This window comes from Dermochelys coriacea, chromosome 1, assembly GCF_009764565.3.
Source record: "Dermochelys coriacea isolate rDerCor1 chromosome 1, rDerCor1.pri.v4, whole genome shotgun sequence".
NCBI classification, from domain to species: domain Eukaryota; kingdom Metazoa; phylum Chordata; order Testudines; family Dermochelyidae; genus Dermochelys; species Dermochelys coriacea.
The window spans coordinates 189,939,145-190,011,233 of record NC_050068.2 but is presented as its reverse complement, the minus strand read 5'-3'; the positions used below and the strand labels follow the sequence as shown (position 1 = coordinate 190,011,233).

General features: G+C 40.4%; 1 long non-coding RNA gene across 1 annotated transcript; it reads left to right on the top strand.

Moving 5' to 3' along the window:
* Positions 1 to 45,089: 45,089 nt before the first annotated feature.
* Positions 45,090 to 66,180, top strand: LOC122459210. The gene is made up of 3 exons (XR_006279730.1): positions 45,090 to 45,219; positions 64,485 to 64,552; positions 66,148 to 66,180. It is a non-coding gene; the product is annotated as an uncharacterized LOC122459210 (long non-coding RNA).
* The last annotated feature ends 5,909 nt before the right edge of the window (positions 66,181 to 72,089 follow it).

Below are 72,089 nucleotides of genomic sequence, written 5' to 3'. Positions count from 1 at the left end.
CAAATACAGAGGTAATAAAACCTCCCTACTCCTACTAGATGTCCCTCTGTTTGTACAACCACTGATCAATTAGCCCTTTACCACAGTGTTGCACTGGGAGCTCATGTTCAGCTGATTATCTCTGGTGACTCTTAAGTATTTTTTCAGTGTCAGTGCTTCCTAGGATAGGGTCCTCCATCCCATAAGTATGACCTACGTTCCTTGTTTGCAGATATGACTTGACACTTGTCCATATTGAAATGTATATTGTTTGCTTGCATCCAGCTTATCAAACAATTCAGATCACTCTGCATCGGTGGACCTCTCCTCTTCATTTTTTACTATTTCCTCAATCTTTCTGTCCTCTGAAAACTTTCACTGATGATTTAATGTTTATTTCTAGGTCATTGATAAAAATATTAAATAGCATGAGGACAAGAATCAGTCCCTGCAGGACCCAACTAGAAACATGCTTCCCGAGTGATGATGGTTCCCTTTTGACAATTACATTTTCAGACCTATCAGTTAGCCAATTTTAATATGTGCATGATGATTTTTTTGGTCATTCTACTTTCTTAATCAAAATACCATCAGAAGTCTATTACATCAACACTGTTACCTTTATCAGCCAAACTTATCTTTATCAACAACACTAATAATAATACATTTTGAGGTTCAGAAATGTTTAGGTAACTTTTTCACTGTTGTTTTCTTGTTTTCATGCATTTTCGCCAAGCCTATGCAGTTTGTGCTGACCACTGCCAAAAAGGGCATGCAACCAGCTATGCATTAGTCAGACTCCAGAATAGACAGGGCATATCTGTTTTTATTCAATGGTCTGCACAAACTTCACAGGGTGAGGTAAAAAGTAAAGTGACAGAAGAAAATAAAAGGGACATTTACCCACTTTAACACACTACTTATTTCCATTGGTTTTTGCCCTGCATAGTTCTGGATGAAGTTAGACGTGGAAGTGCTAAAAATAATCCCTGTACTTTGCAAAGTTTTTACATCTGAAAATTGCCTGAGAACTACTTCTCATGAGATTTCTAGTACCTCCAGAATTTGGTTGGGATAAATGCATTGCAGAGGTTCAGGAAATGTTTGTAAGTTGCTGAATGAAAAGGATGACTCAAAACTCTAAACCTTTGAAGGATCATCAATAAGTAAAGTGCTTCTACCTGAAGACTTCCTAATGTCCATGTATAGAAAGATACTGATGGAACTTATCCTTTTAACTGTTCAATTATTGATTAATTGTGGCACAACAAGATAATCTCTTTTTTTTGATAACTGAATGTTTAATTTTGGTTTGTCAAGGTTTGCTTGCATTCTTATTTATTTTTCTTATTTGCTATGTGCAATACTTGCCAATAATAAAGAAGGGAGTTACAAATGGAGAAATGAACATGATACAACATTAAGTGGTTAGTTTTTTTTTAATCTTCACATGAAATAATGTAGAGAAAATAGAAGTAATTTACGTATCATCTAAGCAATTAGGGTGGGACTTCCAAAGGCTTAACATTGGTCCAACTCTGCTCCCACTTAAGTCAAGAGTTTCATCATTGACTTCAGTGGGAGTAGAGTTAGATCAATGCTGAGCAACTTTGAAAATCCTACTCTTAAGGCTAGATTCATCCTTGATGTAAGCTCCTAAAATCAATGGAATTATACCAGGATGAATCTTATCCCAGAAGATACTAGTAGTTTATATGCAGTGTTTTAGAAATGAACACAGTTCTTGTTCTGTTATGATCGTTTGCTACTGTGTATGTGGTGACTATACTCAGAATGGTGTCAAAGATTTTCCTCTCTGGCCAGCATGACAAGTGTTCCAGCAAATGGCTGAACAACTGGTTCCAACGTGGTATGCAAAGGTAGACAGAGATACTAGGGGGTGCTGGGAGCTACTGCTGGTAAGCTTTGATTAGGTTTCTTGTAGTCTTTAAGTGCACAGAACATTTTGTCTTCAGTGGATGTTTTGCTTTGTTGCAGACTGCAGACTTTGCCTCTTCATTATTAACTAATGAATGTGGTGTAAATTTGCACCCTACACTGTGTCCTGAAGGTTATGGAGAGTTTCACTTTCCACTAGAGGGTAGCTTCTTATTAGAGATAGGCAAACAAGTTTGGATCCAATAAGGAACTGACGTGAACCATAACTCAATCATCAAGCTGAACCTTTAAAGTGGTCTGAAAATGTTTGGTTATGATAATTATTTTGCTTATTTTAGCATGTCCTACCTTTGGCTCGACACTGAAGTACCATTCCAGCACTGTGAGGACTTAGGAATGGATCATGGGCCTCTCTAGAAAGCAGTACTGTTGCCAGTTCTATCTGACTTCGTTACGCACTTGCCCTCTATTTGATTTTCTGCACTGAAATAGTCTGCAGCAATTGTTTTGCTAAAAAGTAGCCACTTCCATCAGAGAAAAAAAAAAGCCTAATCTGCAAACTTGAGTGCCTAAATTGGGATCTCCAGTTTCAAACTGGGAATTTAAATTGGCATTTTGGCTTGCAAATACTTGTTTTGGGGGCACCAGGGTTATGGTCTGAATGGTCAGATTTGGAATTATATACTGTAACTCAGGTACCAGCTTGAAACTGGGGCCACAGAATCGGCCGATGTGATTTTGATTTTCAAGAACTTGACTTGTCATTCCCTTGTTTTGTTTGTCTGGACATAAACGATATCGTTGTCTTCAATTGGTATAAATGTGGAAATAACACCTTCTACTCAGAGAAGCCCTGATTCAGGAAAGCATTGAAGTACATGTTTAAGTCCATCCCTGTTCAAGCCAGCACTTAATTCTGTCCATAAAGTTAAGGAAATGCTGAAATTCCATTCACTTCAGTAACTGCAGTGCAACTTGAGCACTTACTTAAAGTTAAGCATATGCCTAAGTGTTGTAAATAGGGGTGCTTTTCTGAATCAGGGCCCTAATGTACATTTTAATCTGCTATGTAAGCAATGGGAAAGTTGTCTGCTGGTATAAATGGATGAAATCTATTGATAGCAGCATGTTGTTGTTTTTATTATTTATTTGCATTACCATAGGGCCTGGGAGCCCTAGTTATGGACCAGGATCCCATTGTGCTAGATGCTGCACAAACACAGAGTTGTGCCCACTTATTTTACACAGAATTTGGTCCAATATGTGTACAATGATGAACAAACATCACTAATTTTGAGAGCTCACTCAAATAATAGGTTATCTTAATTTAATTAGTTACTCAGATATTAGAGCAGGTTCAATACTGGGGGTGTGGGGATGGGAAAGCACAAATATGTTATGCATATTGGGGTTTCAGTTTTATTCATGCATATTTGAACCTTCAGTAATCTTGAGTATAAGAAGCTTCAAAACTGGTCTCGGTGATTTGCTCAAATACACATATTTGACACTAAATGCGTTCATTTTAGCAGGTAGAATGATTGCATGCCCTATTTTGAAGCTTGGTATCAAGTGCCAACATTGAATACTTTGTGAATAGTCAATAGACTGGCATATATTTGTCTGAAATATTCTTCAGCTATTTCCAGAGATTTGCAAATAATGGGGCTGGTTTGCAAATGTTTCACAAAACAAAAATCTCCCCACATTTACTAGAATCTGTATTCAGGGGATACTGTTTGAGCGGCCCTGTCAAAAATAATCAGAGACACTATTTGCACAACAGTACAGATTGCTGAGAAGACAGGCACTGTGTCAACAAGGAAGACATTTAGATTTTACAGACTGTTAAAATTAGTTATATTGCACAGTTTTCCAGTTAGATGCTTCAGATGAACACTGTTTGGGTGCATCAGAAGACCAGCAAGTCATGTATTCCAGTACTTGCTCATCTATCAGTAAGGTTATTGGTAAGTTTTTTCCAAAATAAAGAATAATGGTAAGGAATGGCTCTTTCACAGATGGTCACATAATTACAGTATCAGTTACAATCCTCAGGAACAGGACTTCTGTTTCATGTCTCTTGTTTGGTATCTATTACAGTCTGGATTTTGGTCTGTTTCCTCGAAATCCAGCACTTACGAATTTTAAACATCAAACTGCAGCAAGAGAGGGGTATGTATGGTATGTGTGTGTGAGAGAAATTTCTGGGTCTTCAACAGTATTTAACTTTTTACTAATAATTATAAAATTTTATCAGCCAGAGCTGTAATAGAAAATTGCAATCCACAACTCATTTGTACTGCTGGAACAATTCAATTGAGATAACCTGTATGGGCATGATTCAGTAGGCAATGGACTGTATAGATTCAGCTTGACTGTTGGGATTTTATTGCTGTTCTCACTTCTTTGACAGCTGCTTATTAGTGTGCAATGCTTTGGAAGAAGTCTGTAGAGAAATGAGGTCTCCAATATTTCCCCTCATTATATCCTGTGGATAAGTATTTTGATTGGTGGAAATGTATAACCCACCCATCCCCCTTACCCATGCCACACTCACTGAAGTTCCAGTTCTTAGATAGGAATGGATTCTGTCTGCCAGACTAAACATGTTAAAAAGTCCATCATCTCACTTTGAGATGCTAATGGGATTTGCAGGAGTTGAGTTGAGAGCATGCGCCAAAATGAATGTTTTTGCTCTGTTGCTTATATTATCTTTCATCAGTGGCGTAGCTCAGAAGAGATCCAACGTATACAGAAGTGGTAAGGAGTTTCAGCAAATTCTATTCCTTTATTTGTATATGAGCACTAACATATTTTATGACTTATGGTAACGGAAACAGTCTCTCACCTCTAGGTCATCTGTTTACTACTGTACCAAGCTTGAGCTCAGTTTAATCAAAATTATTTACTATGTGATGTTTTTTCAGTAGGCAATGCAGGGTTGAGTTGACACTCTCAGTCCAGTGTCTATTGGATCATGATCCATGTCATTAAAAAAATTGAGTTTGGTTCCGCATATGCCTTCTTAATGGAGGTAAAGGATTTAAGACCTAATGAATTCAATTAAAGAGCACTGACTTCAGTGGGCTTTGACCAGGCCCATAACATGCATGGAATCTTAAAGTAATCCTTTAAACCATACAGATGGTGGATAAATTCAACCCTGGGGTAAGTGGGTTTAGCTCTGATGAAGCTGACAAAGTTGTTCCTGTTTACATCAGAGCTGAATTTGGTCAGGTACCAGGTTGAGGCACCAGGTTTTAGAAAGCTTATACTTTGTCACTGAAGTTGTGTTTTTACTCTAAGATGTGCTTTACTAAGAATTAATGCAAAGCTTTGTCTGTGGCTGGCTTTTCAGACTCATTCATACACTATAGAAAAAATTATTGGTTGAATATTCAGGCATTTGTTAAAAACTTGTTTCCTGATATGGACTTTTAAAACGAGATCTGGGCATGTCTCCAATTAAAAAAAAATTTCACTCATCAGTTATGGCAAGAGATATATAAAATAACTGCAGGTTATAAGTAAGCAAGACATGAGAAGAAATTCTTCCACTCAACTCTGCATTGATTAGGCCTGAGCTGGAGTACTGTGTCCAGTTCTAGGTGTCACATTTCAGGAAAGATGTGGACATATTAGAGAAAGTTCAGAGAAGAGCAACAAAAATGATTAAAAGTCTAGAAACCATGACCTATGAGGGAAGATTGAAAAAAATATGGTTTGTTTAGTTTGGAGAAAAGAAGACCGGAGGGACATGTTAATAATTTTCAAGTACATAAAAGGTTGTTACAAGGAGGAAGGAGGTAAATTGCCCCTTTCCTCAGGGTTCTGTCCCCAGCAGTACCCCCTTACTCTGGGTCTCCCCTCCCAGGGGAATCCCCTACCTGCTAAACCCACCTTGCCTCAGTGGCTACTGCCAGTCCTCATCTAGCCCTCTCTCACTGGGGCAGACTGCAGTCTATAATGGCCACTCATTGTGGACAGAGAACAGTCGTTATGTGACATACTTCCACTGAGCTCACACTCCACATAATGTCTATTTGGAGCTCTGCAGAATTTTGGGAAGTGTGACCAGGCGTTGAGAAGAGCCACAAAGCAGTTGCGTGGAGCCAGACAGGCATGCTTCACGGGGAAACTGGTAGTGTTTGCTGCAGACATCTTCACAGAAGCAAATGTTATTGAGAAGTGCATTAACTTCTACTCTGCAGTTTTTACCTTCTCAGGGAATGGAGGCATGTGGTTAGCCGTGGCCAGGTAGGTGATAAAGGATAGGAAAGCCACTGAGTCAGTCTTGTGTGCTGCAGGTCTCAGCCTGGAACAATTTGTGCAGATTCATGTGACTGATACCAGAATAATCTGAAGCTCATCAGGCTCAACACAGTTCTAAGGCCACAGCTTCTGTTCTTTCTGTACAGTGATTAATCCTTCCTTAGGAGAGAATGTCAGGTATTCCATAACAACCTGGAACCTTTTAATAGAGCTTCCTGCTTCAGAGATTTTCTGTGGAAGGGCATGATTTGGCCCATATCATTTAACCTTTAACCTTCCAAGCAGCTTCTATGTTAAGGCACAAAATGTTCCATGCAGCAGATGGTCATTTTTAAAAGCTATTTTATTATTTGTGCAACTGGACATCTCAATGGAGAATCAGCAACACTAGCCTCTTCTTTCATTGTTGCACTTCCACACTGATCATCTTCTCTAGGGAGGGCAAGTGTGTGCGTGCGAACACTTGTGTGAAGGACGGAAAAGAGCTCCTTTGGCTGTCTATACCTCCTTAAGGTACTTCCTCTGGCACTGTTTGACTCTGCTTCCTTGTCTGGAGGTGTCACCTATTTGTCTTCCTGAATTTTTCAGTCTTCAGCAATGTGAAGGAATTCTGCATACAGGTTTCAGTTGTATGCAATACAAAGTAAATTGCTCCCTCCCCAAGAACAACAAATTCTCTTTCAGTTCAGTGGTGTATTGTGCCATCTTAAGCCCTGACCCTGCAAGGTGATCTGCATGTGTGAATCTTTTCTTCTGTGTAGAGTACCTTTGAGGTGATTTCACTGGAACTCTGCCAAGCTTAATTATAGGGCAGAAGCAGCCACTCCGTATTACAGTTTAATGTAGAAAGTGAGCTTCCACTATAAAATCCAATTTTGGTTTCCTCTCTAAAATCTATATTTAAAAACCAAACAACAAACAAATCCAAGCAAAGAAAAATCCTTAAAAATTTGTAAATTAGGGTTGAGGCCAAGAGTAGAAATTTTCCATATCTGAAATGAATTGGAGAATTGCCTCGTATGGCACACAAATTCCTGTTGTTCAGTGATTTTTGGAAGAAATGAATTTTATTCAGTGTGTCAGGTTTTTATTGTGCCAGAAAGATTTTTCAATTTACCCAGGCTACGTGTACCATGACTCCCTACCCTTATCTGCACACTTCTTAAATCTGCTTAATAACTGACTTCCTCTATGACAGGTTAAACACTATGAATGCTGAAGATGGTAGAAAATACAGAGTACAGTTTAGGGAATCTCAGCTATTTGGTCATGGCTAGAAAAATTCTAACTGAGCCGGAGTGGGAAAATCACTTAATAAATCATCACTAAAGCAGGAGGTTACAGCTCATTGTTACTGTACTTACAAAATGGTTGAGGAACATCTGGAACAACAGAAAATCTTGTATAGCTATGTGTTAAGACACGTGGAATTCTAACTCCCCCTTGTAGTCCCATAAAATAAACTTTATTTATTTAAGATTCTGGAGTTTTGATCTGTATCTGTGGTTCTCAACCTTTCCAAATTACTGTACCTCTTTCAGGAGTCTGATTGTCTTGTGTACCCCCCAAGATTCACCTCACTTAAAAGCTACTTACTTTTGTATTTTTATGTCTGATTTTGTAAGCAACAGCAACTATTACTGAAAAATTGCTTATGATTTCATTTTTACCATATAATTATAAAATAAATCAATTATAATATAAATACTGTACTTACATTTTAGTGTATAGTATATACAGTGTGTGTGTGTGTGTGTGTGTGTGTGTGTGTGTGTGTGTGTGTGTGTGTATATATATATATAGTCTATAGTATATAGAGCAGTATAAACAAGTCTTTGTCTGTATGAAATTTTAGTTTGTACTGACTTCACTAGTATTTTTTGTGTAGCCTGTTGTAAAACTAGGCAAATATCTAGATGAGTTGATGTACCCCCTGGAAGACCTCTAAGAACCCCCAGGGGTACATGTACCCCAGGTTGAGATCCACTGATCTATATTAAGGCCAAGTGCTGTCACAAATTAGATAGTTACATCTCTTACTGGAACGAACACGATATTGTGGTAGTATTGACCAACATCTATTTGCTTTTATCGTTTAATTAACTCTGTAGATAGCCCATGCATGCTAGATAACAGGGCCAAGATTTTCAAAAGTGACTTAATTTTGCTTATCTCAATAGGTGTATGTTATAAGCACCATAGGGAAGTGGTACATATAGTTAAGGTTGCCTAATATTTTCCATTAGAAGACCCAGTTTTCAGTGTCTTATAACTTATGGCAAACTTAAACTATTCAGGATTAAACTTTCTATGCCAGGAATCTGCTTCAGGCTGACACATTTTGGGAAACTTCAGATAAAGAAGTTTCAGAGAACAACATTAAAGGGAAAACATTTTTGCCCACATTAAAGAATTCTTATAACTCTATTGTGTGAAGCCGTAGTATTTTCATTAACTGGAGCAGGGTATTGAAATATAGCAGGGGGAGGCTGTCCTGATTTCAGGGATGTGCATTTTGGCCAGAAAATAAACCTCTAAAAATTACAGTTTGTTTGCACATGCCGAGTAGCTATTTCTTGAAAGCTGGAAGCAATATTCCCCAAAGACTCTGCCTACACTGAGCATGCTACCTTCCCTCACAGCTCCTGTGTGTCAGTCAGGCTGAGGGCATATCTACACTACATAGTTAAGTCGATTTTATGTAAGTCAGCATTGAGGCTCTGATTTTAAACAAGTCGAGCTTGTGTGAACCCACTGTGCTTATTGTGTCAGTGTAGTGTATCCTCACTAGCAGGGCTTGCATCGACACACAGAGCGCTGCACTATGGGTAGCTATCCCACAGTGCATGGAGCTGAGCGGAATTTACTGTTGGGCTTGCAATGCCTTATGGGACCAAAACATTTGCATGGGTGGCTTGGGAACATGGCGTTAGCCTCCCATGGTGCACTTACCTCCCTCCCTAAAGTCAACAGCAAAGAAACCAAGGCTTTTTTCCTAAGCCTGGGTTACACACGCAGATGCCATAGCAAGGCAAGCATGGGCCCCATTCAGCTGTACATTGTTGTTGTGAACATTACAAACACCTTGCCCCTTATTCTGCAGTATTTACTCAGCCGAAGCAGGAGCTGCCATGCAGAACAATGTAATACCATGCAAGCAGCCCTGCTGGAAGCCATGGAGTGGAACAATTTGCAGCTGCTGGTGACCGTCGTGTTTCACCTTGACACAGTGGAGCGCCACTTCTGGGCCTGGGAAACAAGGTCTGACTGGTGGACCGCATAGTTATGCAGCTATGGGATGATGAGCAGTGGCTGCAGAACTTTCAAATGCGTAAGGTCACTTTCATGCAACTGTGTGAAGAGCTTTCCCCAGCCCTGAAGCACAGCAATACTAAAATGAGAGCTGCTCTGACAGTTGAGAAGTGAGTGGCGGTAGCTCTGTGGAAGCTTGCAGTGCAGGACTGCTACTGTTCAGTGGGGAATCAATTCAGAGTGGGTAAATCTACTGTGTAGTCTGTGATCCAAGTTTACAGGGCAATCAATAGACTTTTGCTAAGAAGAATAGTGATTCTGGGGAATGTGCATGACATAGTGGATGGTTTTCATAGAATCATAGAATCATAGAATATCAGGGTTGGAAGGGACCCCAGAAGGTCATCTAGTCCAACCCCCTGCTCAAAGCAGGACCAAGTCCCCGTTAAATCATCCTAGCCAGGGCTTTGTCAAGCCTGACCTTAAAAACCTCTAAGGAAGGAGATTCTACCACCTCCCTAGGTAACGCATTCCAGTGTTTCACCACCCTCTTAGTGAAAAAGTTTTTCCTAATATCCAATCTAAACCTCCCCCATTGCAACTTGAGACCATTACTCCTCGTTCTGTCATCTGCTACCATTCAGAACAGTCTAGAGCCATCCTCTTTGAAACCCCCTTTCAGGCAACCCCCTTGCCTTGCCTTGCCTTGCCTTGCCCAGGCTAGGCTAGGCTAGCCTTGCCCTGCCCTGCCCTGCCTTGCCTAGGCTAGGCTAGGCTAGGCTAGGCTAGGCTAGCCTTGCCTTGTCTTGGCTAGGCTAGGCTAGCCTTGCCTTGCCTTGCCTTGCCTAGGCTAGGCTAGGCTAGCCTTGCCTTGCCTTGCCTTGCCTAGGCTAGGCTAGGCTAGGCTAGCCTTGCCCTGGCTTGCCTAGGCTAGGCCAGGCTAGCCTTGCCTTGCCCCGCCTATGCCAGGCTAGCCTTGCCTTGCCCTGTCTTGCCTTGCCCAGGCTAGGCTAGGCTAGCCTTGCCCTGCCCTGCCTTGCCTTGCCTAGGCTAGGCTAGGCTAGGCTAGGCTAGCCCTGCCTTGCCTTGGCCAGGCCAGGCCAGGCTAGCCCTGCCTTGCCTTGCCTAGGCTAGGCTAGGCTAGCCTTGCCTTGCCTTGCCTTGCCTATGCTAGGCTAGCCTTGCCTTGCCCTGCCTTGCCTTGCCTTGGCTAGGCTAGGCTAGGCTAGCCTTGCCCTGCCTTGCCTTGCCTAGGCTAGGCTAGGCTAGCCTTGTCTTGCCTTGCCTTACCTTGCCTAGGCTAGCCCTGCCTTGCCCTGCCTTGCCTTGCCTTGCCTTGCCTTGCCTAGGCTAGGCTAGGCTAGCCTTGCCTTGCCTTGCCTTGCCTTGCCTTGCCCTGCCTAGGCTAGGCTAGACTAGCCTTGCCTTGCCTTAGAATCATAGAATAGAATCATAGAATATCAGGGTTGGAAGGGACCCCAGAAGGTCATCTAGTCCAACCCCCTGCTCAAAGCAGGACCAAGTCCCAGTTAAATCATCCTAGCCAGGGCTTTGTCAAGCCTGACCTTAAAAACCTCTAAGGAAGGAGATTCTACCACCTCCCTAGGTAACGCATTCCAGTGTTTCACCACCCTCTTAGTGAAAAAGTTTTTCCTAATATCCAATCTAAACCTCCCCCATTGCAACTTGATTTTTGCCGTGATGGGGTTCCCTAACTGCAGTGGGGCTATAGATGAAACTCGTATCCCTATCTTGGCACCAGACCACCTTGCCAAAGAGTACATTAACCCAAAGGGGTACTTCTCAATGGTGTTGCAAGTGCTGGTGGATTACAGGGAACGTTTCACCAACATCAAAGTGGGATGGTCGGGAAAGATGCATGATGCGCACATCTTTTGGAACTCCAGTCTGTTCAAAAAGCTTCAAGCAGGGACTTCCTTTCCAGAGTGCAAAATAACCATTGGTGATGTTGAAATGCCAATCATGATCCTGGGAGACCCAACCTACCCCTTGCTCCCATGGCGCATGAAGCCATACACAGGCAACCTGGACAGCAGTAAGGAGTGATTCAATTACAATTGCATTGCAATAACAATCAAAATTGTGGGAATGGGTGCCTTCTGGTCCTTGTACCCTCCCTTGGAGTTGATTGCAAGAGATACCAGAATTCCCCCCGCATCCTGGGAGAGGAGGATGTGGAACTTGGCGATGATGGCAGCAGGTTCAGCATAGGCTGCAGAGAGACTCTAGCATCCAGCTGCCTTTCTTGAACCTCAACCAGCCTCAACATGTCTGATTGCTTCCTCATAATCCACAGCCTCTTTTCCTGCGTGGCACGCTCTTGTTCCCTCCATGCTCTCCTGGCTTCCCTGTCCTGGTGCAGGATGTTGGAGAGTGTAATCCTCCATGCTCTGCACTCTGTCTTGTCACTATTGAAGGCGCGCATTAACTCACGGAACATGTGTTCCCGAATCTTCTTTTTCCACCTTCAAATCTGGGAAAGTCTCTGCCCCGATGTGGAGAATGCTCCGACAGGCAAGGTTTCAGCTGCAAAGAATACAGAGCACAAGGGTAGCATTGACAGTGCATACGTTGTTTCTGGTGCAAGGTTAATTATTTTTTTTAAAAGAAACACCCCTCAATACACTTCCCTGCAAGCCACAACGTAATCACAACCGCTGGCTACTGCAAGAGTCAGTTTGTTGCTCCAGCCATGGTGAGTAAGGCCACTAGACGTGGGCGAGAGGTCTTGTGCTGCAGCTTTTCTGAAGACACCCTTGGGATCACTGGTTGCAATTTCAGAAAAGCCCCCTTTCCCTTAGCAACCTGAGGCACCAATGTAAAGCCCCCCAGATTTTTTTTTTCCAAAGGTGGTAACAGGTTGGGGAGGGAGGAAGACAAACAGGAAGCCATCCTCCCCACCCTTTTTAAATGCTAGTTGCAATACATGATGATCCCTTCCAACCACAACCATAGCATGCTCGGGAAAGCATGGTTGTGACACCCAGAATTCACCAAACGGGTGGATTACTTGTTGAATTGCTTGCGGTTTAAGAGCTAGCATTTAAAACTTCCCTCATTTTCCCCTAGGTGACCATATGCTATATCACTCCCCTGAGGGTAAAAGAGATGGAAAGGGAACAGATGCTACAAGCGTCTGGGTACAAACTTGGTCCTTATGCTGCAATGCGGTATGCCGCAATGATGCCAGAAGAGTTAATACTGGAGTGGTGCAGGAAAGTGTCCTACCCTGGTGGACGAAATAAGGCAGCCCTCCCCAGAAATCTTCTGCGAACGATTGCAGAGTACCTCCATGAAAGCATCCTGAAGATCTCCATGGAGGATTCCAGGGCCATCCCCATGCACATAAACAGTCTTTTTCAGAGAGCACCTCTGCATAGCTGGAATGGCCACTGATACCCACTGCAGCTAATTTTTTGTTCAGATTCAACATTAAAAATAATAGCATGTAATCCCTACACTTTATTGGAAATATGTACTCACTAGAGGTGCCTTCCCCGCCATTATGCTCCGCCGACAATTGGTCCTATGCAGGGATGGGCTCCAGGCTTAAAAACAGTTCTTGGCTGTTGGGGAGAATGGATCCTCTGCTTGCCTGCCTTACACTCTTCTCCTCATCAACAACAATGTCCTCCTCATTGTTACTCGAGGTCTCCCATGGCTCCTGGGAGGCATCTACAAAGCATTTTGAGGTAGTGGTGGGCTCGCCGCCAAGAATCTCCTGCAGCTCCTCATAAAAGCAGCATGTCTGTGGGGCAGAACCAGAATGACTGTTCATCTCCCTTGTATTCTGGTACGCTTGCCAAAGCTCCTTTATTTTCATGTGGCACTGCTGCATGTCCCTGGTGTAGCCCTTCTCCCCCATGCCCCGTGCGATCTTGGCATAGATGTTAGCATTTCTTCTGCTGGATTGGAGCTCTGTCTGCACAGACTCTTCCTCACACACAGTAATAAGATCCACCATCTCCTGTGAACTCCATGCTAGAGTGCGTTTGAAGTCTTGAGCATCCATGATCAGCTGTGCTGATGAGCTTTCCAGGCTGATCAAACAGGAAATGAACAATCAAAAGTTCCCGGGGCTTGAACAGGGGAGCAGCTATTTCCTGTTACCAGGCTGATGTGCAGTGGAGTTGAAAGTGCTTTCCAGAGTGGTCACAGCAGAGCACTGTGGGACACCACCTGGAGGCCAATTCATTTGAATTACAGCATAGTGTCTATCCTATCCCCGTGTCGACCTGTGGATGTTGAATCAAGTGCTACGCCTCTCGCAGAGGTGGAATACAGAAGTCGACTTTACAGGCCACTTAGGTTGCAGAATGGACTCAGTAGTGTAGACACATACATTATTAAATCGACCTAATGTGGCTTATGTTGCCCTAACTTTGTAGTGCAGACCAGGCCTGAGCCTGCACAACCTAAGACTGCGGGGGCGGAGCAAGACTTATCCTGCCAGGCACTAGAACTGTGAGCGCGGAGACTGTCTTCCTGTGTTCCCAGTGCGGGTGTCCAGGTAGCAAAGAAGAGGAAGCTTGCCTTATCTGAATGCATAGGAGTGGGAAGCAGGAGCAGAAGGAGTCAGAGCCAAGGGGTAGGGTGAGAATGGGAGCTGAGGGGTTCAGGGTCAGGAGTTGCATTGCCCAGACAACCTCACTTCCGGCATTTTGTAACTCCTGAGTGTTTGACTTTGCAAAGTTAATGCTCTTGTAGCATATTTTATTTTTAGTGCAATGTATCAATAATCTCCTCTTGTATTGGGTACCCTTGTGATTTTTATTCATAATTTTCCTAATATATGATAGCACTGGATTCACTTTGACAAGAATATCTTGGTCACATTGGGAGGGACACAGAGAAAAACACCTCCCATGAGTTTCAGGTCTCTTTAGTTCAATTACCTGTTTAAAAATGTGATGGAGAGATCAAGATTAATAGATTGGGGAAAAAAACCTGCTAAAGAGGTTGCAGTGCAAAGTGAGAGTCCTTATCAGGGCTCCCGTTGTTCCAGAATGCTCCCGAAGGTCATTCCAGGTTGTTGTTTTTTTCCAGTAATTCCAGTACTATCTGGTGCTGGAAGTGTGATCTGGAACTTTTTTTTAGGACTCATTCACTGGTCCTAATTGTAATAAAAATGCACTTTCTGATTATCTCTCTGTAGCCAAATCCAAAAAGCAAAAAAAGAGCTTGTCATTGCACAATTTCCAGTTGCCTGTCTACAAGTCTCTCCTGTAGTTCTTCTGCTGTAGCTAGAAGCAAACAATGCAATGTGTTTCTTAACTTAGATATGTGCACCTTTACAAATGCTGATTCAATAGTCTTCATTTTGCATTAATTTTGCTTGAAAGGAAACTGTCTACATTCAGGTATGCTCTTTTCAGCAGAGCAGTGAAAGTGAAGTATTCTATTGTGATCTGTAATTACTGCCTTTAGTGATATGATCTCTACAATTTTTATTTAAAAAGAGAAACCTTTAAAATCTATTTCACTTTAACAAATGTTTTTTCTTTTATTTTCTTTTTACCATTTTCCTCCAATCTCTTCATTGATTGTATGCTTGTTTCTTTGGGGAAAAAGAGAATCTCTACTTATTGTTGAAACATTGTTTGCCTGATGTTATATTTTGACTGTTGAAGTGGTTAGATTTGATTGACCATTTATTTCCTGCCAGGATAGATAGACAGACGCTATTGACATGTAAGGCCCAAAGTAACTGCTTATTTTAGGCTGCAATTCACATGTTAGTGTTTAGGACAAACTTAGTGCTTAAGTAAATGGTGGTGTAAATTACACATCAAGTGTCAGTGATAGAGTTGTGTAAATTGCACTAATACGGTATTCAGTGGCCACCCAAAACAAGTGTAATTTACTTTCCAAGGGAGCATCTAACATGTAAGTGTAAAATAAAGACCTCTCACTTGAGCACTTATGCTGCATCATCCACATATTTCTGAATCCAAATTCAGACCCTGGGTAAGTAGGAATAACTCTATCAGATCTAGCACGCAGTCTCCTTGTAGGTTTTAGAATGGATTTTAGTGGGAGTTGCTAAATTTGGTCCTCACCAAATATCAAATCTGTGTAAATTGCACTCATTTTGCTCAACCACAGAATGCAAAATCGGTAGAAGTTACACTTATTTTGCACCCTATTTTCTGACCAGTTCACACCCAAATTGGCATTTACACCACAGTTTATGCTCACAGGGCCTGATCCAGAGCCCATAGATGTCAACAGAAAGACTTCAATTGATTTGCATGGACTGTGGATCAAGTTCACAGTTAGGCTAGGACCTTCCAGTCTTTCCGACATACTTGTAAAACTTTGAAGAGTTTTTAAGCAGATCAAGGGATAGATCTTGTGTTTAAAGGTACATTGATATTTAGCCATTTTCACACAATGATTGAAAAATGTTATATTTTGTTGACTGCAGTGTGAAGTTTGGAGGCCCATAATTTGACAAATCCAGCTGCTCATGCAGTAACATACAGTATAAATGCCTTTTAGTACATTACTTTTCTATAAAACAGAAAAAAATAATAAACCAACTGAGAAGATACAAATAGATGGGATCATTGTTTCAGATAACAGAGGAAATGTGAAGCATAAAATTCTGGGCCTACAAGAATGTATCACAATATGTCACCAACTGAATATAGTAATACTATAGTGACTTAGTCCAATCTTGCATCAACTGCAGTGTTTTTCCTTAACCGCAGTACATGCCAGTAATAACTACCTCTCACTTCCAGTGTATGCAGGTACAGAGCAATAAATGAGAGATAGGTATTGTACAGTATGCCAGTGTTTTATTTCTGACCTGTCAAACATTTTGTTTAGTGTGGCACTGATTATTTTTTGTGCTGTTCTATATTTTAACTGCTGTGAAATCACTCAAGGCAATGGATGGGTGCTTTAAATATAAATAGAAGAATAAATTTCTGCTGGGGAAAGTTGTCATCTATTTTTCTAAACAAAGCCTTACTCGCTCTGCATCCCTAGTAAAGGCTATCACACCCAATTCCTAGCCACTTAAATGCTGCTTCTGAACTCATGAGAGAAAATGGTTTCTCAATGTATTTTTTCCTTAGGTACCCAGCTTTGCGTTGAGCCTGCTGAGAATGGTATTTGCTTATTTGAATGTACCTCAGTTTAGTAAAAAATCACTTCTCTGCCATGTGTTATCATGACAGATTACAAAAGGAGGATGAGGTTATGGTACACGATAGTGGCATGGCAGTTTGATGCATTAGCCTTTCACCTCTGAGGACCTACAGTAGGTCCAACTGTGATTTAAGTCGTACATAAAATGGACTGTGTTAAAGGGCCTTAATCTAATCTATAGGACAAATGTATTCACCTCACTCAGTCACCATCTCATCTGTCACAATGTGGAATGTCTATTTAGGAAAGGCAGAGTAGTTGAGTAGCAGGGGTGATATGAATCAGGATTCAGGTATGTTGTGTGAGCCCTCACACATTCTACTTCCCACTCTTGTCCTCAAAATATCTGATTCTGGGCAATGCAATCCATTTCAAAATGTCCACTTATTTGTGTGCATATCTGTGAATGCTCTTGGAAGGTACCAGATACTCATTCCTGGCAACTCTGCTTCTCTATTTACCCACAAAACAGTGCAAGATGAACAGTGGCCATGCAAATATTCACTTTCTAACCCACCAGGGTGCCTCAACCCTGACCTGAGGAAACCGCTTTCAGTTGTGAGAGTGCCATTATCTCACTGAATGAATGACTCACGTAGAACGCAACCATTTAGTCCTTGCTAGTAAATCATTTTTTCCTATTGATTTCTTTTTTTATTACCCACCCCTACACAAACACATTTAATAAAATCTAAACTGAAAGAGCTTAAAGATCCTGAAATAAGCAAATGCCAAAAACTGCTTTCCTTTGCAATATTAACATAGTTTTTTGACATGCAATTGAACCATTGTACTACAAATGAACTTAACATTAGAATTTTTTCATTAATTTTTTTTGAAGGTAAATGAATAGCGAACCAGTCAGAAAACTTAATGGATTCTGAATTGACAGTTTATGAAACACACTTAATGTTTCAAACAGAAGAATCAGTTTGTGGGCAAAAATGTACCCAGTGCTCAGAACAAACTATTTAACAAAGGAAACAATTGTGGTTGGTAATATTTGAAAACACTGTGCATTATTTATCATGAGATAATCTCCTGCCTCAAGCGCACTTTAGTACAAAGCTTGAAGGTTAAATACTTTTGTCCTCCTGGGAGATGCAGCTGTTTCTTGATTACGCACCACCTTGGCATTGGTTTATTTTTATGAAATGGGTTTGATTTAACAATTGGAAATGGATAGTACAATTGAAACAGGTGATTTCTATAGAAATAAAAATATTGGAGTGGAAAGAGATGACAAAGCCATGCTTTTCTGTACATTTCTGCAGTACAAGATGTATCAATACTTTTAGTGGAATTTTGCTTTAAAATTTGCAGCTACATTTTAAATTCTTTAAAATTAAAACAGAATGGACATAAAACAGCTCTTTGAAAAGTCATTTCCCTGTGGCAGTGATCTACTAATTTTACAAACACATTAAACAAATAAAAAAAGTTCACTGTTCAGTTGACCCAGTGGGGCTTTCTGTTCTGCATTTGTATAGCACCAAGGGGTCATGGCCTGGGATTGACCATACAACAAATAATAAATAACACCACTAAAGAAACTGATTCTGATATTTTGTTAAACCATTCTGAGACTGATTTAAATCAAAGTGATAACTTATTTAAATCAGCAAGCTGGAAATCTTGATTTAAATAAATGATTTTTATAGTGTATAGTATTTGTACTTTTTAGTTATTTCTCTAAAGAAATGTTCATTCTCATTGGTTAGCAACTATTAAAACATTTTGATTTGCAACTAAGTATAGCCTTTGCACTAAATTTGGTATTTCTTTTTACTAATTAGGAAGATACATTATATTTGTACACATTTAGTAAAGCAGTTATGTAGCTTATCATACATTTATTTAGATTCTTAATTTGTAAATTTATTATGTTAGAAAATGGTACATTATGCATTTCTTATTTATTAGATTAATTTTTATTTGTGATTTGTATCAAGCTCTATTTGGATGGACGTTCAAATTCAATTGAAAAAGCAAAAAAACAGCATTTTTATTTTTTATTAAATAAAACTACCTTTCATGTGCAAGATACCTATAGAATAAAGTTTTATCAAAACATATTTTGCATTTAAAACTAACTGATTTCATAGAATCATAGAATATCATGGTTGGAAGGGACCTTAGGAGGTCATCTAGTCCAACCCCCTGCTCAAAGCAGGACCAATCCGCAACTAAATCATCCAATCATTTATTAAACAAAGGAAGTATGATCTGTAGTTAGCAAATTGAACTGATTGTTTCTGGTCATCCATCATGTCTTTCAAGATTTTAGAGCTGGTAGATCTCATCTTCTCACATTCATTTTTTAACTCCATAGATTGGAACAGGAAAACAACTTTCCTGCTTTTTCAACTTTCATTGGTTTCTGAACTTTGAATCAACCAGTCATTGAACTGAACTAGTTGAATAAACTGAAATGAGATGGATATATTCTGTGCACATGCAGAAGATGCTACCGCTGTCAAAACTGGTTTAGCACTTCAGCAAACGCGGGTTCCAAATGCTTAGCAAGTCTCTTCCACCAGTTCAATCTGACTTTCTTTAATACTTGGCAGCAGACATGTATTGCTAAGTATTATTTTTTGTGTTTTATTTAATAGATTATAATAAGTTTAAAAGTTAACATAAGTTGTCAATTTCAAATGTAATTTTAAATAGTTTTTAAAAAAATAAACTTGCATTTAATTTAAATTAAAAAATAAGTTTTAAAATTTATTTTTTATTTAAACCATCTACTTTTATCCACCCTGATTGGGCTAGATCTCCCAAAGAGAGATTTAAATGACACAGTGGTAAAAACAATTCTGGCTGCAGGAACCATGTCTATATTAGGGCCTGGTCTACACTAGCCAATGGGAGAATCCCTCCCATGGGTGTAGGTAGTATCTACACCGAAGCACTACAGTGGTACAGGTCCAGCAGCAGTGCCGCTTTAGCATTTTAAGTGTAGACAAGCCCTAGGGCTTCCACTGGTGCAAACACTGGCTCAGCTGAAATAGTTCTAGTCTTACTGGGAATTTATTGTAAAATGCCCAAGATAGATAAGGCTTAAAAGTCTTTGACACTATGGAAACTCCATTAACTTCAATGGATTTACTACTGATTTACATTGGTCTAAGTGACATTCGAATCAGACCCTTGAAACTACTCACAGAGGAAGAACCCATGTATCTGCTGAGCCAAAGGTTAAGCAGACTTTAAGGGCCCCAACTTGCAAGGTCCTGAGAGCCTCTCAGAAAGTGCTGCTCTCTCACTGATGGATACATTTTCTAGAGCAGAGGTGCTGGATTATGACATTGCATCATAAATGTTTCCATGGCTGGTGTCGTCATGTTATGGTGCATGAGGAGGAGGAGCTGGCTATTCCCCTAAGGTTAGCTCAGAACTGTCCTGCATCCTCAGAGTCTATCTCTAGTTTGAGGGTGAAAGGAGAGGACTGGGTGCTATCCCAGGGCCACCCCAGAAGAGTCCTCCATACCCACGACCCCATCTCTGAAGTGCAGGCTGAAGGGGGGGGGGGTTCAGATGTACACCACTTTCTTTTTTCAGCTTGGTCAGGCTCAAAACCTAACTTTAACAGGTATGTTCACCCCTGCTGCCTACTTTCCAAGACTGCTCCTGAGGGGGAGGGGAGAAGTGAAATAGAGAGTGTCTCAGTCACTGTGTGCTAGGGAGCTCCATACCGGAAATAAATGGGAGGGGAGATCCCCAGAGGTTGCCAGAACTGTGGCTCAGCAGGCATATGAATACTAACTTAGACACATGTCACTCTGACAAGACATCATGACACCATGTTGCAAACACCCTTAAATCATGCTGCATGAGGAGGAGGAGAGCTAGGAGCTGAGGGAACTGCACCTTGAAGGATCTGGTCCTAAGGTGGCTCATTCAGCCGTGTTAAGATTTCCCCACAAATAGTCTGTGCAGCCCTAATTGCGATACATCTGAACTGACATGTCTCCTAGGCTGCAGTCTGCAAAACAAACATTCACACAAATCTTTTGCATACTCTCTGGCTGCTCCAGTAAGATTGGAGTATGCTATCATTTTGTAAGGCTGTAACTTTCAATTTTGAAAGTTCTTTGGAGATTTGGGAACAGGTGCCAGTTCCATTCCTGTTTTCAGGGCCAAGGAAAAGTAACATCCACCACTGGAGGCAAAGAAACAGATAAGACGTCAGCAATGTTTTTAACTTCCCCAGTACCTATGTAGGTTTGAAACAGATGTTAATTACTAACAATACAGCACAAAAATGGAAACCAGCTTCTTCATTGCTTCAGATGTTGTCGATTGCTTGTCATCAATTTTTGATACTACCTCAGTGTCTGAATATTAAACACACACATTCTCTCACACGCTTTTCTTATCTCCCTAGCTGTTTCTGAATGCTGATATCCAGAATTTTGGGCCTGATTTTGCTCACACTTATACTGCTGTAAACAAGAAGTAATTCCATTGAAGACAATGAAGTTATACCAGTTTAAAACTGGTGTAAACAAGAGGAGAATCAGGCCCTCTTTGAATACACTAGAATAGACCCATGAGCAAACTCCACCTGCTTCCTGCTCCGTGGAGCAAATTCAGCTCTGGTAAAAAAAAAACGGGCCTTGATTTACTGAATGCATCTAATCCAGGATCTTGCCTCCAGAAGTAACCAGTACTGAGGAAGGTGTAAACCCGCAATAGGCAATTATGAGAGAATGTACCAACTGGGAAAGTATCTTCCTAACCTCAGATAGTTTGTGGATGATTTATGTCGTAAAGAATGAAGTTTGATATCCTTTATAGGTGAAATCCTGGCATGATAGCAGTCAATGATAAAACTCCCACAGATTTCAAAGGGACAGAATTTCATCCTGTAAGTTCTGATCCTACCAAGTGTAACAGTGTGGATATTACTATTAGTCATACAAATATCGAAACCTTTTTTGATTTCTTCTAAATTCTTGGCTCCTAAACTTGTTTATATTAAAATTCCAATCCAAAACCTAATGTAACCATGTGACATTTATAGAGAAAAATGCAATTTTTCTCCACCTGTAACATGTAGCTCTGCGTCTTATAAAATGCTTTAGAACACACTGTTTTTCTCTGGTTAAGTCACACATCATCTCCCTATTTTGAACATTTTAGAAATGTTTTAATTTGTATATTTTTCTTGTGCTTTTAAAAAAGGAAACAAACAACTCAATCCAAGATATTTTGGATTTGGCGGCTGCTGTTGCAATACAGCTGAAGGTTGATCAAGTAGCAGTTTACCATTTAAAGCTCCATATAAATTCCTGCTGTGACCATGTCAGCAAAAAGTGTCTTTAAACACTTCATTAATAACTGATGTCTTTAAATTTTAGATTAGTTAAGTGAGCAGTAGCTCACGAAAGCTTATGCTCAAATAAATTTGTTAGTCTCTAAGGTGCCACAAGTACTCCTTTTCTTTTTTGCGAATACAGACTAACATGGCTGCTACTCTGAAAACTCTTGATATGCTGATTGAATTCCATTAAGTGATGATAAAGCAAGCATCAATCTTATAAGTAAAGAAAAAAAAGTGATTAATTCTGCAAAAGTAATCATTCTTTGAGACAAGATATACAAAAGAGGGAAAAATACTTGGCCAAATTATGCTCTTGATACAATGCTGTAGATCTGTAGTAACTTCACTGAAGTACATGGAGTTAGAATTGTTTAACTATAGTCTTGGGGCCACATTCTGCTGTCAAAGCCTGTTTGGCTTTATGGCTAATCTGCTTCCTTTTTGAGGAGAGACCTTCTTTGGATCTCCTATGGGCCGATTAGCCATATGGGTTTATACCATGCCAGTTGTTTTTTTCAATCTCTCTCTCTGCCTTCCAACTTCTGTAGCCTTACTTCCTGTGTCTGTCTCTCTTGCTAGGAGACTTACACAAATTATGTGAACTGATGACATCAGAGAAGGGACAAAGGTGATGTATCCTACTCCCCACCATGCCACCACTAGCTGACATTCTAGGCAAAAACTTCTGGCTGCAGATACTAATTTTCTTAGAGTGAGGGGTTTCAGAACAGGTGGGCATCTTTGGGAATGAGAAAATGGCAGGTAGAAGATTTTTTTTTTAATATGAAATACCTGTATTAATCAAATTCAAAGTGAGAAACACAAGCACTGCCATACTGGATCCACCCAGTGGTTCTAACAGTCTGACATTTTGATTCCAGCAATGGCCAGTACCAGATACTGCAGAAGATGGTCCAGGAAAATCTGTAATTGACAACTATGTATGTAGGAACACAGGGATTATCATGCTAGATCAGACCCGAAGTCCATATAGTTGAGCAGCCTTTCTCTAACAGTGTCCAACACCAGATGTTTCAGAGGAAGGTGTAAGAGCCCTGCAGTAGCAGATGTTGTGTAATCTTTTACCCCCTCTCCCAATTTGGTCACTAATAGTTAGAGATTGGTTTAAGTCCTGAAACATAAAGTTTAGTGTCCCTCCCCAAATTTGTTGTTAATTATGATAATGTTTGATATCTAGCTAGCTAGTTAGCGAGCTACAATCCTTTTTTGAATCTAGCTAAGTTTTTGGACTCAATGATTTTCTTGTGATATGAGACAGGGAGAACTGAAATTCTCGATCTACCTTCTCTAGATCATCATTTTATATACTTTTATTATATCTCCTCTTATTCATCTCCTTTCTAAGATGAACTATCCCAGTCTTTTCAGTCTCTCTTCAGATGAGGATTTTTTCATGTCCCTAATCATTTTTGTCGCTCTTTTCTGAACTCTCACTTGATTTCTGCATGTTCTTTTTGAGATGTGGCTGGTACTGCCTGCAGTATTCCAGATGAGACAGTAGCATTGATTTATGGAAAGGCATTATAACCTCCACATTTCACCATCTTATGCCTTATACATCCAAACACCTTGTTTGCTTTTTTTTTTTCTAACAGCAGCTGCTCATTGACCAGTGGTCTTCATTGAGCTGTCTGTTGTGATGCCTAAGTCACTTTCTTGAGTTGATATGGTTAATTTATAACCTTGATATATACACAAGGCAATTCAACTTTTCTCTCCAATGTGTGTTATTTTGTATTTACCAATATTGAATTTCATTTGCCATCATGTCTCACTCACCTAGCTTGTTTAGGTCTCTCCGAAGTTCTTCACAGTTCTCACAGCATGTAAGCATGTAGCATACAACCTTGTAGACAGTTTGTCGTATCTCTCCTATTTCCCCCTGTTTCTAAAATGTCATAGTTCTAATTTGTGGTACAATCCCCTCTCCCAAGGATATTGCACTTCATTATATTATAATAGTCAGTGACTCAACTGTAGTTACTTTTTGAACCAACTTAGCACTAAGTTATGCAGACAAGTCGACAGTAGCCTCTCCTCTTATGTGCTCTTAAAACTAACTGTTCCACAAAACACTTATTAAATTGTCAAGAAATTCCTTCTCTAAACCTGAAACGTGACCAGTTTTTGTGTGGGTAGTTGAAGTCACCTATTATTACTGCATTATTAGATTTAATTGCCTCTGCTTTGTGGCATTCAGCAATAAGTATCATTTTCTAGAGAGTGCTACTATAACACTGCCAGTATCTTTGTATTCTGATGACTTGAGATTTGTAGCTATATAGAACTGACTGTATAGTTAACTGAGTAGATCCTATGGAATCTTTTCAGTATTGTGCTAATACCTCACCTCTATGACAATTTTGAATTACTGTCCATTTCTGATACAGTGGCAGGGTGCCACATACTGTGCTTTGTAACACAAAGCAGCCAGCAGGCTTAACCAGCCATGTTTTCCTAAGAGGAAACCACAGGTACCATAGAGCCAGCACAGCTTCTCTATGCTACTGTATTTCCCAGCTCATAGCACAGGGCACTTGGCCATGGTGCCTCTATACTCCAACTATTTCTGACTGTTTAAATGGCCCATTGGGGCTGTGGGAGGCTAGACCTAGTTTAGAATCGTCCTGAATCTGCTTTAACTTAATCTGGGGACCCAACCAATCTCCACCAGGCCCTGGAATCTAGTAACCACAAATGTGGTGTAGAACCACTTTTGCCAACACCCTCATGAGCTTAGTTGAACTGGCTTGGATTCAACTCAGTATCTAGGCCGTTGGGAGGTGACCTTGCTGTTGTTTTCTTTTTCTCCCAAAGTCATACAGAGGAGTTTCTCCTTTCCAACACCTCGTGCTTTTTCATGAGAAGCTTTGGATTCTTTCTGAGTGCCTGAAGAAGTGCAGAATCTTGCTGGTGGCTCATATTTTGTCCAGTGATGCTGAGTAAAAAACCAAAAAAAAACCCCTTAGTTTCAGTCTTTGCTTGGTCTCATTGATTACAACAGCAGTGCTCGAGGGGTTGGTTCCACTCTGTTTGTCTCTAAGTTTGTATTTAAAGTTTAGGTAATATTTTCAAAAGTGCCTATCATTTTTAAAAATGGAACTTAGGCTTCTAAATCACTGAGGTGTTTTTGAAGATGTTCTCCATTGCAACTAACTGTTTAGTTACTCTGACTGCACTTTCCACCTCCATCTATAGTTGTCTGTGGCTGTGAAGCTTTTATGCATGGGTGGCTGGGGGTTCTATTGCTATCCAATGGCATCTTGTGTATCTAGCTGCAGGTTGGTTTGGGGGTGAGATTTTACAATGTGCCCATGTGACTTAGGTGCACAAGCCCACTGAGTTGTCCTCAGTTGTCCTCCTGTCCTTGGCAGTTGTCCTCCTCAAATGCTTGGGGCTTGTCTGTAGGATCACTCAAGAAAAATAATCCAAAATTAACTAAAGGTGTGAATCGAAGGAATTAGTTAAACTTCATTAAACCCTTTTGTGGACACTCCTGTTCTTAATAAAGCTAAACCAATTTAAGGCTACTTTAATTCTGAACAAGAGTGTCCACACATGGGTTTAATTCAGTTTAACTAGTCCACTTTTGTCAGGGTTCCCTCCCCACTCTGAACTCTAGGGTACACATGTGGGTACCTGAATGAAAGACCCCCTAAGCTTATCTCTATCAGCTTAGGTTAAAAAATTCCCCAAGACACAAAATCTTCCTTGTCCTTGGAATGGTATCACTGCCACCACCAAGTGAGTTAGACAAAGATTTAGGAAAAGGACCACTTGGAGTTCCTGTTTCCCCAAAATATCCCCCAAAGCCCCTTCACCCCCCTTCCTGGGGAGGCTTAAGAGTAAACAAGGTGAGCACAGACCAGCTCCTTGGGTTTTTAGAACACTAAAAAACAATCGGGTTCTTAAAAGCAGAACTTTATTATAAAGAAAAAGTAAAAGAAGCACCTCTGTAAAATCAGGATGGAAGGTAATTTTACAGGGTAATGAGATTCAAAACGCAGAGGATTCCCCTCTATGCAAAACTTTAAAGTTACAAAACAAAACAAAACCAGGAATAAACCTTCCTCTTAGCCTAGAGAAAATTCACAAGCTAAAACAAATGATAATCTAAGGCATTTCCTTCCTATTACTTACAATTTGTAATCTTAGATGCTTAGTTCAGGTATGACTTTAGGAGATGTATTTTCCCTGCCCTAGTTCCTCACTGTCCCGGAGAGAACACACAGAAGCACAAAACAAAAACCTTCCCCCACAGATTTGAAAGTATCTTCTCCCCTTATTGGTCCTTTTGGTCAGGTGCCAACCAGGTTATCTGAGCTTCTTAACCCTTTACAGGCAAAGGAGGGATTTTATGCTACCCTTAGCTGTATGTTTATGACTTTACATTCACCTCTCTTGTTAATTTGGATTAATTTTCTTGAGTGTTCTTGTGTAGATGAGCCTCTAGGTGCTTTTGAAACCCCCACTTTTCATCTATTCTTTCCAATAGGTGGCATGTTTTCTTTTTGGATTTTGTTCCAGTCAGTTTTTTTAATTAGAGTAGTTTGTCTCATGCTGTCGGATGTCAGTGCTCTTAAAATCTGATAGCAATGTCAGATGGGAGTAGAATGTGTTTGTGGTAATTTTGTTTAGAGTCCCTCAGTGCTTTGGGATGGAGGATAATGTGTGTTGCTTAGATTGGAAGAGTGCAAGAAACAGAATGTACTTTTTGTATATTGATTAGCAGAGGGAATAGTCACGCAGATGACAAACCTGTCACTGAGATTTGGTTTTTTGGTTGAGCTGGGATTTGCTTTGCATAATCACCTAAATTGTTTTAAATGCTACCGAAAGGCATCAAATCCTGTCACCAAGTTAGCTTTAGAGTCTTCTTTTGCATTGCATTTATGAATTTGAAAGTTATTTCAGTCAAATCTGTGCTTCTTTATCCTGTTAGATCTCTTGCTTCATTTTATGTATATAGGTAGAGATCAGGTACATTTGTCTATAAGTCTTTCCAGGTGAGATTAATTGACAGTTTTAAAAAGATACTTAAAATGCACCTGGGTGTCACTTCCTCATCCAGGTAATTCAGGAGAGGGGGAGAATTTTTCAGAATGTACTGCACCTATGTTGGTATTTTACAGGGATGCTAAATACATTTTTAGAGCTTCCCGTTTGAACTATAGTCATTTGCTATGTGGCTTGTGTTCTGAATTGTGAAAAGTTGCAGGGGTCTCTGATGAATCTGTCACTGATGAGAATTAATACAGCAATCAGCTTTTTTTAAGCAGAGACATGCAAGACTGTAAATTGCAAGAGCAAAACAGGGCCTCCCATGAGACAGTGATGTGCTGGGGAGGGAGAGGGAGCCATGTACTGCTTGGTTGTTGGTGCCTGCATGGTAATGCCTGGAAGTAGTTTGCTTTTGAAAGACATATTGTGCCTGCTGGCACTGGAAAGCAGCATGCTATACCATTGAAACAGGGTAGTTAGCACTACCCGTTACCCCTCTGTGTTTCCAGCTAGCAAGAAACACTCCCTTTCCCCCGCCACATATGTATCAGTAATACTCAGCTGGCCTGCCCAGCTCAGTACACATCACACACTGTTGTCATGATATTTATTTAAAAGTTGTCTTGTAATACATCATCTGAAACCTAATAACATACTGGTCATTAATATCACTGTGAAATACGTGTAATGGCACTGTTTGTGAGATTATGGATATTCTCTCATATTATGTTTTGGAGTTGGTAAACAGACCAAGGAGAAAAAACAATTTTTTTTCCAGACAAAGGAGAATGGCCAACACCTTGTGGACTCAATCACAAATCAAGCCAGGTACGGCTGAGAACAAAGGACTCATCATTTACACTGGGGATCACAGGAAGATTATTTGCATTGTAAAATCACAGAAGATTGCAAAAATTAACATGGTGTCGGCTCTCTGGTGGACATAGAAAGCTGAGCCCACCTAGAGGGCTTCCTGACTTTGAAAACAAAGATAAACTTTGAGGACATAAAGAACTGAAAGACTTTGGGAATGTCCATCCCCTAGGTAATAAAGTAGCTAGTAGCACTCTGTTAAACCATGAAAAGTGGATCTCTTGGCCCAAGAGGCAAGAGGAGCTGGAAATTAACTACAGGAGAGAAACCTGCTCAGACAAAGATAGTACCTTGCTGAAATCAAGCTTTAGTCACGAGGAAGTGGGTTTGGTTTCTCATGCCCTATATTAAACTGAAGGTTAAAATCCTCAGCCAAACCAACAGGCTGGCATGTGTTCTGTCTCCTTGGAGTAAGAGGGACTGGCCGCTGCTAGAGAGGCAGTTTTGGGTAGACTTGGGACTGGAGGGTCTACTGGGGTCACCCTGCAAGGAGTAACCAGGCTGCTGGGAGCCAGGGTGAAACCATTGCACTGTGCGCAGGCTGCTGATGCCAGGTCTCTGAGCCAAAATTGCCTAGTATAAAAGCACCCAGGGTAACAGGGCAGGAGGTGACACAATCCCTTACCAGTCTGGGTGAAGTCCCATAGCATCACAGAAAGGTCTAGTCACAGCTAAAGCCCTGGCCAGACATGGCTTCTCTGAGGCTTCTAACACTGCACAAAATAAATGCAGGAATAGTTTGGCATTCCTTGCTGCCCTGCAGGCAAATTCTGGCTCCCTGTGTCCTCTCCCTCTCTAGTACACTCATGCAGGGTCAGATATAAGTTTTTTCCCTAAGTGTTTTTGGAATGGATCTGTCCATCTTCAGCTATTGAGCTTCCCTTGATTTTCCTAAAGCAATTAGGGGCAAAACCATCTTGGATGGAGGTGGGCTCGTTAGGGGCAACTAGAGAACAGGGTCACAGGTGGCTTTGTAGACTTGGTGTTACCTGGGACTATTCAGAAGAATTCTCCAGTGGCAGTTAAGGTTTTTTTGTGAGGTGGGGGGTAGATGGCTTGTTTCTTTATATTCTTTTTGTTTCCATTTTATTTTTTTCCCTTAAGCTGCTGAAAAGTCCCTTTTATTGTTTATTGTAGTTTAGCAATGTCTGTTTCTCTAGGTTTTGGTGAGACAAATGCCTCAGTGAGAATGTGAGGTGAAGGGGGTGATAAAGTGGAACATCCTTATAGTGTTTTCCCTGGACTAATTTGCTTTACATTTTGTGTTGCATAGCCTCTTCAGGGGAAGTTTATGTTGGATGATCTAACAGTGAGCCTATGGGGGAGACAGAGGTTTTTAGCATTCCAGTGTAAATGATTAATTGGCAGATGAACTGTAGGAGGAAGGTTTGGATTTTCCAAGAGAGAGTTTTTCACTTACATTTGCCCTGGTCCCCTATTGCGACCGTCCCAGTCAGTTCCACTAAAGGACATTTGGCTTCTTCAAGCCAGAGCTGCTGCTCTGGCTATGCCAGACCTATGGTCAGTAGGACTGTGCTCTTTGATTCTTGATGCTGGACTCAATATTCATCACATAAAATTTTCTGGATGATGAAATGGCCATTTTTAGGCCAGCTTTTGATAGAACAGGGATGGCCAACCTGAGCCTGAGAAGGAGACAGAATTTACCAATGTACGTTGCCAAAGAGACACAGTAATACGTCAGCAGCCCCCCATCAGCTCCCACCCTCCAGCTCCAAGCACCTCCAGCCCACTGGCAGCCCCACCAGTCAGCGCCTCTCGCCTGCCGCAATCAGCTGTTTTGCATACGCAGGAGGCTCTGGGAGGGAGTGGGGAGGAGTGAGGGCATGGCAGGTTTGGGGAAAGGGGCAGGGGCCTTGGGGGAAGGGGTGGAGTGGGGGCAGGGCCTGGGGTTGAGCAGAGGGTTGAGCAGTGAGCACCACCCAGCACATTGGAAAGTTAGCATCTGTATCTCCAGCCCTGGAGTCAGCACCTATGCAAGGAGCTGTATATTAACCTCTGAAGAGCCGCATGTGGCTACAGAGCCACAGGTTGGCCACCCTTGTGATAGACAGAGGTTGCACAGCTGTGCCCATCACCAGAGGTGAGTTTATCTTTACATGAATGAGTATTTGTGCCCCAGGAGCAGGGTCTTGTTGACTGGCCCCCTGGGCACTCAAAGAGATTACTGTAAGTTGTTCTCTAGATGGCTGGGGAGGCTGCTTCACAAAGGATTGTAGTTGTGGGTTCTGAAACTTCCATTTAAGTATGTGTATATGAGCCCATATATTTATCTCTGACAGGTGTGGGTTTCTCTTAGAGGACTGAGACCCTTCTAGCTGAGGGGCTTGCTGCTGTTTTGTTGTCCATCTCCAGTCCATACTTCTCCTCAAATAATCTTTTACAGCAGGGGTCGGCAATCTTTCAGAAGTGGTGTGCCAAGTCTTCATTTATTCACTCTGATTTAAGGTTTTATGTGCCAGTAATACATTTTAACATTTTTAGAAGGTCTCTCTAGAATATAAAACTAAACTGTTGTATGTAAAGTAAATAAGGTTTTTAAAATGTTTAAGAAGCTTCATTTAAAATTAAATTAAAATGCACATCTTATCAGTTTAGTGTGATCCTTGCCCTTGCTTTTCCTTGCTGAGTTTTCCAATGTCTGGCACATATTCAGATACTTCAAGCTGCACACAGGCTTCTGAGTGATCAGCTGTTAACCAGTTCTGAGCAGGACCGAGGACAGATTTCATGTGTGAAAATACCTGTTCACACAGGTATGTGGATCCAAATGCTGAAAGCATTGCAAATGCAATTTTCTTCAAACAATTAAATTTCACTGGCAGGGACGTCGAGCAGGTCAGAATAGAGGCCCCATGATCTCTTTCGGTAGCTTTAAGTGCACTTCACCAATCTCCAAACTTTGATGCCCACAATTCTGAGCTTTTTAACTGAGCGAGTTGCATTTCGAAATCTTCAACACGCATCCACTGAAACACAAACAAATCCAAGTCGCTTTTGTTGAACTTTTCAGGTTTAATTAGAAAAGAAAGCATTGGGCCAAATCGCTGCAAATCTTGAAATCTGTCCGAAAATTCTGATTCCAGTTCTTGCATGTACATTCCAATCTCATGGACACTGACAGTGCAATATGTCGATAGCTCTTTTATGTGTTGGAAGTAGCGGAAAGTTGAAGTTTGAATATCCCAAGAAAAAACTGCCAGCTTTACAACAAATGCCTTCCAGGTTTTATAAAGATTCAGAGCCTTTTGCCCTGCACCCTGGAGACGGAGGTTGAGTTTGTTTAGGTGAGCGGTAATGTCAGTTAGAAACATGAACTTATACAGCCATTTGTCATCATCGAGTTCGGGGTAGTTTTGTTCTTTTTCTACCAAAAGACCTCAATTGCATCAAAACAGTTTACGAAGCGCACCAAAGCCATGCCACGACTTAGCCACCGAATGTTGCTTTGAAGTGGGATGTCGTCATAAGCACCGTCCATCTCTTCTAGCAGTGCTTGAAACTGTCTGTGAGTCAAAGCAGATCGAGCAACAAGGAAATTCACAATTCGCACCACTGTATTCATCCCATTATTAAGCGCTGAATTAGAAATTTTAGCACACAGGTTTTCTGTATGGATGATACAGTGAAATTTGACTATCGGGTGGCCAATTTGATTTTCAAGTAACTTTATAAATCCCTTCTGTTTTCCGACCACAGCAGGAGCATCATCTGTTGTCACACAAAATATTTTTCTGATGTCAATCCTTGTTCTTCAAAATGGTTTACAAAAGTTTCCTCTATATTTTCTCCCTTTGTTGTGCCATTCAGGGGCAACAAAGTTCCTCTTGGATTTAATCAGAAGCACAATAACTTGCAACTAGTGCCAAATGTGGAACGTTGTTTATATCCACACTCTCATCAACTGCAATGCTAAACACCGCTGTATCTTTTAATGCAGTCTTCTGCTTTTCATTAACGCTCTCTGCCATGTTTTCTGCTTATGCGTCTCTCAACTGTTCTGGCAGAGACAGGCAGTTCTTTCATTCTAGATACAATCGCATCTTTATTTGGCAAATCATTGAACAAAACCTCCAGACTGCTGAGAAAAACTTATTTTATATATTCCCCATCTGTAAACGGCTTTCCATTTTTTGCAATGCACTGTATAATCTTGTAACTTCCTTTCTTTGGCTTGATTTTTACTTACACTTAAGCATTTAAAAACACTGCTTTGCTTCTCATATCCTGCTACTGCCTTTTTGATTGATACAGTTCTGTCTGCTTCGTTAAGAAAGGACAGGAACCTGGGTGGCAGGGGGCCGGCAGTAGGACCCCAGGCCGGCAGCAGAGCCCCCTGGACTGGTGGCCGGGACCCGGGGTCAGCAGCAGGTTGAGCGGGACTGACGGCTGGGACCCCGGCTGGCAGGGGGGCAGCGGACCCCAGGCCAGCAGCAGAGCATGTGGCCCAGAGAATGTGGAATGGGCTACCACTGAAAGTTATTTTCAAAGTTTCATCTATATCTTATTGCATTTTTATAGAACTAACTTGAATTTTTGCAGCCAAAAAAGTATAATTTAATTAAAAACAATTTTTTTCATAGGTAAAATGTTGACAAAAATGTTTATACAAAATTAGGAACCAAAATATTAGTGTAAATTGAAATTGGTTTTCTTTTTGCTTTTCATAAACCAAACCATTTTTGAAATGATGAATATATTTTCCCTTCTCCTCCCACACATCTTTTGCCACACTATGCAGTAGAATGAAAGATGTCTAGGTCTTCTCCCACATACCTTTTTCCTTTCTCACTTTTCAAAACCATTCCAACTCTGGAAAAGAGAGAATGACACAAGGAAAAATGAAAGAAAAAAAATGTGGGGGGAAAACATAGACATTTATTCTATTGCATAAGGTGGCCAGAAGGGGGGAAGAAATGGGAAAAACACTAATAACTTGAAACAAAAATTTAGATTAAAATCAAAATGAAAATTTAGATTCAAACTGAGATACTCCCTCAAAAAATAAAAAAACTTGGATTGAAAAAAAATCATGTGAAAAAGTATATTTTTTCAAACAACTCTGCACTTTTACCTATTCATAATTCTGAATAATTTTGTAGGAAGGCACCAATAAATGCTATTACTCCTAATAATAATAGTGAATGTCAGTGAAAATGGGACAGGATCTGAGACGAAAATAGGGAAAGAACAAGTTAAAAATTACTTAGACAAGTTAGATGTCTTCAAGTAGACAGGGTCTGATACAATACATCCTAGAATAGTCAAGGAGCTGACTGAGGAGATATCTGAGCCATTAGCAATTATCTTCAAAAACTCATGGAAAATGGGAGCTATTCCAGAGGACTGGAAGAAGGAAAATGTCCTAATATATAAAAAGGGGAATAAGGACAACCTCAGGAATTGCAGGCCAAGCAGTTTAACTTCTGAATTGAGAAAGTTAATAGAGCAAATAATCAAGCAATCAATTTGTAAACACCTAGAAGATAATAAAGTGATAAATACAGTCAGCATGGATTTGTCAAGAACAGATTGTGTCAAATCAACCTAATAGCTTTCTTTGGTAGGATAGAAAGTCTTGTGGATGGGGGAAGTAGTAGATATGGTATATCTTGACTTTAGTTTGGCTTTTGATACTGTGTTGCATGACCTGGGGGAGAGGGATAACTCGGTGGTTTGAGCATTGGCCTGCTAAATGCAGGGTTGTGAGCTCAATACTGGAGGGGGCCATTTAGGGATCTGGGGCAAAAACTGGGGAGTGGTCCTGCTTTGAGCAGGAGGTCCTGAGGTCCCTTCCAACCCTGATGATCTATGATTCTATGACCTTCTCCTAAACAACTAGGGAAATACAATCTAGATGGAGCTACTATAAGGTGGGTGGTGCGTACTGGTTGGAAAACTATTCCCAGAGAGTAGTTAGCAGTGGTTCACAGTGGAGGATAGGATTAAAATTCAAAGTGATCTGAAGAAACGGTCTGAAGTAAATAGGATGATATTCAATATGGACAAATGCAAAGTACTCCACTTAGGAAGGAGCAATCAGTTGCACACATACAAAATGGGAAATGACTACTTAGAAAGGATTACTGCGGAAAGGGATCTGGGGGTCAGAGTGGATCATAAGCTAACTGTGAGTCAACACTGTAACACTGTTGCAAAAAAAGAGAACATACTTCTGGGATGTATTAGCAGGAGTGTTTGTATGCAAGACACAACAAGTAAGTAATTCTTCCATTCTACTGATCAAGCCTCAGCTGGAGTATTGTGTCGAATTCTTGGTGCCATATTTCAGGAAAGATGTGGACAAACTCGAGAAAGTCCAGAGGAGAGCAACAAAAATGCTTAAAAGTAAAGAAAATATGACCTATGAGGAAAGCTTGAAAAAACTGAACAGAAGACTCAGAGAGGACATGATAAGTTTTCAAGTACATAAAAAGTTGTTACAAAGAGGAGGGAGGTAAATTGTTCTCCTTAACCTCTGAGGAAAGCAAGAAGCAATGGGCTTAAATTGCAACAATGGAGGTTTAGGTTGGAAATTAGGAAAAACTTCCTAACTGTCTGGTTAGTTAAGCACTGGAACAAATTGCCTAAGGAGGTTGTGGAATCTCCATCATTGGAGGTTTTTAAGAACAGTTTAAACATATACCTGCCAGGAGTGGTCTAGTTGTTATGTAGTCCTTCCCTGAGTGCAGAGGACTGGACTAGATTACCACTCGAGGTCCTTTCCAGTCCTATGATTCTATTAACAAATACTTTACTATCTGCATCTGCTCTGGTGTTCATAATTATGTACACAGTATGGTGTAGAATACAGTATGTAATGTGTCATGGTATCCAGTGTGTTGTCCCAAGACATTGTGCTGCTGAAGGTGTTTTGTGGGTGACATGTAAACTAAAATTCTGACCACCTGTCATTTTTCTTGTGGTACTTTCAACAAAATGTGAATCCCAAAGTCCTGGCTATGTTACAGCTTGACTATTTACATTCTGCCCCCTGCAATTTCCTATGGAAATTCTTCACTTTCTGTTCTAAAGTGATGTGCAATACTTTTATACAATTGCCACATTTCTTCTCTTATTTGATAAGGTTGGTGTAATGAGGCCCAAATGGCTTGTAACCTTTGCAAAATACCTTGGAGACCTTTCAGAAACCAAGGCAGTACATAAATGTAATTCACTATTAATCATAATTACAATTTAATTTTCTGACACCTTTATGCATCTGATTGAAGTGGTTAGTAGTATCTTGCATAATGAGATCCCATATACAGTAGTACAAAAAATTTCCTTTTTCCTGGGAGTATATGTGTATGATAAGTGCACACACATTCTCTCTCTTAGGTATTGCCCCTATTATTGGTAGAAAGAAGTTTTTAGTTAGCCTATTACAAAATTAAGAGGTTTTTTCAAGGGTGTTCTTAGTGTATGAAAATCATGAGCCAGGGCCCTTCCCTCCCACATCCCCCTCCCCCAAACAAAGAATAAGAGGAGTTGTTTAAAAATCATGAGATTATTTTTAAAAGTAATTTTTATTGTTTTTATTTGTCTATTTTTGAGCCTTTAGACTTCATGTTTTCAAGTTATTTTTTGCAATTATGAAGGCTATAAACTTATTTTTTTAACGAAAGCTGAGATTCTCACATAGTTACATGACTCACCATTTGCTATTAATGAAAACACCAAATCTCTTTGAGTTTGTAATAAAATTATGAATTAGTAACTCTGTGTTCCATATAAATCAGTGGTATTCAACCTTTTCAGCCTGAGGGTCAATATTTTATTGCCAAAAGGACAAGTAGCCCTGTTATGATCTCTGGCTTTATCCTGCTCCCCTTCAAGTCAATGGAAAAATTTCCAGTTACTTGAATGGTGCAAGATCAAACCATGTATTTGCTGCACCTTCCCATTCTTATGTAGAATGCAGCTTGGCTAGACTGGGGGATCTGGCCCCTTTGAAGCTTGAAAAGCTTCATTTTTCACTCTAACAAGCTTGTGTAAGCATGAATTCTCAAAGATTCAAATATGACCAAGGGATTAGTTTTCCTTCCAGGAGCTGAATCCAAGATATCTGCAGCAAATGCTTTAAAAGGACAGTATTCAAAACATCATTTGTCAGTAGAAGAAACAAATTCATCCTCAATCAACTACAGTGTATATCACAGCTCTGATGTCAGAATGCTTTACATCAGCTCTCGTGAAATGTATGTCTAGAAAGAATCCTTAGCATACAATCTAGTAGGTTCCTCCCTCCACTAGTTGACGATGTGTTTGGTCATATAACTTTGTGTGTACACAATATATGTGCCAAATTATGGCTAGCCCTTAGTGGGTTTACTAATGGAGAGGGAGGCACAAAGATTCACAGAACTTCTAACACAGCAGAATATCCCCAGCAGGCAACTATAATTTTGCTACAAGTACTGGTGGGAAAAAGAGACTTGTAGAGAGAAATGTGTTCAATATCCCAGATTCTATCTCGTATAACTGGATGCAGTGTGGCTAAATTTATTATCCATATGTAAATGGTACAGAGATTTCCATTAAAAAGCCAATATTTGCCAATAATTAGTGCAGCAGGGTTGTTTTGTATTCTATGTATAAGTAAAACGGAAGCATTTAAGGACCACACTCTGCCATTCTTACCCACATTGAGTAGTACCAAGCTTTGAGTAGTTACATTGGAATCAATGGGTCTACTTCAGAAAAAGGGTACTACTGAATCTTAGTTGGTAGAACCAATCATTATATACTTCTATGTGATAACTGGTGGCAAATGCTTACTTTTAAAAGGGAGACTCTACTAACCTCATCACTAAACAAGATACTTAATCCAGTCCATATAGAGATCATAGAATCACAGGACTGGAAGAAACTTCAAGAAGTCATCTAGTCCAGTCCCCTTGGCAGGAGTAAGTATTATCTAGACCATCCCTAACAGGTGTTTGTCTAACCTGCTCTTAAAATTCTACAACCTCCCCCTATGCAATTTATTCCAGTGCTTAACCACCCGGACAGTTATGAAGTTTTTCCAAATGTCCAACCTAAACTGCCCTTGCTGCAATTTATGCCCATTTCTTCTTGTCCTATCCTCAAAGGTTAAGGAGAACAATTTTTTCCCCTCCTCCTTGCCACAACCTTTTGTGCACTTGAAAACTGTGATCATGTGCCCTCTGTCTTCTCTTCTCCAGATTAAACAAACCCAATTTTTTCATTCTTCCTCATAGGTCATGTTTTCTAGACCTTTAATAATTTTTGTTGCTCTCCTCTGGACTTTCTCCAATTTGTCCACGTCTTTCTTGAAATGTGCACCAAGAACTAGACACAATACTCCAGATAAGGCCTAATCAGTGTGGCGTGCAGCGGAAGAATTACTTCTCGTGTTTTGCTTAGAACACTCCTGCTAATACATCCCAGAATTATGTTCACTTTTTTTGCAACAGTGTTACAATGTTGACTCATATTTAGCTTGTGGTCCACTATGATACCCAGATCCCCTTCTGCAGTACTCCTTCCTAGGCAGTCATTCCCCATTTTGTATGTGTGCAACTGATTGTTCCTTCCTAAGTGGAGTACTTTGCATTTGTCCTTATTGAATTTCATCCTATTTACTTCAGACCATTTCTCCAGTTTGTCCAGATCATCTTGAATTTTAATCCTGTCCTCCAAAGCACTTGCAACCCCTCCCAGCTTGGTATTGTCTGCAAACTTTATAAGTGTACTCTCTATGCCATTATCTAAATCATTGATGAAGCTATTGAACAGAACCAGACCCAGAACTTATCCTTTCAATACCCCACTCAATATGCCCTTCCAGCTTGGCTGTGAACCACTGATAATTACTCTCTTGGAATGGTTTTCCAATCTATTATGCACCCACCTTATAGTAGCTCCATCTAGGTTGTATTTTCCTGGTTTGTTTATGAGAAAGTCATGCAAAACAGTATCAAAAGCCTTACTAAAGTCAGGATATACCACAACTACCGCTTCCCCCCAACCACAAGGCTTGTTACCCTGTCAAAGAAAGCTATTAGGTTGGTTTAACATGATTTGTTCTTGACAAATCCATGCTGATGGTTACTTATTACCTTATTATCATCTAGGTATTCGTAAATTGATTGCTTTATTATTTTCTCCATTATCTTTCTGGGTTCTGAAGTTAAGCTAACAGATCTGTAGTTCTCTGGGTTGTCGTTATTTCCCTTTTTATAGATTGGCATTATATTTGCCCTTTTCCAGTCCTCTGGAATCTCTCCCATTTTCATGAGTTTTTGAACATAATCACTAATGGCTCAGATATCTCCTCAGTCAGCTCTTTGTGTATGCTAGGATGTATTTCATCAGGCCCTGCCTACTTGAAGACATCTTACTTGTCTAAGAAATTTTGAACTTGTTCTTTCTCTATTTTATTTCTCTGATCTTGCCTCATTTTCATTGGTATTCAGTGAAAACTGAAACAAAAAACTCATTCAGCACTTCTGCCATTTCCACTTTTTCTGTTAGTGTTTCTTTCCTTCCCTCCTCCCCCATTGAATAATGAACCTACCCTGTCCTTGGTCTTTCTCTTGCTTCTAATGTGTATGTAGAATGTTTTCTTGTTACCTTTTATGTCTCCAGCGAGTTCAATCTCATTTTGTGCCTGAGCCTTTCTAATGTTGTCCCTACTTACTTGTGTTATTTGTTTATATTCAGCCTTAGCAATTTGACCTAGATTCCACCTTCGGTAGGACTCTTTTTGGGAGTTTCAGATCATTGAAGATCTCCTGGTTAAGCCAATGTGGTGTCTTGCCATACTTCCTATGTGTAAGAAGAATATAAATAACACCATCTCAGAGTGATGATCTTTTTTTAAAAACAAAACAAAACACTACCACAGTCAACATTTATTTTCTACTGTTCTCTTTTAGTTATAGACCAAATTTCCCAGCCTTTGGGTTAAAGTCAAACCATTGGCCAATGTCCTGCATGAAAATGTAGAAAAGGTCTTTACTTCGCTGTTTCCAAATGCCAACACTTGCTGCTTGTTTTCACATAGTCAGACAATTTCTTGTTACATATGAAGCCCTTTGGGATGCAGTGAACTTTGCAACTGTAAATTGCAAAGGTTTCAGATATGCATAGGGGATCTTACAAATAGTTAGGCATTCTAAAAGTGTTTGGAGACTAAACAAGCAGGAAAAGGCATTTGCATTACTGAAGTTCAGATAAACTGGAGCTGAATTTCTTTGTCACCTTGCTGAACTCATTTAGTACTGGAGGAAAGAGTGCATGCTTTAGTTTGCATGTACTATTTATAAAATGGACATCTTGAATAGAAGTAACACAATTTTAAGTGATTTTTCTACACATGTTGTAGTGGATGTCACTCATACCTTACATTTCATATGGCCATAAATGGCAGGGAGTAGGGGGGAAACCTACACAGAGATGAAAAATGATTCAGTGATACTATGAGAAATTTGGATACCTCCAGGAGGACTATCGTGTAAGACCTTGTGAGTAGTCTTATTCATATACACCAGTGTACAGACTCAGGTAATGAGAGTAAGCAGCCATCTGATATAGATTGCTAACATGACATGACAAGCAGCCTGGATTTGAAATTTAATCTCTGTCCCATCAGTATTATGTGCCCGGGGTGACACATTTTAAATGTTTTCAGTGCTGACTCTGCAAGCTGCCGAGCTCTCTCTTTGAGGGCATACCGCACCTTGCTAGGTCCGGCTCTTAATGAATAGATTGTCAGGAGCATTTAAATGTTTCCATAACGAGAGATGAGCCCAGATATCATGGTGCCAGGTACTTCAAATCCTTCTAAGAATAATAATATGGTGCTGTGGTTGTGGATATTCAGTGAGGACAAAATTCCACACTTGAACACTTCTGCCTAACTCCCAGGGACTGCAGTGGACGTTGAATTCCATGTTACAGAGCAGAGAATTTGTCTCTAATGAACATCAGTGGTACATCAAAGACCTTTAAATAAAGCAGTAGTTTTCTGTTGTTAATGTGCCTGTTAGTTGTCAAGGTAGCCCAGTCTAAGAAGGGTAACACTTGTCACTCGGATATTGAATAACAAAAAAGGAGGAGTTGCTGCTGCCTCAACATGTATAACTCCATGTTGCCCTTATATTCCTACTGAAATAGAAAGGAAAATAGCAACAAGCACTTCTACCAGAAGAAGAACATTAGCCATTTAAAATCAGTCTGTCTGTAAACTATTTATATTTTAAAGGTCAATTTACTGTCTCTTGTCCTTTCCAATGAAGATTTATTTTAATAAAATAATGTGGCTGATTTGGTTTTATAGGGAGTGCATGTCATGTACTCGTATATTGCTTGACAATGTGTTTAAATGATTCTTATATAATTGCTTCTCTGTTTGGAGATGTCACAATTTTCATAACTGGATACCTAAATTTAAACTCACTGGATACTTAAATTTAAACTCCTAAATTCATATACAGGCCCCAAAACATGATTTTAAAACGTACTGATCACCTGTAGCTCCCATTGATTTCAATGGGGTTTGTGGGTGTCTCAGAAGCTCGGAATATCAGGCCACTTCTTATTTAGATATCTAAACTATAATTGTAGGAGCTTAAATATAGATATCCAAGTGTGAAATATTAGCCAAAGCTATATGAATGTTTACTGTTGTTTACTGTTTATCAGTCATGTTCAATGACAGCAAGACATTTTTCTTCTAAGTAATTTATATATACTTTTGAGAACTGAATCTTTTTTGTTTGAGGAGGGTAAATAATGCACAATCCTTCCATTCACAGCTAAAAAAAATCATTAATTTTCTTGCTTTAAAAAAAATTTAAGTTGAGAGAAAATCCAAGTGTTGAGACACACAAAAGTTTGGTTTCAGGAGAAAAGAAAATTGAATTCTCTTTCCCTGATTGCTCTGTTATAGTCCATCACGTGCGGGACAATCTCTTAATAATAAATTATTTATACTCAGTTGTATGATTAGGACTGACTATATCTTGGGAAATTTCTCCCTGGAGCACAGGCTTGTCAGAGGGGGTTAGGCTGTCGGAAATTGTGGCCTCTGGAAGGAAATGGCTGGCATGAATTTAGAAAAGGCTCTAATCCTCTTGCTTTCCTTTCCTTCAAGGCTGACTGTTTCAGTTTTCACAAGACATGGTTCTTGGCAGCTCTGAAACATACAGACAAAGTTTTACTCGCCATGTTCAGTGTATGAAGTTCAGGTATCCAAGGGAATTCATAAAAATGGATAAAAGCCAATTAAACAATAGAAAACCGAGGAGGTGTGTTCAACTGGCAGGAATTACTAAGTGAGAGTTCCATGGAGGTCAGTACATTGACCTCCGCTATTTCCAATCTATCTGAATGACCTAGATGTGGGGAATAAACTAATTGAATTTGCTGATGCCACAAAATTGCAAAATTGAGGTCACTATGGAGCAGCAAGTAAAATTCAAACAGGATTTAGATTTGCTGTTTACGTGGTCTCAGGGAGAGCAAATGAAATTTTATGTCTACAAGTGTAAAGTAATACACATTTGGCTTCAAAATAAATTCATGAATACGAATGAACGGGATTGAAGTAGAAAATGGGAGAAAATTGAAAGGGACCTTGAAGTAATAGTACATATACACTTCTTTGAGAACAGGTGACAATGTGGAGGTGCTTTTTAGAATGGCAACGAGAAGAACCCCTTAGACTTCTTTGGTGTTAAAAAGAGCTTCCTTGGAAGAGATCTCATCGATGCAATGGTGGATGTGATGCTACAAAGGGTCTCAGATAACACTGTGATGGGGTGGTATAAGTACCTGAAAGGGACAGAAAAATATATTATTGAAAAAAATTACTACCGAGAGTTCCACTGAAGAATGTTTCCTTTTGAGTGGGTGAATACAGCGTCAGAGGAATTTGTGAAAAATAAAATGGTATCCTAGACTAAATTGCCCCTTTAGAACACTTATAAGCCCATCTGAGTTGTTCCCTGATAATGATAGTGACTGAAGAACAGAATCTTTATTTATCTTTGTGTGGAACTGTTTTGGATCACCATAAACTCGCTGGAAAACTTCCGTTTGCTGCATTATGAATCTCTTAAAAAGAGGCACCATTTCCTTGCAAGTAGATACTTTAATGTACCTGCATTTGTACCCTTTGTGCCTTTTAGCCTGTAGTTTGCTATAAAGAAGGTGTCAAAGTGTAGAACTCTGAGGTAAGCAAGAAACAAGAAAAAGCAATTTTATTCATTCAGTTTATTTTTGCTGTACTCTGACAGCAACCTGATTCTGTTAGAACTGACTCGTCATGGACACCTCCCACTGCGTCTGAGCCTCACCTCAAATGCTACAAATTACAGCTTCAACTTGGTTTAAATCAGACAGCAACTTCTATTTATGATACCTCTATAGTCCCCATTATCACAGTATCTGATATCTGATTGGGATCAGCCTCACAATCTTCAATGTATTAATCTCATAACATCCTGGTGAGGTAGGGAAGATTATCTCCATTTTACACATGGGGAACAGAGGCACAGATGGATGCAAGTGACATGCCAAAGGTAATAAAGGAAGTCTGTGACTGAGGAGAGAATTGAATCTGGGGATTTCCAAGTTTCAAGGCTAGTGTCCTAACCAAAAAGACCATCCCTCCTCTCTGTTTGCATTTTTGAGAAAAACATGATGTGTAAGTCAAAATTGCATACTGTCTTCTGTCATTGTATGCAGTGAAACCTGCAAATGAAATTCACACAATGTGAGTCTTAAAAAGGCCAACTGTGGACAGCTGTTATTCCTGAATATTGGTTGCTATGGCAGAAGGCAGCAATATACTCTGAGATCTGTCAGGTATCCTATCAAGGATCATAAAGTACTATGGAAGTGAGTTATACATTTTCAGTATGATTTTGCTTTTCAAAGCATCAAAACCATCCATTTTGATCCGAGTCCTTAGCAATGGAACCCCGGGTTGCATCCTAACACGTCTCCTACTCCTGATTCTTTTTTCTTTTGTTATCTGAACAGTGCAGGTGGGTATGTACTATTCATCTTTTCATCGTGAGGAGAACCAAAATGTTTGCATTGCTGATACTTAAGCATTTCTATTTGCAAATAACTCTGCGTATCACAGGACACATACAGAATATGGAACAGGCAGTTCTAATACCATTGAGAAATTTGTGGATTTTGTCATTAACCACGAGTGAAAAATTAGAGTGTTTAGTGCAGAGTCCAGAGGTGCCGTTGTAGCCAGAGGTATTTATTTAATCACATGTATTGAAGTCTTGGGTTTCTGAAGTCTTCATAGGTTTGCTATCTGAGCATTAACTACTGATTCTCCATTACCGCCATGATCAAAAGGATCTTGTTGCTATTTCCCAAAACAGGCTTAGTTTTCATTGCCATTTGAGTGGTGGTGTTACTCTTTGTTTCACTGTGTTTTAAATGCAGCTGGCATTTGTCTTGGGGCACTTATATGGCCCCCATTTCTGTAGTATCTGAGCACCACTCCGTCTTTAATGTATTTATCCTCAGAACACCCCTCTGAGGCACGGATGTGTTATTTAATAGATAGTTCCCCATCTATAAAACTGGTACTACGGCATAGAGATTTAGTTTCATGCACACACGTAGCAGAGCAGGGAATCAAACTTGAGTCTCCAAAGTGCCTAGCTGGTACCTAACCACTGGCCCATCCTTCCTCACTCTACTGAATCTCAATTCACAAGTGTTTCAGCACAGGAGGAACAGCCGCTCCAGCTCTCCATTCACTGGAAGCAATTGCCATGTAGACAACATTGGGGAGAAAAAAGTCAGCTGTCCACACCCACAAGAATTCACACTGGCTTAGATCAATGCTCCTTGTAACCTAATTACAGTTACTTACAAGTTAGTTGAAATCACTGATTTGAAAATCACTGTATTAAATTTTTTAATTCTGTTTGTGAGTCTAATTTTATGTGGCACAAGACTTCAGTAAGCATTAGCTAACTAACAAATTTTTCTTATGAGTGTTGGGTTTGGGAAAGAAATCTTGTTTGTAAACCAGCTGTTGGCTGGTATGCAATATGTGGGTAGGCAAACATCCAACTCTACCTGTGAGTCTCTTAATGTTCCATAAGGTTTAATTGCTAGTAAGAGATCTTTTTTTTTAAAAAAAAAAAAAGGGGTGGGGTGGGGCTATTTGATGCAGGTTTTAAATTGTTCACCGGGGCACAACACTGTATAGTTTGATGGAGCAAGATTATGCATGCCATCCAGAAACTAGAAAAAGGTAACTACCAGTGTTCGGCTTTCTTCAGTAAATAATAGTCAGTCCATTTTCGTGTTTCTTGGTGCTGAGACTAGATGTAGCTTTAACTAATAAAGAGCTCAGTTGGTGATTTCCTGATATAACAGAGCGCTGTGGAAGCCAGCCCCATACCAAACCCTGCATTCTGCCTCTAGATAATCCACTGAGCATGATTAAAAGTGTGTCCATCGCCCGAGTAATTATGCATTAAAGCACAAGACACATGAAACTTTGTATTGCTGGTTGTTTGTTTTTTCTGAAACTGGAGTGTGTCATGCCATGCTCTACATTAATGTTTCTCAATGACTGGTCCTTGGACTTGCACCAGTCCCTGAGATCTCCCTGACACAGTTTAGGAAGGCAGCAAACTGGTATCAAAAAGGTTGAGACGCACTGATTTATAGTATATATAAACCGAAAGGCAATTAATACTTAAACAGCAAGTTAAACACTAAGATTAATGCTTCTCCACACATAATGTGCTTTGCAATCCCCCCTAGAATAATTGCAAGTGTAGTTCATTCAAAAATGCATTTGGTATACTAGAGAGCTAATAAAGTATAATCTTATACTAAATTTGTACAGGACACTGTCAATGTGTGCAGTTTGCCTAAGGCACTAACCAGAAAGAATACATTATCAAAGTGTAAGGGTGCATATTGATATATGGCATGCAGATGCAAATGCAGTGCGGAGTGTAAACACACTTCCCACTAGCTTTAAAGAAAGTATATGCTGTTCCCATTCATCAATTTATTGTTGTTACTGTAAAAGTGAAAATGTAAGGCCTATTGTGTCACCTTTGTTGCATTTCTGGAAGGTTTCACCGCATTTCTATTACAAATCTGAAATGTAGGAATCACATGCTGTCCATGGATGCATGCAGGTCTCCTTCCCAATCAGTGAGCACTGTGAGTATACATCTAAAGGCAGAGTTTGCTGCTGTATTTATTTGGGTTTTTCTTTTAATAGTTTGGTGAACACTGAATTCAGAGGTGCTGCACTGACATCCCTGGAGACTGAAACCCTCTCCTCTTCCATAGGAAAGATACCACAAGGGAAGTGGAAACTTTCCCATGCTACCTCCCCAATAGATCTAAATTCTTATGTAAGTGGATGTCCTCCAGGTGTAAGGTACACTGTCTAAAAGCCATCCCACTTAGCTTTGGCCTTTCTGCAGAGATTGCTAACAAAAAGCTTCTAACTTTTAGCTCACTAGAAATTGGACTGAGACTTGTAAGCTTATTCCACCTAAGCCTCTGGTTTAACAGCTCTTATTTCAATTTACCTAGCAGTTTGTCAGGAAGACTTTTAAAAATACATACATGTTCTGAAACCTTGTTCATTTACAGCTGTGTAAAACATAGTAGTTACAGTTCTTCATGGAAACCCTTTTCTTTGGTTTTAATTTCCATGGCTTCCCAATGCCTGTGTTTTGCTTTGAGATTGAATAAAACCCATCAAGTTACACATGGTTTCACACTGAAACCCTGGAGTTCTTCATGGCGTTATTGTCTCTTTGGGTGCTCTACATAAGGTGTGTGCTTGCAACCATGCATCTTTGATTAGAAATTTTTTGTCAGCAGTGTCCAGGGGTCTGTACCTGAACCCTACACCTACTTGTGTGCTGGACAGAGTGCATATAGGGAGGGAAAGACCTGCTAATACTCCAGTTCCTTTCAACTGCCTGAAACTAGAGATGGAGCATTGTGCTTTCTGTTACCTTAGCCACCTACCATATCATTTCCTTCTTACTTTTGCTTTTCTTTAATTCTTTACTTTGTTTTGTTTTTTCTCAGGGAGACTTTTATGCCTTCGGGGGGGGGGGGGGTCTCTGCCTCCTTCCTTTATTTGCCGTAGTCAGGACCTCTATCTCCCTTGCTTCCCACTTTCCTGTGGTCTCTTCTTCTGAAGGCTGTGCCCTAAATCTCAGGCTTCAAATCCTGCCAGACCTGCTCAATTACTTCTTTCTCAGCAACAGGCATTCCAGCAGCCACAGAGAGTCCCATAGCCTGTTGAAGTGTGAGGTCTGCTACAGCTTCCAGAGCAGATCTAGCAAGCTCAGGGAGGACAGATGGAAGCCTCTTCTTTATGGAACATTCCCAGAGTACTGCAGGGTCAGACAGCCCTACCCTCCAGTACCTCAGTCTCAGCCCCTCAGAGCACTCATAGAATATCAGGGTTGGAAGGGACCTCAGGAGGTCATCTAGTCCAATCCCCTGCTCAAAGCAGGGCCAAGCCCCAATTTTTGCCCCAGATCCCTAAATGGCCACCTCAAGGATTGAACTCACAACCCTGGGTTTAGCAGGCCAATGCTCAAATGACTGAGCTCCCCCCTGAATTTGTTTCAGCTTGGAGACCAAAGACCAAGGAGTAGCTTCAAAGGTCTTGAAGCACTGAAAGAAAAAAATTCTAAGTCCCCTGATAGGAAGTCTAAACATAAGGAGAAGTCACCTCAAGGACCAGGGACTAAGGAGAGCTTTCGTCCTGCTCTGGGTACTGCTGAGACTTTTACCTGCTCCAGTACCAAGGGCCTGATACCGATGAAAAAGACTGTCAGCAAGCCGCATACCAAGAAGGGTCTTGGCAAACAACCCTGCTTGGCACCATTGTCAATATCTTCAAAGCCCTCCAGGCACAGGGATTCCTCCTAGAAACCTTCATCAGCTTCACCTCTGGTGCTCTCTGAAGGTCAGGGACATAAGGAGCATGACCGCCCATCCATGCCATCTTCAGTATCGTTTGACTTACCTCGGCTTGAGAAGTACTGCCTTGGATCACCAGTACCAACCAGTTCTTATCTCACAAGGACCTCTGAGTGACAGAAGAGCCCAAATCCCTTCCATTGAGAGATAGAGAGTCACTGCTGGTATTGACACACACATCTGCACTGACTTACCAACCAGTGTCAGCACACCTTCCCACAAAACGACAGCCACTAGTACTGATGCGGATGTTGGTACCCAGTAAACTTCCCATATCGATTTGTCTAGAGCTACCAACCTCCCAGCCCCTCTGTTGGACATAGGGGATGAGACACCCTCTGAATCAGACATCTCCATCCAAGATTCAGTCCCTGGGACTTTGATTCAGTGCAGAGAAATCCAATCTTTCATCAGAGCTACCCTGGACTCTGCAACCAGTACATATCCAGAGACAGGTCTGACACAATGTTCACTCTTATCACTACTCTGCATCAGAGCCCTCAGACCACAGCGACATCTTGCCTGCAACTCCAAATTCATATGGCAGCCTGCACATTTGCACATGCTACACTACGCTCCTGATGCGGCCAAACCAGGCTCAGAATCATCTTTATTCCCAACACACACAACCTATCCAAATGAGTTACCATCCCCAGAGAATTCTTGACTCTGTCACCTGCGGGAAGGACTCCCACATAGTTTGTGTTGGGACCCATTTTCATGTCCACATATCTCCCACAGAGAGAACCACCACAGACACATTCACACTCAGTTGGGGAGCTCCCCCCTTGGAGTCGTTGCTTAATAACAACATTCTCAAGCTCAAGGCGGTTCGATGCACATGTCAACTTCTTACCCAAGATCAGGGGTAACTCCATCAGGCTCATGACATATTACAGAATGTAATGTACAGAATGTATTACATCAACTGCCAAATAAGAGCAGGATCCCAATCCTTATGTACACAGGCAAACTCTGGAATTGGTCTCTCCTCCACCAAATTGACATTCTAGTAGGTAGACCTCTAAATGTGCAGGACACCTTAGCAGACACTCTGAGCAGGCATTTCTGCCAAGATCACGAATGGGAACTAAGCAGTTCTATCTTCCGGAAGATCTGTGTCAGTTGGGCCTCTGCAGAAATAGACCTCTTTGTGACACAAAATGTCATCACTTCTGCTGGAGGGGAGGACTAAGGGTTTGACTTGCAGATGTAGAGCGATGGGAGTTAAACTAGCCTTCAGAGACCGCAGCAGGGAAAACACTGCCGTGTGTTTACACTGTCAGCTGCAAGCACACTGGCATGGCCACGTTAGCAGGTCTTGCAACTCCACAAAGAGCAGTGCATTGTGGTAGCTATCCCAGTATGCAAGTGGCTGCAGCGTGCTTTTCAAATGGAGGGGGGAGTGTGACAGGGAGTGTGGTGTGTGTATGTGGGGGGAGAGACAGTGTGTTTTGGGGGGCTGAGAGCATGTCAGTATGCTGTCTTGTAAATTGAGACAGCAGCAGACCCCCCCCTTCCCCCAGCCCCCCTCTCTCTCTCTCTCACACACACTCACACACACACACACACACACATACACACACACACACACAGCAGCAGCATTCCTCAGTAATGGTTGCTTTGTCCCGGAGCAGAGAAGCAGCCGGCTGACAGAAATGGAGCTTTGAAAGGGCATATCTGCATTCCTGCAGCCGAGTTCAAAACAATGACAAGAGTGGCCACTTGACTTCAGGGGTTGATGGGACATTTCCGGAGGCCAATCAGAGCGCAGTAATGCAACATGTCATCCACAGTGACACACCCAAGCATTTCAGCCGGGGCGCAGCAAGCTGTATGCTTCTCGTGGAGGTGGATTACCAGGAGCGCTCCAGCTGCAGAGTCCAGGAGCTCTACGTGCCTTGCCAGTGTGGACTCCTCAGGAGTTAGGGCACCCCGGGGCTGATTTAATGTGCTCTAACTTGCAAGTGTAGCCACGCCCTCAGTCACAACTCTCTGGGTGATGCCTTCCTCACTCATGGCCTCGCGTTCTGCCATATGTCTGTCCTCCAACACCATTGCTCCTCAAAGTCTTGAGCAAACTGAAAGAGGAGAAACCAGTAGTTATCTTCATAGCACTGACATGGCTGAGATAGTTATGGTTCCCGGGCTAGATTTGCTTCTCTCTCGAGCCACCTCTGCTCTTCCCTCTGGTGACAGGCCTCCTGACCCAGGAGTCCAGCACTGTACCATCCAGCCTCTCCTTGTTACACCTCTGAGCCTGGCTCCTTGATGGCTCATGGGACTAGAACGGGATTGTTCTTTTGAGGTGCAATCTGTGCTGCTATAAAGTAGGAAACCAGCCACAAGAAAAACTTGCACATGAAAGTGGAAATATTTCCAGCTTTGATGATCCCAGCAGTCATTGTCTTCATCTGCGAATCTCATTTCTCCAGTGTACTGAACTATCCGTTAAAATTTAACCTTTATATTTATCATTTAGCTGTATTAATGTCCACCTAGCTGCTACTACAATCTTCCACCAACCAGTTAAAGGATTTTCAGTTTTTGCACATTCTACCACTACAAGATTCCTGAAAGAACTGACCAGTCTCTTTCCTCACATAAGGCAGCCCACTCTGCCTTGGACTATAATTTAGTTCTCAATGTTTTGGAGAAAAACCCCTTTGAACAGCGGGGGAATTGTTTTCTTCTATACTTATGCTTGAAAATTGCATTCCTTGGAGTGATTACTTCAGGATAGGTGAACTGGGAGGATTTATAAGATGATCCACCATACAGTATTCTAATGACACAAGGTCACTTTGTGCTCCTCGTCCTTGTTTCCTGCTGAAAGCCTCATCTGACTTCCATATCAACCAAGTCATTCAGTTACCAGTTTTTTACCACAAACCACATGCTTCAAAGAAGGAAGCCAGCCTCCATATTCTAGATGTGTGAAGAGCTGTTGCCTTCTATCTCAACAGGATTAATCCCTTCAGAACTTCCCCTAGACTCTCTTTTGCCATTGCAGAGAGAATGAATGAAGCTCCTCTTTCCACCCAAAGACTATCTAAATGGGTTTCAGAATGAATCTTAACAGGTTACAAAGCTTCCAGAGTGCACCGTCCACCTAGGTTGATAGCCCTTTGCACCAGGCTCTTCTGTCCTACTTAGAAACATACCTATCACAATATTTTGCAAAGTTGTCACCTGGTCATCTGTGCACACTGTTTCCTAGCATTACATCAGCATTCACACCCCCAGATCAGACACAGCCTTTGGTGAGACTATTGTCTGAACTGTTCTGTACCCATCTCCTCAGCATCCTCCTCCGTAATTGAGAAGCCTCTCGGGAATCACCTGATGATGGAACACTCATGGGGACAATAACTCTAAGCAGGAGAGGTTACTTACCTGTACAGTAATTGGAGTTCTTCTGGATGTTCTGTCCCTCTGGGTGATCCACTACTTGCCCTCCTTTGCCTTCTGCTTTAGAATTCTTGCCTTTTGGCTTTGTGGTTGAAAAGGAGCCAGAGTGGTGGTGGGTCTGCACCTCTCTCTATATTCTTGGTCTGGAGCACTAGGAGGTGTAGGGCGTAGGCACAGATGCTGCTGACAAAAAAAAAATCTCCAATCAAATGTCCACAGGGATGCACACACCTAAAATGGAGCATCCATGGGGACAAAACATCTTGAAGAACTCCAGTTACTGTACAGGTAAGTAACCTCTTCTTTTCCATAGTTTTGACATTGTCTCTGAATCAGTCTAGATTTGCTCAAAAGGCTCACATGCCATTAATGAACTTTTGATGAATGGGAGCTGAGTTTGAAGTTCATAATAAAACCCAGAGCTAGGTCAAACTAGGTCAAGCTTTGTGTGACCTTCCACTGCAAAATTTTCATGTTGCTCTGCTTCAAACTCTTTATGGCTCTGCTTGCCATGCATAACAAAAAGAGTCATATTCTGCTGCTGTTTAAGTTGATAGGCATTTTGTATTTAATGGGACCAGGCAGTTCAACACTGATTTCAATAAGGGTAGGATTGGGCCTATATTTTAGTGCTGTCCATAGATTTAAACTGCACTATAAAAGCTAGCAACTATACCAATGCAAAGGTGCCCTGGATCAACTCTTAAAAATATATTAATACGTAAGACTTTGGCAGTTAGCTACCCACGGATACACTATCCCTGCACAGAATCAACACACAAAAAAGCTAATTTAATAATAAAGGATTCTTGAAGTTAGTAATGAGTAGCATAACCTCTGTTGCACTGGAGGGTATTTCTATGAGTATGGCAAGGTCCTATCAGTTGTACACTGATACTTCTAATGATAGAATTTTGGCAGCATTGAATCACTTCAGCACCAGATGACTTCCAAGCAAACAGTAATGATAAGAATTAATTTCTGACTGCCCGTGTGTACAGGACACGCTTTATGATTTTAAAGCTGTAATGTAGATTGCTTCTTATTAGCATTCGAAATGTCCCTTATTTCCAGATACAATTGCTACTGTGGCACATCAGAAGGTATCAGAAAGCATCTAATTTCAACCACAGGATAAATGAGAATAGACATCACACCTAATTAAAAAATAAAAGAAAAGTATTTGGGTTAGAGGCTCTTCATCTTTCTGTGAAATTTTTCCTGATCAGAAATTAGGATACAGTTTCATTTCAAGGTACCCAAGATGGAGAGAAAAATTGTTGAAGGAAGAGGAACAGCTTTAAACTGGAGTATGATAATACTAGTCCTTAATACTGAGAAATACAAATAGTTCTGATCCTCAGGTGCTGAGCCCAGGGAAGCTGCAAATATTCAGCTCCTCTAGGAATCAGGTTCTAAGTTAGGAAGGAAGAATTTGTAGAAAATACTGCATTTATTTCCCCTAAATCATTATTATTACCCTCTTCACATTACCATATAATAGAATCCCCCATCTTTCTGCTTAGTCCATTTTTTCCCCATCCACTTCCCCATGTCTTTCTTTTTAAAAACACATTCTTATATTAATGCTAATGCTCATGAGAGGTAGAAGATTGAGTGCCCTGGGGACTGAATTTCTGAAGTTGTCAAACCACGCTACAGTTACCATGCAAGTTTCCGGTTGCTACCACACCAATGCACCACAAGCCCATAGGAGTGATAGCCCAACTAATTCTGCCTGGACATTGCATTTTTTAGCCTCTCTGATGAGGTTCCAACAATGTGCTGGTTGTGTTGGTAGTATAGACATCTGCCTGCAGAATCTTGGCTGAGACAATATTCATTTTGCAGAGGCCTTCAGAGAGCAATACTTCTAGACTGAAACAGATGAAGATTTCAAAGGCTCCTTTTTAGCCACATTAGAACAACAGACATTTTGAAATACCTGGTGGTGAGACAGAGATAATAAAATTGTATGGCAAATTTACTCCCACATTTATGAATCTGAAATATCTCCAAAGCACTACTGTGACTGTTATGAGGTATTTTAAAGAGCTATTGAAGTCTCATGGAAAACTCTGAAAAACATTTTCTTTAGAGACTGTGCTGCATCTGTATCATGCCATGTCTGCTTTCTCTTATTCCCTTTTTAGCTACTAGAGGCATTTACATAAGAACAGGCTCTTTGTTGCTTGGGAGTTCATCTGCACCTGCCACTGAGTTTCCACTTGAAGTCACAGGTCCCAATCCATCAGTCAGGAAACACTCCCAATGAATGTCAGATGTCCCAGATCAGGCCCTTAATCTTCAGTTTTTCATATTAAAGTATTTTCTGCTGTAGGTCTGTGACTTAAAGTGAGGAAATTGGAAGCATGGAAAGATAAACTCCTAAGCAGTTAAGAACCTGTTCTCATAAATAAAAATAAGGGGGATATTTAACAAACTTTGTTACAAACAGTTAAGAATGTTTCAGTGGAGTACTGATCATGAAAACATGATATTGACTTTCCATACAGAAATACTGTCTCAAAAAAAAGTCAAACCTTAAAAAGTCTGGAATGGAATAGTTGAGGGCTTAGGGTAACCAGATAGCAAGTGTGAAATACCAAGACACTTTTTGCAGGGGATGGTGTGGGGGCATAGTTGCATGTATAAGACAAAGCCCCTAATATCGTGATGGTCTTGATAATATTGGGACATCTGGTCACCCTATGAGAGCTTCATACAGTTCCCCACTTACGCCATCACTCACTTTCAGCCCATCTGACTTTCTCTGTATCCACATGAAAACAGCTGTGTAGCCCTAATTTGCAAGCTATCCTGTCCACTCACTATTAGCAGCACCTCCTCCTGGCAATTCTGGTTAGCTCCTTCCAGGTGCTGCACCCTCCTCTTCTTGTCTCCTCAGCCATCCTGTCTCGTCCTGTGGCCCCTCTCATTCCAGGAGCTGCAGCTTCCTCTTCATGACTTAGCCCTTCGGTCAGGTCATTATGCTCCTCCCTTGCAGGATATCAGTCTTCCAGTGCAAACCATCCCAGGCAGTCCGCTCTCCACTGCCTGGTCTGCACCACTTTCCCAGTGGCTGGGATGGGAATCCAGGCCCATCCTCTACTCTGGGTTCCAGCTCAGGAACCCTCTAGTCAGCAGCCATGGCCTGTTCCATCCTGGACCTTTCTGCCTTTCCCCTGAGCCTTTCCTACCCTTTGGCTCTCCTCCCATCTCTGAGTTCACCCAGTCACATACCTCCCTCCTCTCAGAGAGTGACTGCAGACTACTTCCCTGCAGCCCCCTTCTGCCCTTAGCTCTTGGGCTTTCTACAGGCTCTGCCTGTTCTTGTCCAGCTGAGCCTCATCTAATCAATCCCTGCTCCCAAGTGCAACCTGGGCAGTTAATTGGCCCACCTAGATACCTTAACCCCTTCAGGTCTTATCTGGGATGGACACCCCACCATCACATTTCTATTCTGCAGAGTGCTGAAGCATGTGCCCAAGATTAAACACACACTTATGTGCTTGGCAGCATTGGGGCCTATGGAATTACTGAAAATAAGGGCAGGCAACCAACTGTCCACCCCCAAGGGAAAAATATTGCACCCAGTCTCTAAGGCAGAGATGCCTCCGTGGTGCAAAGCACTTTTCTGCTCTTGCTCAATGTACCGGGGAGTAGGATCTGAGGCTGGCTGGCTTGCTTTCTTCAGCCTGGTCCCCCCGCCCTCCCTCTAAAAAAACCAAAATGGTAAAATGAAAAGGATGACTTACTTCCACTGCAGGAGAAAACAAATAGTCCTTAACTTACAGTGTCTTGTAAAGCAACGGAATCTTTCTGTGTAAGCAAGATGGCGGGTTTGTGAGTTCCTCATGGTTCCTGTTCCAATGTCCATACTGGCCTGAGCAGGAGAGCACTTTCCCTCAGGGGCCCTTCCCGCACCTTCCTATGGCCCCTCTATAAGCCCCGGCTCTAATGAATGACTAGTTAACCCCTTCCCTGCCTACCTGAGTGTGGGGTACAGACGCACATCACCAGCTCCTTGTATTTTTGTATTGTTATATCTAGATAGATTATATAGATATTCAGTGTGTGCCTGGATATAATTCCCGCCTTGCATCAAAAGAAAACCCACCAAAATACATTCCTCAGTAAGGCAAAGTTAAAGAAAAAGAAAGAAAGAAAGAAAGAAAGAAAGAAAGAAAGAAAGAAAGGCAAAATTGTAATGTGTAGACCAAGCTCGTTATGATAAGCTAAAGACAATTTTTAAAAGATCCCTATTAAAAATTCTGAAATGTTTCCAAATACCATAATGCTAAAATTCCTGTTCTGATATATTTCCCAAACTTCTTAGAAAAATTCTACCAGGGGATGGGATGTGGCATGTGAAATTTCATGGGGATGGCCTTTTGTGTGTGTTTGGTGGAGGGGAGGCATGAGCAACATGTTGAAATCTGTTACAGTTCACGCAAAAGCCAGAGTTTTCAAAGTTAGGCTCCTAAACCTATTTAGGTGCCTATGGGTGGGATTTTCAAATGCACTTAAGTAATTTATCAAAGGTCTTGTTGACTTCAAATTGTAATCCTATAGCCTGTTCAAAGCATTTCAACTTTCTTGACTTGTGGAAGTGCGATATATTGGAAACAGTGTTGGGTGCAAATATAGCACAGGCTGTTTGCTTATCAGTTTGACGATAGGTCTGTGGTGTTCTTACAAGAAGGATGTTATTGAGAACTCGGGCTTTTTCAGCATAGATGGGTGTTTTAAATGTAAAACTTCTTAGAAAAAATTTCTATGGAAAATTTCTATAGCAAAATTCTACTAATAATTAAGAAACTAATTAAAAATATGAGAACAAAACATCCGCTTTAGCAGGTAAAGACTAAAATGGAAAACAAGTAGAGAATTAGCAATATATAAATACAATCTGAATTAATAATAAAAATAATGATACCAAGCTCTTACATAATGCTTTTTTCAGTAGATTTCAAATCAATTTACAAAGAAGGTTACAGAGTAGCAGCCGTGTTAGTCTGTATTCGCAAAAAGAAAAGGAGTACTTGTGGCACCTTAGAGACTAACAAATTTATTAGAGCATAAGCTTTCGTCCGATGAAGTGAGCTGTAGCTCACGAAAGCTTATGCTCTAATAAATTTGTTCGTCTCTAAGGTGCCACAAGTACTCCTTTTCTTTTTGCAAAGAAGGTTAGTATCATTATCAACATTTAAATTATAAAAATAAGAATATTTTTTTAAAAAATCGTATCTACCCTGCATGTGACCTAACTTGGAACTTGAGCAAAGTCTTCAGAGGTGAAAAGCTAGTGCAGTAATCAACTTTTCCATCTGTCTCCTAACAGAGCAGTTAGATATTCCTTTGCCTTCAACATGTGCTAGCCTTCATTTTTACAGAGATTATTTAGAAAGTGGTGCAATAGCAAACGCAATTTTCTTCCTGGGATCATCTGGCTATTATAGATACACAAGGATCAGAAGAGACTGTGTTAGCACACTTTTTGATTAATATGGATGAAAAATATAATTCCAAAACACTTAAACTAGACAATTGCAAAGGGTCAACTTCCTTGTTTGGCAGGATAAGTATGTAAAGTTAACTAACAAGAATAAAAATCCACCATTCAGAACAATATACAAGAGTGTGCATTTGGGCTGAAATTCATCCCAGTGCCATGGGTCAGCATCAGACCCTCTGTGAAACTTTAAATTCAATGGATCTGCCATGGGCAGATGAGCTTACACTCCTTGTGTATTATGCAGCAGAGACTCTGTATTGGCTCCAAACAGGTCAGTGCAGGAGGTGGAATTTGGGGCAAGGCTACTGGATTGGCTGGATGTATATCCAATGATGCAAACTCCTTGCACAGGTGGGCCAGTGGCAATTATTCCAGCCTACACTCTGGTCCAGTAGCTGCAGAGGGGCCATGCCACAGCTCTGCAGCCTGCCCATAGATTGGAGCTGTTCCCCAGCCTTGGTGGGATTCTTCACACTCATCCCATTTTCTTGACTGGGAATAAATATACATACATTTTTTGCATAGTTTTTCTGAAAGGTGATTATTATTCTTCCTTACGATAGTCATATGCACCTGGGCAAACCAACTGCATCAGTTATTATCCTCCTCCATATCACCTAATAAATCATCTCCATAAAGGTGAAGTCTAGCACTAGATGACATGCTGAAAAAAGTTGAATGTTCTTTGAGTTTGTCTTGACTTCCTGCAGAAGCCAGAGCGTAGAGTGGCTTAATGGACAAACATTTCAGCTCTGGAGGCCTGGCTCAAATTCTTAGTGAAATCACAAATGAAAATAAAGTTGTTGATTTCCTCCTGGTACCCGTTTGTGCACAGCAAGAGACTCTTCCACCGTTTAGAATAAGCAGCAGTTTTTGCTCAAGAGATGCATGCTAGCATTATATGCTTTCACCCTTCTACTGAGATGTAACTGAGATCCAGGCTTTGGAATCCACTTTCCAGTGGGGGAGAAATCAATTGTGTGCAGGCTGTTGAGTGCAGCTTGTTCTGTTTACTCGCATATTGGAACACAGGGGTCCTAAACAGCATACAGGAAACCCCCTTGGCCAAAATACCAATGGCCAGTGCACAGAAAGCAACTCTGCTCTGTGCCTTAATTTCTGTAACTAGTCAATTCTGGGGTAAACTCTTAAGCTCTGGCAGAACCAGTCAAGGGCCTGACGTCCTTTCCTGGGACTCCTAGAGCCGAGCAGGAATGTGAGCAATGGGGCAGGAGCTACAAAGCTTCCTTGCAATGCTGCAACCTGCAGGAAGAGGAGCTTCTGAGCAGGTGCATCAGGGAAAGGAAAGCAGCTGCTCAGAGCACACCTGCTTTACAGCAGAGTTGTTCCTGAGGCCGCAGTGGGAGAGGTAGTCCCCCTATCTTGTCCCTGTAATGACAGTGCTGATTCAAACTCTTCAGGTTAACAACCATAGGACATGGTTCAGGGTACACATTTTCAATTAATAATCAAATAAAAAAGCTTTATTTTTTTTCTGCTACTGACATAATCACCAATTAATGGGTATAAAATATTAACAAAAATATCACTGGACATTTTTTCACTTTCATTATAAACTTGAAAACAAACCCACTCAGCCAATGCATATATGCCATCCTTTGTGATTTTTGTTGTTGTTGTTGTTCAAGGAGAACAGTTTTTCAGTGAAATATCTCCTATTTCCAAGCAGAACTCAGCCTATTCTGAAGAATTGGTGAATTTAAAATTCATATGTCATGCACCAGTAGCCATTTCCCCAAACTTAATGGAAAGGCAACATTTGGGAAAATGCAAATCCACCCAAAACTAAATGAACAACCGTGTTATAGAAAAGATGTTACTCTGCTTGTGGCAATTCTAGTGACCATTAATAAAGATTTTGCAATTAGAGTTTAATTGATTTTTTTATTGCTGGTGCATCAGAGAGAATAAAATCCAACTGCTTTTTACATTGTCTTTTTGCTCTGCAGTGCTAACAGTATATTATAAACTTGTTTGAGTAGGTAACTTAGATATGATCCAAAATGAAAAAATAGATACTGTGGGTTTGATTTTCAGTACTGCACGCATGATATGTAAACACATGGACAAATCAGACATGGCCAGTTACATGAATAACTAGCATTTGCATGGGCAAGAACCTAAATTACACACACAATCGCTGTGCTTGCCTATGCATATTAGGTACATACAACCTTACAGACAGTAGTGAAAATCAGGGCCCCAGTGTTTAGAAATAGCTGTTTTATCCTGGAACACATTTTAATGTCAGACATAAACTAATTTTGCATGTGATTCAGAAACCTTCTGATTCAGGAAGGGCAGTTAACTTTAAGCAAGTAGTTAACCCTCATTGAAGTCAATAGGATTTAAGCACATGATTAACTTTTAAGGTATGTGCTAAATGCTTTTCTGAATCGGGGTGATTAATCCTATCTATTTTTGGTTGGAGGGTGGTGAGGATTCACTGGGCTGTAATATATAATTTCAATGGAATGTAAGTTTTTAAACTAAATGTGACTAGAGTGCTTGTGAAAGATGCAGATTTCCCCATCATGCCTTGTCAATGTGTCAATTCTGACCTTGGCGAAATAAAAGTCAAGATTGAGACTGTCTGTCTCCATGTCCATTCAGTCCGTGTGTGAGAATGAGAGCTAACAACAAAGGAGATAGTTGTGGTGTTGGTTTTGTAGGCTATTTATACCCTGATCCTGCAATCTGTTCCATCTGGGTTGCATGCCTGTTGCCAGCCAGGAGCCCCACTGAAGTCAACTGCATTCAAAGAGCATGTAGTATATGCTATTTTAGCATTAACTGTCGCTTATGTAGTATAAAATGCTACCACCAGCAACTTGGTTATGACCTGGGATAAGGTGTCCACCCCACACAAGGCAGAACAGGTTAAATTAGATTAATTAACCTGATAGGCTGTACCCTGGGGGAGAGTCAGGGCTTGAAAGGCTGATTTATGAGGGAGCCCAGCAGAGAAGGAACAGATGGGGGCTGGTATAAAGCCAGTAAGTTGGCAGCAGTAAGGGGCTGTAGGGGGGAGTAGTCCACAGTCACTCCCTCTTTGGATGGAGGTTTGTTGGAGATTACAGGGTCTGGTAAGAAGCTGGGGGGAGCAGGCAGAGTAGTCCAGAGAGCAGAAGAGCTCAGATGAGTGATAAACCTAGATGTGCCAGAGGCTAGAAGGAGGAAATAGAACACAGAGTCCAGGGAAGTAGCAACCAGGTCTGGGAGTCAGTAGACCATAGTTATGGAGCATAGAGTCCCTGGTCTGGAATAGAGGGTGGGCTTGAGTTCCCCTGCCAGCCACTAGGGAAGTGGTACAGCCTTGGATGTAGGATGGAAGATTGCTTGGAATGGCAGAGGGACAGTTTGTCCAAAGAGATGTTGACAGACTCTGGAAGGGGAGGACTATGGTGACTGGACTAGAGGGCCACGTCACAAAGAGGGAGCATCTGAGTCACAAAGAAGACTACCCAGAGTCAGGGCCGGTGCAAGGATATTTTGCACCCTAGGAGAAACTTCCACCTTGCACCCCATCCCCCACCCCAGAGCATCGCTTATTATAAACTTTCAAAAATGAATACTGCATAATGTGGCATTGTTTCTTGTATTCTCTATCCTTTCTTTTAATAGTGAACATGTCACTTACTATGAGTCACTATTTGAATTTCATCAACTGTTTGACATAAACATTGATTAAGAGATCAAGATGACTTTTCCTCAAAATTAAGCAATGTTGATTGTAATTGGAAATACACCCTTTTTAGTCACGTATGCTTCCTTCCTTCATTCTTTCATGTAAAAATCTACTACATTTTATTCTATCTTTAGACTATCCAATTATTGTTATTAATAAAATTTATAAAATTAGAATGGTGGATACTCCACAATACAACAACAACTGACAGTATCAATATGACAAATTTCAACAACCTACACACGCAAATTGGCACGATAAACATATACCCTCAAATACTGAACATACACACACAATTGACACAAAGGATTGGCGAAATGATGCAGCAGCAATTGCCAGAGTCTTAGATCTGAAACAACTCAACAAAAATAGTTAGCCTCAGTCGACAACCTCCGAAAACTAGTCAATGTAGCATGATAGAACGGGTACTGGCTCCACGTGACGAGAAAAATGACGTCAGTGCCGCTTTGTACCATAAGGAAGCAGTACGCTTGTACCCGCACCGCAAAGCTGGTGTACGCTATAGCCGGAATGTACGAGAGAACAACAAGTTAAAATGCAAGTTCAACCATGTTTCCCTTTTCTTTATTCGTTTGTTTTCCAGCAACAGTGTAAAAAAAAATTGGGGGCACTGCTTTTTGGCACCCCCAAATTTGGCACCCTAGGCGACCGCCTAGTTGGCCTAGTGATTACAGGGGCCCTGCCCAGAGTCTGACAAGGTGAGATTGAGACGATGGACTGAGTGACTGCAGGAAGGGGTGCCTGGCCAGTGGCGCTCTCTTCCCCAGGTGAGTCACAAAGAGGCATATTAGCAGTGAGTGGTGTACCCTATTACAGGATCCCAGTATCATTTTATATGACAGAAAATGATGACTGTTGTATATCTCAACAGCCTTATGTGCTGTGCTTGGTACTGACGTGTAAAATTCATCTTAGCATATGATTTTGTTCTGAATCTGGTTTTCTGAAAGAACTCAGTATTCACAGCTCCAGTATAGACAATAATACATCCTCTGGATATATAGAATAGAAAATGGAAGTACTTCAAAACCTCAACCCGCTCTTACTTTTTAGTCTAATGTGAAAGTTGAAACAGTAGGTTTCCTCACTGCAAGCCATATTTGCTTTGCAGTCATAAATAGCATTGGTGCGGAACACTTTCAATTCTATAGCTCTATAAAAATGATGAAAGGAGACAAGAGGAGAATTTCTATTTAAACTGGTGTTGTATTGGTAAAACAAACATGAATCTTAATACTCTTGGGTTATTTTATTGGTACTGATACTACTTGACATGTCACCAGATGCTGCAATCTCATAACTATGTTTAGATAGATGTGAAAATCTTTTCAGATGAAAGTAAAGTGTTAAAGGTTACTTTTAAATATTCCCTTTTATAGGGTGCTTCTCATTCTTCGTTAGTTATAATACTTACAGAAGCTTGAATATAAAATTGCTTTCCAGGTCTGTCTGATCTCCACCCATTTGGCAGGGGATAATGGGAGCAACACAGTAGATCAAACTCAAACTAAGTGAAGATTGGTCATGTTTAATTCTCTGCATGAGTGCATGTGGACAACTCCTCTGTTTCTGTCACTGTGAAATAATTATAAGTGGTTGTTCCAGAGTGTGGGTGTTTTTTTTTTTGTTTGTTTGGTTTTTTTACTGCTAGCTGATTCTACCAGATACATGCTGAAAGAGTAGCCTTGCAGTTTTTCTTAGATGTAGAGATTTGATTTGGTTGATTATCTGAGGCTTATCTAAACAGCTGCAACCTTTTCAATAGATAGGAACCATCTTTTCTGTAGCAGTCTAGTTAGACAAACTGGGAGTGCTTTAAATTTGCATCTAATGGGGGGAGTTGCCAAGGGGATAAACACATTCAAAATGTTCAAGTGTATAACTGAAACTCAAGGTAAGCATTAATGAAAAGACAACAAGGGGGTGAAGTGAAAACATTCAGTTGCCTATATACCCGTGGTTGAGCCCTGGGAATTAATTATACCACCTAGGTCTTTTATCGGTGGATCTCAAAGTGCTTTACAAAAAGCAGTCAGTGTCACTGTCCCCATTTAACAGATGGGGAAACTGAGGCACAGAGGCAGTGACTAGCCCAAGGTCATATATCAGGCCAGTGGCAGAGCAGGGAATAGAATCCAGGTTTCCTGAGTGATAGTCCAGTGCTCTATCCACTAGGCACAATAACAAGAAGTAGAAATGCTTATTTATCAAAAGATACCTGATATAGTTGGTATTATTGAAACCTCGTGGGGTGAGTCACATGACTCGTATGTTAAAATACACCCTATTTAAGAAATATGGAGTGGGACTTTACATCAAAAGTCTCATGTTCTTTAGAGTTATTGACAATTCAGAAGGTCAGAACCTGGAATGCTTATGGAGCAGTACTGATAAATCACAACATGGGGTACTGACGGGTGTCTGCTAGAGACCATCAAATCAGAGTAGGGAATAGGTCGAGCAGCTCTCTTTAAACATCTATCTATATAATGTGTAGAAATAAAAATTACATCATTGTGAGGGGCTGTCAATCTGGAGGACATGCTGGAGGTCTCATCTGCCACTAGTGAAACATTTTTGGGGTTCCTAAAAATGATAACCATAACTGTCTAACACAAAGCATCAGAACCAAGTCAGGATTGTTCTACATTAGACCTCATCATGATGGATTAAAATATATCCATTTGTAAAGAAATACAAGAATGAGAAGCAGGCAAAAATGGGTAGGGTAAAATAAGGCCTGACCCAAGCCTCACTCAGTATTGAAAGCATAGTTAACCAAACTATAAACAAAGATGAATTGATCCCTGAACTAAAAACTGATGGTTGCCTTGGTGCAAACAATCACAATCTAATTTTATTTTTTATTTGCAAACATACTATAGTCCCAACCAGAAATACACTCACATGATGCTTTAAAGAGGCCAATTTCACAAAGGTGGAAACAATCATGAGCAAAATTGAGTGGGAGCAAAGATGTAAACATTAAAAAAGTTAATAATTTGGAATTGTTTAAGAATGTTGAGTTAGATAAAAACAATCAAACAAAAAACCCCACCCTATTCTGCAATTGTGAAAGCAAGTAAATATTAGGAAGATAAACTTATCAATGAAAAAAAATCTATGGCCTGTAGAGTTAAGGACAATTAGAAGGAATTCTTTAAATACAAATATATAAGGAGCAAAAAAATTCCAGCAATAGAATAGGTTCAAAACTAGAAAAGGATGCTAAAGTTATCAATCTGAATACAGAAAAAGCAGCAGTATTCAATAAATGATTTTGTTCTATATTAGGAAAAAAGAATGTTGTGCTTATATCTTACAGTGATAATGAAATACTTTCTGTTCAGTCAGTATCTATAGAGGATGTTAAACAGTGACTATTAAAACCAAACATTTTAAAATTTGCAAAACAAGAACTTGCACCTAAGAGTATTAAAAGAATTGGCTGAGAAAGTCTCTGAACAATTAATATGGAGAGGTTTTGTTTGTTTGTTTACAAATCTTGGGACACTGTGCTTATATTTAAAAGGGGTAAATGTCTAAACCCAGGAAAATATTGATCTTGGGCAAAATCATAGAAAAGTTGATATTGGACCTAACCTGTAAAGAATTAAAAGATGGTAACATAATTAATGCCCATCTACAAGGTTTTATGAAAAATAAGTCTTGTCCACTTGCTGTCCTTTCTTTGTATACTTATCTTTCTGGAAGGATTTGACTTAGTTCTATGTGACATTCTGATTTTTTTTAAAGCACTATACAATATCAATGTAGCCCATATTAAATGAATTAAAACTTGCTATCTAATAATCTCAAATTGTAAATGGGGAATCTTCCACTGGTGGTTGTGATGGTTTTAGTGGGATCCCACTAAAACCATCTATTCTTGGCCCACTGCTATCCAATATTTTATTGGTGATCTTCAGGAAAATATAAAATTATTGCTGATAAAACTTGCAGATGACACACAACTGGTGGAGTGGTAAATGATGACACAGACAGGTGAAAAGAACAGGAGTACTTGTGGCACCTTAGAGACTAACACATTTATTTAAGCGTAAGCTTTCATGAGCTCATATAAATGTGTGAGTCTCTAAGGTGCCACAAGTCCTCATTTTCTTTTTGCGCATACAGACTAACGCGGCTGCTACTCTGAAACCTGTCACAGACCAGTGAGTTATACAGACCTACCTGGTTTGGTTGGGAATGTGGGCTTATTCCCACAAGCAATGAGTAAAGCTAAACTGGTGTTTGGAAGTCAGCTCCTGAGCAGCTACAGACATGTGTAGCTTGTTCAGTGAAACATGGTTTATGTTCTTCACAGTTGTGATTTTTATTGCTTGGCATTAAAAATTTAATTAACTTTGAAAAGTAAGAGTGTCACCTAGGAACCTTGCTTTGTGTCTTCCAAAGGTAACAGTGGCTAAACATTCTCAGTCTACTGAATAGCCTTTCCTAGCTATGAAATTGCTGAATTCCTGTATAGATCTCAACACTATTTCTCTCAAGATTGTTCTTAAAGGGGAAGTTCACATGTTTGAGACTTATATGAATTTTAGGATCTCTAACCCCTCCCCAATTTAAAGCTGGGCACTTGCATATTTAAATGTAGTCTAGATGTGATATTATACATTACAAAAACCACCTACTGGACCTGCTGTCTACTGGAGTTTCAGGACACTGAGTGAACAACACAGAGTACATTAAGTTAATTGATTCCTGCAATGGCCAAACCTCATGGAGCATCAGGCTCTGCAAACCTCACAAACTATTTTGATAGGTTTCAGAGTAGCAACCGTGTTAGTCTGTATCCACAAAAAGAACAGGAGAACTTGTAGCACCTTAGAGACGAGCACATTTATTTGAGCATAAGCTTTCATGAGCTACAGATCACTTCATCAGATGTATTTTCCACTGCATGCATCCGATGAAGTGAGCTGTAGCACACAAAAACTATTTTGAGTTCAGAAAAGTAGTTATTTTTTTTATTCCTTTCTCTTTTCTAGCTGTAAAGAAGCTCATGTTGGGCCAACCTCACTTTGGGGAGTTTCATCTGTTCCCAAGTGCACATAAGGTAGGTAGAGTGGGCCATGTCCACAGCCATTTCTCCAATGGTGCCAGGAGGAAATAAAGCTGCTCTCAGTGGGCCACTGAGGATTCTCACCGCATGAGGGACCCACAATTCAATGTCCTCTTTTGTCCCAGCATTTGGCTGCTGGGAGCACACTGCCCTCAGAAGATTCCTGCTAGCAAACAGCCCCTCGGGGTAATTACAAACTGGCACAACTTAAAGCAGTGCTGTTCAGCACACCTGATGATGCAGCTCACTGTGTTTATTTCCCTCCCCTGCCACTGTCTTTTTCTTTTTCAGAACATGACCCCAAACAGTGTTCCAGTTAGTTTAATTTTTTTATTTTTTTTTAATACATGCAGTTCAAATGTAGGGCAAGCGAGTTCATCTGCTCCCAATGAGGACAAACAGTGAGAATCATAGCAGAGGGAATTGCGTCTATCTGAGCCTCTTCATTTTATAAGGCAGCAGAGTCCACTTAATTGGCCCTCTAATAAACAGCATGCCTGTTTAATTTGGACAATTTCTAGAGAGGAAATCCAGACCAATGCATTCCAGTGACTCCAGACTAGATAAAGGCACCATTTAAGAGGAATGACTAGTGTTGTCTGTGAGCCCATTCAAAGCAGTTTACAGAAGCGATACAGTGCCTACAGCATACATTTTCCACCAGAAGCTCTTTATTCACTTTGAGCTTCTTTTCTGCTGCTAAGCATAGAGGTCTTTGGATATGTTTAATAAAATGGGGCATGGGCTAAAACATTTTATGTAAAAGGGGGGACAAGTTAGTCAGAAAAGACACATAAATGCCAAGGTATAGATTTATTTACAGACATTTCTATGGAACATAAGAATGGCCATCCTGAGTCAGACCAAAGGTCCATTGAGCCCAGTATCCTGTCTACCGACAGTCGTCAATGCCAGGTGCCCCAGAGGGAGTGAGCCTAACAGGTAATGATCAAGTGATCTTTCTCCTGCCATCCATCTCCACACTTTGACAAACAGAGGCTAGGGACACCATTCCTTACCCATCCTGGCTAATAGCCATTAATGGATTTAACCTCCATGAATTTATCCAGTTGTCTTTTAAACCCTGTTATAGTCCTAGCCTTCACAACCTCTTCCGGCAAGAAGTTCCACAGGCTGACTGTGCGCTGAGTGAAGAAGAACTTCCTTTTATTTGTTTTAAATCTGCTACCCATTAATTTCATTTGGTGACCCCTAGTTCTTATATTATGAGAACAAGTAAATAACGTTTCCTTGTTCACTTTCTCCACACTACTCATGATTTTATATACCTCTCGTCTCCTCTTTTCCAAGCTGAAAAGTCCTAGCCTGTTTAATCTGTCCTTTTATGGGACCCGTTTCAAATCCATAATCATTTTAGTTGTCCTTTTCTGAACCTTTTCTAATGCCAGTATATCTTTTTTGAGATGAGGGGACCACATCTGTATGCAGTATTCAAGATATGGGAATACCATGGATTTATATAAGGGCAATAAAATATTCTCTGTCTTATTCTCTATCCCTTTTTTAATGATTTCTAACATCCCGTTTGCTTTTTTGTCTGCCGCTGCACACTGCATGGAGGTCTTCAGAGAACTATCCATGATGACTCCAAGATCTTTCTCCTGATAAGCTGAAGATAAGCTAAATTAGCCCCCATCATATTGTATGTATAGTTGGGGTTATTTTTTCGAATGTGCATTACTTTACATTTATCCACATTAAATTTAATCTGCTATTTTGTTGCCCAATCACTTAGTTTTGTGAGATCTTTTTGAAGTACTTCACAGTCTGCTTTGGTCTTAACTATCCTGAGTAGTTTAGTATCATCTACAAACTTTGCCACCTCACTGTTTACCCCTTTCTCAGATCATTTATGAATAAGTTGAATAGGATTGGTCCTAGGACTGACCCTCGGAGAACACCACTAGTTACCCCTCTCCATTCTGAAAATTTACCATTTATTCCTACCCTTTGTTCCCTGTCTTTTAACCAGTTCTCAATCCATGAAAGTTCATGGAGCTCATCAACATAGTACTTTGCAAGCATTAATGAATGCATTCTCAGTATCTCCTGTGAAGAAAGTGAATATCCCTATTTTAGAGATGGGGAAACTGAGGCAGAATGCCTTTGCCACAGTTTTCCTGTGTATCTTTGAACAAGATGGGAATACAACTGAATGCTCAATTCCCAGCCCATTCCTTAACCACAGAACCATTTCTATGATTTGCACAGATTTGGGATTTTTGCAGTTGAGCAAGAGTCTAACTCCACCTGGGGTGTGGATGAGTTGTTTGTAATTAGTCCAAAAAAGAGTAACTGATTTCAATGAGACTACTCAAATTCTTAACCACATGTTTAAGTGTTTTGCTGTATAAGGGTGTATTTCAATAAAACCAATAAACCACAAGAAAATTTCCGGTTGCTTGTGGTACAAGGCTGTAAGAAGTGACTTAAATGATTTTGCAGGTATGACCTTGCTTTTGCTCTGAAAGGGTTCTCTTCCCCTCTGAATTTCATTGACTCAGTTAACACTGACTTATAGCTCCTTGTTTTTGTGAACCTGAATATTTTGTCCTGCCATTCTAAAGAGCTTCTTGAAGGAGCTGGTTTACGGTGTCATTAGTGGCTGTGGTCTTTTTTTTTTCTTTATGCACAGAACAAATTCAGTTGTACAAACTTTTCTGTGACCCTGCTGGTGTTTTAGGATATTTCCCTGCCCATTTGGGCCCCAAATCAGCAAAACGCTAAATGTTAAGTCCCATTGACTTTAGTGGGACTTAATCACATGCTTAAGTGCTTTGGTGAACCAGGGCTTAAGTCGTTGGCTTGTCTGCTGAGAATGCCAAGAAAGGGGCCGGTTAATGCTCTGTTACAGACCACATCCAGTGAGCAAAACAAAGGGGGAAGCCTGTACTGGGAACATCTGAGGCTCAGTCCTGCAAATATTTAGTTGCAGGAGGCCAGTGATACTATGAACTTTAATCACTTTTTTATATTTCAGGATAAATAAAGAAGGCGGAGACTACAAAGAATTGCTTATACTTGAAAATGCACACAATAAAGCTGTACAAATGTTTGCAGCTGCGGGATCATGTTCTGCAATAAAAGAATGAATATAGTAATTTACTATTTAAACACTTTACCTAAATGTATACTTGTGCATCCTGTTAGACAATGAATAAATATATAAATTGTAAACCACTTTAAGTCTACCTGTTTCACTGCCTTCATCACTGGCTAAAGGTGGCTTGCATATCGCTAACTACATAGCCAAAGGAATTTAAATGAGTCCTCTTCTAGGAGGCACTTTTCACTAACTTTTAAACAGAAGGTTTCTTAAATCTGCAGAAATGAGCAGTTTGGAAATTGATTTGGATGAACCAGCTCTGATAGTATAGGTAGGAAATATTTATTTATTAGTTCAGGCATTTTGCCATCCTTGGCAATTTCATTTCCTATTCCATATTGCAATATTCCACTTGCCTGCTTCACCAGTTCAACTGTTATTGAAGCATTCAGAGAACTGTGGGAGTGGTAATTACTGGTATTTCAAATTGTAGCCTTTTAATCTTTTTTCTCCTAATATTCATTCCAGTGTTCGGTACTACTGTTTGAGAACTTCAGCAAATGTGTATGTTATCATTTCTCCCCTTTTCATGATTATCTATAATCACAGATTACATTTTCATTTAAGATGATCATATAAAATAACTTGTTTCAGAGTAGCAGCCGTGTTAGTCTGTATTCGCAAAAAGAAAAGGAGTACTTGTGGCACCTTAGAGACTAACAAATTTATTTGAGCATAACCTTTCGTGAGCTACAGCTCACTGCATCCGATGAAGTGAGCTGTAGCTCATGAAAGCTTATATAAAATAACTTGTTTCAGGCAGTATATTTCTGATCCACTTCTATCATCCAGAGAATTAAAGCATTTCAGTTAGAAAAGTGTGCATGTAAGTACTTACTTACACTATATATACCATGCAATATATCTGTATACAGTTAACAATATTTGCTGTTTTTAATGACACATTGTCATTTATATTTAAATTGTAGAATTTCAGTTACTCATGATATTCAACAAAACTTGAGTTTATAAATGTTTAAGTTCACAAACTGTGGTAGGCAAGTATTAATCCTATTTTATAAGTAAGGGAGTTGAGGCACTATGAAATTGGCAGAAGAAAAAACTGGAATGCTTAGATCCATAGTTAGGTACCCAAACAAGCGCAATACATTTTTTCTGAGCTGTTGTGTACTCATGCCACCTCAAAAATCAAACTGCTTATCCAGGTGCCTAAATATGGATTTACTCAACTTTGAAAAAGGGACAATAAATTGTCCAATATCATAGAATTCTGTAGCACAGCCAGGAATAGAATTCACACCTGACTCCCAATCCTGTATTCTTAACTACAAGACAAGTCTATTTTCATATTAAAGCAGTATTTTAAAAACAAATCTCAGGACTCAAACACATTGAATCAGCTGAACGCATAGATGCAGTTATAGGGATACAGAAGAAATTTCAAACTCCATATTATGTCTCTGCAGACCAGCCATCTGCAATAGAGCAAAAAGAAAAAGAGGACTTGTGGCACCTTAGAGACTAACAAATTTATTTGAGCATAAGCTTTCATGAGCTACAACTCACTTCATGCATCCAATGAAGTGAGCTGTAGCTCACGAAAGCTTATGCTCAAATAAATTTGTTAGTCTCTAAGGTGCCACAAGTACTCCTTTTCTTTTTGCGGATACAAACTACGCGGCTGCTACTCTGAAATCTGCAATAGAGCATATCGCTTAAATCATTTAAACTGTATGCTATTGTACTTTAAATGCTCTTTAACTTGAAATAAGGGATTTGTCTGATTTTCTATTTTTAGATTACAATGTAGCAGGGATTATTAGTACATCAATAAAAAGATACTTTGTTAAGAAACCATACTGCCAAGTCAATCACTTTATCAGAAGGTTATATCCGTGTCCTTCAAGTGTTTCCTTACCTACCCTGGAGACCCATACCCCAGGAAGAGCAGATTAAGTGGGTGATAGGCAGGTTATTTGAGGAGCACCCAAAGCCTAAACTTTTGGGTAACATAGGTATAGAAGAAAACTCCCACAACATCTCATCAATTCTTTTTTTCTTTTAATAGCCTGAAGCACATTAGATAGCATGAGCTCATTACTAACTCTTATTGATTTATTTTCCTTAAGGAGATAACTCTAACAGCTAGTGTTTTCTAGCTTTGCATATTTCTTTTGACAATATTGTGGGAATGTAGACTACAGCTCTGATTTACATAGGGAACAGATTTCATCCAGAGTTCTTTTTGAATGACCTTACTTCAAAAAAAAAATTAGAGCCATGTTGCATATCTTATAAAAAATTCTTTAAAAGAATCTTATTTAATTTTACCAGCCCTTTTAAGTAATTTGGTAGCTACACAAGCAGATAACAGTGCTTAAGATAATTATGTTAATAGCCCAAAGTAAGTTTTGCACTTATACCTGTGGACCAAATCCAGCTTGATTCTACTCTGACTCCAAGGGATAAAGTCCAGTAGGTGCATGTTTCAGTAATGCAAACATCTCCCCCTTGGAAGATTTTTCTCCCATAACTAGGAGGCACTAACTAGGTCATAGGCCTGGTGAGAATGGTTGCTGGGTAGGATGAATCGTATCTCCTCAGCAGCCTCCAATAGATAGCAGTGCTCTTTTTGGAGCAGAGATTAAATTTACTATCATCTGGAAGAACCCCAGAGGTACGTTTCTTCCTCCAGGTATGGATAACTGTACTTTTTGTTTTGTACTCTCCCCAGCAGCCATTGGATGCATCTCTGTAGAGTCTCTTTTAATGAGATGGAATTGGGTACCATGCTAATTGTAACTTATGCTTTTCTTATTGTTCATATGGAAGCTGCTTTCTGTCAAATAAGTGACCAGTGCCCTAGGGGAATGTCCTTCTCTAAAGCATTTTTTCCTATTGAATAGTTTAATTACATCTGTCTTCATTATCAGGTTTAACGAGTTCCATGTATAGCTTCAAAATGATGCCCTAGAATTCATCATCATCTTTTAAATCTTTGTATGTGGTCTGTTGAAGCCTACCATTATTTCACAAGAGTTTGATATACTTTAATTTGTATAACTATTTTTTTTAAAAGTAGTCTCTATTGAGAGTACTCTAATATTTCCTGGTTCTTCATTTTAATTAGCTACTCTACTCTGTGCATTTTAATTAGCTACTCTTCCCCATTCTTAAAAAAAAATATGGGATCATTATCTCCGTGAGGGAAGATTGTATAGTATCCAGCTCCTCTTAGAGGAAAAGGGACTGGGCTGGCTTTCATTTTGTCCCAGATTTTTAAACTAAAGGAAAGTGCTAGAAGAGAGAACCCTTTTGAGCAGCTGTCAGATGTTTTGGAAAGAATTATTGAACCTAAGGGATAGTGAGCTTCCTGCACCACCTTTATTTATAGTAACTGCAGGTACCATTCAGATTGGAGAGCCTGTAGTGCCAATAATAGTGTCTTGGGTCTGGTCCTGCTGTTAGGTGCTCCAGGGTGGGAGGGGAAAGCCAAGTAAGACAACATCTGTCCATGTGTTGTCTGGATGACCAGCAGCTCTGGTTTGATGACTTTGTGTGGTAGGAATTTGTCTTACTACTTCTTCCCCAAACTGCAGCTTGATGTTGCAGTGTAAATGGCCTTATTGGCTGCAGTTCCAAAGTAGCTCAAAACATATTTAGTGCAATAAGCCATGAAAAGGCAGCTTTGCTTTGCAGTTGAACTAGTAACTAATACACATTTTGTCATTTAGCAATGTATTATAATCCAACGCTCACCATTTTCTGATGAAAGCAACTATTAGATATGGGAAGTAATAAATGGAACTTTGCCCTTCTAAACTGACTGACTATATTTTTATAGATCGATTGCTAGACATACAAAAAGGGCAGGAACCTTTCCACAGCATGCTTTAATTCAAATCTAGGTTCAGCTGGGAGGATGAGAGTGGAGATACATTGTTGATAGAGTGGCAAACCAGCACATGGCTTTTTAGACCAGCACAGATATTTCCTCTGTTATCTGGGAACATGCTTCCTTTTAGTTAATTTTGTTTCCTTCTGTGAGCAGCAAATAACTCATATCTATCCTCCTCCTGCAAGTGGCCTTCTGGCAGATGATTGCATTGCCCCTATCTTGCGAAGGAACACACTGTTTTATGTTTCTTGTACCACAAACACTACATGCTGTCTTCATCCCATTTATTCTCCAACTTTATTACCTATTTACAATCATCCTTCTGCATAGCTATCAGTCAGAGGAAATGATGGAATTGAGGACTTATTTGTTAAGATCCTGCTAAAGAACAGAATGTAGCTTGCATGTGTCTAATAGATTGTATACTATACCACTTTTGTGTATTCTACTGTTGGTTCAGGGGTGCGGGGAGAGAAAAAAGATAATGGTAGAATAATTTGTCATCTATTTTTTTAATTGGACAAGTGTAGTCTCTGCCTGCTTGC